Genomic DNA, 72089 nt, shown 5'->3' on the forward strand with positions numbered 1-72089 from the left:
CACATCTGCTTGTCCTTAAGGATACAGTTCAGCACGGTGATGCCAAGGAAGTCACTATTGGAGATGACGGTGTATTACGGATGCATGGCAGGCTATGTGTGCCTAATGTAGATGGTTTGCACGAGTTGATTCTTCAAGAGGCTCACAGTTCGCGATACTCTATTCATCCGGGTGCTGCGAAGATGTATCAGGACTTGAGACATCACTATTGGTGGAGGCGGATGAAGAAATACATAGTGGAATATGTAGTTCAGTGTCTAAATTGCCAACAAGTGAAATATGAGCATCAGCGACAGGGTGGATTGCTTCAGAAGTTAGAGATTCCAGAATGGAAATGGGAGCAGATCATTATGAATTTCGTTGTTGGACTTCCACAGACTCAACGGAAGTTTGATGTAGTTTGGGTGATTGTGGATAGGATGACCAAGTCAGCTCATTTCGTTCCTGTGATGACTACCTACTCTTCCGAGTAGTTGGCTCGAATCTATATTTGCGAGATTGTCAGACTTCACGGCGTACCTGAATCTATCATATCTGACCAGGGTACACAGTTTACCTCACAGTTTTGGAGGGCTGTACAGCGAGAGTTGGGTACTCGTGTGCAGTTGAGTACAACATTTTACCCTCAAACAGACGGGCAGTCTGAACGCACTATTCAGATAATAGAGGACATGCTTCGTGCTTGTGTGATAGATTTTGGGGGTGGTTGGGACCAGTTCTTACCACTTGCTGAGTTTGCTTACAACAATAGTTACCAGTCGAGCATTCAGATGGCTCCGTATGAGGCCTTGTATGGTAGGCGGTGCCGGTCTCCAGTGGGTTGGTTCGAACCGGGCGAGGCTAGGCTATTGGGTACAGACTTGGTTCAGGATGCCCTAGAAAAAGTTAAGTTGATTCAAGATCGACTTCGTACATCCTAATCTAGATAGAAGAGTTATGCGGATCGGAAGGTTCGTGATGTTGCATTCATGGTTGGTGAGCGGGTCTTGCTCCGGGTTTCGCCTATGAAGGGTGTGATGAGGTTCGGGAAGAAGGGCAAGTTGAGCCCTAGGTATATTGGGCCTTTTGAGATTCTTGAAAGAGTTGGAGAGGTGGCTTACAGACTTGCACTACCACCTAGTCTCTCTGCAGTTCATCCGGTATTCCATGTTTCTATGCTTCAGAAATATCACGACGATCCGTCTCATGTGTTAGACTTCAGTTTGGTTCAGTTGGACAAGGATCTATCTTATGTTGAGGAGCCAATGGCTATTTTAGATAGGCATGTTAGAAAGCTGAGGTCAAAGAACATTGCTTCCGTGAAGGTTCAGTGGAGGGGTCATCCGGTCGAGGAGGCGACTTGGGAGACCTAGCATGATATGCGCAGCTGCTATCCATACTTATTCACCAGCTCAAGTACTTTTTCTAACTCCGTTCGAGGACGAACGTTTGTTTTAAATGTGGAGAATGTGATGACCCAAAATGTCATCTTTAAAGTTAATAATTAATTCTGTATTCTAAGACCCCGAAAAGCACTATTTATCATTACTCGACTTGCGTGCGCAGTCCGTAAAATTTTTCGGAAAGTTTTTATGTAAAAAATGGATTAAAATGTGAATTAGAGCTTTAAAACTCAACTGAGTTGACCTTGGTCAACATTTTGAGCAAACAGACTCGGATCAGTATTTTGACAGTTTTTGTATGTCCGTATCGTGATTTGGGACTTGGGCGTATGCCCGGAATCAAATTTCGAGGTCCTTAGTCCGAGATATGGAATTTTGATGAAAAATTAAAAGTTTAAGTTTAAATAGTGACCGGATATCGAATTATATGCAAATGACCTCGGAATAGAATTTTGATGATTCCAACAACTCCGTATGGTGATTTTGGACTTAAAGCGTGATCGAAATTTTTTTGGAAGTCCGTAGTGAAATTTGGCTTGAAATGGCTAAAATAGGAATTTAAGTTTGGAAGTTTGACCGGGGAATTGACTTTTTGATATTGGGGTCGGAATCCAGTTCCAAAAATTTTCATAGCTCTGCTATATCATTTATGACTTGTGTGCAAAATTTGAGATCAATCGGACTTGATTTGATAGGTTTCGACATCGAATGTAGAAGTTGGAAATTCTAAGTTTCATTAAGCGTGAATTGGGGTATGAATTGCGATTTTAACGTTGTTTGATGTGATTTGAGATTTCAAATAAGTTCGTATGATGTTTTAGGACTTGTTGGTGTATTTGGCTGAGGTCCTGAGGGCCTCGGGTGAGTTTCGGATGGTGAACGGATAAAAAATGGGACTTAAACAACTGCTGCAAATGTTCTTCTGCCCAGAAATCGAGGGCCATGATCGAAGGCAGGCTCGAGGGCAGACTCGAGGGCCATGATCGAAGGTAGGCTCGAGGGCCATGATCGAAGGCAGGCTCGAGGGCAGACTCGAGGCCATGATTGAAGGCAGGCTCGAGGGCCGTGATCGAAGGTAGGCTTGAGGGCAGACTCGAGGTCCATGATCGAAGGCAAGCTCGAGGGCCATGATCGAAGGCAGGCTCGAGGGCAGACTCGAGGGCCATGATCGAAGGCAATGATCGAAGGCCCAGGATCGAGGGCTATGACCGAGGCCAGTGATCGAAGGCCTAGGATCGAGGGCTATGACCGAGGCTAGGATCGAGGGCCATAAAGATCGAAGCCATAATCGATGCCCATGATCGATGGCTGCCTCGGCAGTTTTATAAAACTGGGGATTTCGTCCCAGTTGCCATTTTTGACGAACTTGAGCTTGAGCAGAAGGGATTTTTGGCAGATTTTCAAGGAGAAACATTTGTGTAAGTGATTCTAACTCGGATTTGGTCAATATACACGATTATATCATTGTTTTCATCATTTAATTAGTGTATCGAAATGGAAATTTGGAAATTTTTTAGAAATCTCATAAAAACGAATTTTTGAGATTTTGGTGTCGATTCGGAGTTGGATTTGAGTGAAACTAGTATGGTTGGACTCGTAATTGAATGGGTTGTTGGATTTTGTAAGTTTCGCCGGATTCCGAAACGTGGGCCCCACGGGCAATTTTTTAGCTAATTTTGGATTTTATTGAAAAATATAGTATTTTCTTATTAAATTGATTCCTATAATTTTTGTTGACTGTATCGAATTAATTATGACTAGATACGAGTCGATCAAAGTCGGAAAATCGAGGAAAAGGCATACTACTTGGTTAAATTGGAGCAAGTCGAGGTAAGTGACTTGTCTAGCCTTGTGTGGAGAAAAGTTTTCCTAGGATTGGTATTAATTGTAATGTGATGAAAGTCGTGTACACGAGGTGACGAGTGTGTAAACGGGTTAAATGTGAAGGATTATGTTTTTAAATTGTGTAGATCACTGTTGCATATTAATTAAATTATTAAATCTTGTTATATGCTCCATCATTGATTTGATTTATATACTTTAAATTTGCTTGGCCTTTTTCCTGCTAATTGTTTTACCTGTTTAGTTGGAACTTGGTATCTTTTGTTCTGTGCATTATTTGAAGGTTGATTTTCTTTAAAATAAATATTATTAATATGAAGTATTTGATATTTTAAATTTAGTATTGAAGCAACGTATTAAAGATTTTAAAATATTATTTTGCTGAATTATTTATTCCTAAATATTTTTGTAAGATTTTCGTACTCATTGTGATGGAGCCGTGAGCTCTTTATTGTGGAAAAATATTATTGATGATTTATTTTGGCATGAGCCGTGAGCTCTTTATTGTGAAAAAAATTATTGTCGAATTATTTTGGCAAGTTAAATTATTTGAGCACTTGAGGTGCAAATTATGATATATTGTGATATTGATACGCATGCGGTGGTATAAGGTCTAGGTATTGAAACACGTGCGGTGAGATAAGGTGGCTTGATACGCGTGGCTAGTAGGGGGAACTACTAGAAGTCATGGCAGTGTGATAAGGATGACTAAAATGCGGGATGCTATTTCGGAAAAAATATTTTCTTTAAAATAAATTGTGAAGGCTCCCGCGGTGAGATAAGAGAATGAGATATTGTGAATTTATTTATGATTTGGGACTACGAGGCGGTACCTCGGAAGTGCCCTTGTTGATATTGATTTATGGCCGCAGTTGCCTTTGATTATTTATTGTGATTTTCTTAAAGTTGAAAGAAAATTTTGTTTGTTTCCACGAGATATTAATTGTCATTATTTTGTGTAATTAAATGGTGACCTGCTAATTAATTCATTTCCATTGTCATTTATTTTATTATATTGTTAACATTTTACCATGCTATTATTATTTTCCAGTAGGGCCTGACCTGACTTCGTCACTACTCTACCGAGGTTAGTATTGACACTTACTAGGTACCGCTGTGGTGTACTCATATTATGCTTCTGCACATCTTTTTGTGCAGATCCAGGTACTCGTTACCAGCCCCATCTTTAGTGAGTTACCTGTGCACGGAGACTTCGAGGTATATCTGCCAACGTCCGCAGACTCCGGAGTCCCCTTCTATCATTATTATGTTGCTTCCTTATTTTTCTTTAGACCTTGATATATAGAGACATTGAGGATAAAATTCTTAGAAGCTTGTGACTTATTTCTACCGGATTTTGGGAGTTGAAATTGTTTGAATTGTAGTTTATTTATTTCAGATATTTATTATTATTCCGCATTGATAGGCTTACCTAGTCTTAGAGACTAGGTGCCATCACGACATCCTACGGAAGGAATTTGGGGTCGTGACAAGCAGGCCAGAATGGCTTTATATATTATTACCTTACCCTTACCTTGTGAGGATAGAGAGGTTGTTTTCAATAGACCCTCGACTCAGGAAAGCATAAGCACCACATTAATAAAAATATAAACAAGAAGGGACAATACCAAAAAGCCATATAAAAGCATAATAGAAACAACAAGACCGTAAGGTGATCAACAATGAAAGAAAACAACGGTTAGTCATAAAAACTTACTACCAACAGAAAGCAAGACTGCGTGACAATACTACCGTTATGAACACTCTAGACTACCTACTCTACTACCCTATTTCTCGACCTCCATACCTTCATATCAAAGGTCATGTCCTCGGTCAACTGAAGTTGCGCCATGTCTTGCCTAATCATCTCTCCCCACCTCTTCTTTGGCCTACCTCTACCTCTCCGTAGGCCCTCTAATGTCAACCTTTCATACCTCCTCACCGGGGCGTCTGTGCTCCTCCTCCTCATCACATGACCAAACCACCTAAGCCGTGTTTCCCGCATCTTGTCCTCAATAGGGTCCACACCCACCTTGCCGCGAATAGCTTCATTTCTGATCCTATCTAACCTGATGTGCCCGCACATCCATCTCAACATCCTCATCTTTGCTACCTTCATTTTCTAGACATGAGCGATCTTGACTGGCCAACACTCATCTCCATACAACATCGTTGGTCTGACCACCATTCCGTAGAACTTACCCTTAAGTTTCGGTGACATCTTCTTGTCACACAAAATACTGGAAGCGAGTCTCTATTTCATCCATCCTGTCCCAATACGATGTGTGACATCTTCATCAATCTCCCCATCCCCCTGAATAATAGACCCAAGGTACTTAAAACTCCCTTTCCTAGGGATGACCTACGAGTCCAGCCTCACCTCCCCTTCCCCTCCTTGAGTCTCACTACTGAACTTACACTTCAAGTATTCTGTCTTGGTCCTGCTCAACTTGAAACCTCTAGATTCCAGGGTCTGCCTCCATACCTCTAATTACGCATTCACACCATCTCGCGTCTCGTCAATCAATACAATATCATTTGCAAATAACATGCACCACGATACTTCCCCTTGGATGTGGCGCGTCAGTAAGTCCATTACCAGAGCAAACAAAAAAGGGCTGAGTGCCGACCCTTGATGCAACCCCATCATAACCGAAAAATGGTCTGAGTCCTCACCCACCATCCTCACTCGAGTCTTTACCCTATCATACATGTCTTTAATCAACCTAGCGTAGGAAACATGTACACCTCTAGCCTCCAAATATCTCCACAAAACCTCCCTCGGAACTTTATCGTACGCCTTTTCTAAGTCGATGAACACTATATGCAAGTCCTTATTTCTCTCCCTATACTGCTCCATCAATCTCCTAACAAGGTGGATGGCTTCTATAGTCGAACGCCCCGCATAAACCCAAACTGGTTCTCGAAAATATACGCATTTCTCCTCACCCTTAGCTCTATCACTCTCTCCCAGACTTTCATAGTATGACTAAGCAGCTTGATACCCCGATAGTTATTGCAATTTTGGATATCACCCTTATTTTTGTATACAGGAACCATCGTGCTCCACCTCCACTCTTCGGGCATCTTCTTCGTTCTAAAAATGACATTAAATAACCTAGTGAGCCACTCCAAGCCTGCCTTGCCCGCACTCTTCCAAAACTCCACTGAAATTTCATCCGGCCCGGTCGCTTTGTCCCTGCTCATCTTACGCATAGCCCCCTCAACTTCATAAATTTAGTTATTAGTCCAAATGAAATATTATTATATTCTTTGCTAGCATAGAGGATATAATTAATATTGTGAATAAATTAAAGTTTTCTATTTGAAATAGAAAATTAAATTATATCTCTTGGTTAAAATATATATATATATATATATATATATATATATATATATATATATATATATATGTGTGTGTGTGTGTGTGTGTGTGTGTGTGTGTGTGTGTGTGTGATATATATAATTGATATTTATTTATATAAGGTATATATAAACTATTAATGAAGACTTTAGAGTGAAATCCAAATGCAATTGGATTCACGTGCACTGTTCATAAAGGAAGTGTGACTTCCATGACACCCATTTGGAATGGGATTTAGCTTTTCATTAGGAAAAGTTTTATAAAGTAAAAGGACTGTTTCGGCAACTTCACGTAATTCCCATTAAGAATGGGATTTGTACTTCTCCAGTAGGAATTGTGAATATATTAAGTCTCATAATCCAATCCAATTTGGAATTGAATTGGAACGTCCAAAAAGGATCCGACGGACCACGTTAAATTCCATAAGATATATTTTTGAAATAAACTTTTACCCTAAGTAAATCATCACCTCAACCAAATAGAAAAAGGGTTCATATGTGATGTTATATAAAGGTGATGGAAAAAATTTGCCGTAGCAAGTCTTGAGAAGAAAAATCACTTTGTGAAAGTGAGAGTGCAATACAAAGCCAAGAGAGAAAATACAATTACAAGAAAATTATTTCTTGTTCTTCTATCTTTGAATTGAAATTTTTGAGAAACATTTCAACACGATATTTTCATTTAATTTTTTCGCGGGTTTCATTGATCAAAAAGTTGATAGCAAGGATCAGTCTCGGTGTGAATACGCATAGAGTTTTCACACTATCGAAGAAAATTTTGAAACGAGACTTTCTTCACCAGGTACGTCTTAGATATGATCTTTGACATGTAAATAAATTTTAAACACAAAAAAATCTATCTAGAATTATTATTGTTTTTCGCTGCGTGTTACGAATATCTATATGCAATTCCTTCCGTAACAAAGTGTACAGGAACATGTACGGGCTGCTTCGGCATTTTCTTTTAGCCAACAAAATGACCAAGCAAAGCTTGGTGTTCTCCTTTGCATTTGACCAGCCTACAGTCGTCGCGGCTTTGGTTTAGGTTCAAAGTCTCTCATTAATTATAACAATATATACTTTTTCGAGAAACAAAAAAAAAAGACTTTTGAAATTTATTATTTAAATCGAGCCATAAATATTTGTGCGATTATAAATTATCTTATTAGGTGTAAAATAAAAAATTTAAAGTTAAATTATTTTTAAATATAAAAGTATCTCATTAAAACAGACTAAAATTAGTTAAGATCGAGTAATATAATAAATTAAAAATGCAATTTGATTCCAGAAGTCCCTCCCTTGACAGCTATTGTAAATAGCAAACGCAAGTGCTTTTCCCTGAATAACCGAATGCTATCACTTAATTTCTATAAAGGTGGCTGCCATATATTTGAAGTCAAAATCAGCTTAATTTCCCTTATCAAAGCATTAGTAAGACCCCAACACAGCCATCTATTTGTCACATATAGGGCTACCTCTTTATAAATTAATCATTCAAGATCCCAAGTCATCCGCACCAAATAAAAAATAATTAATGGATTTTTCTATGTACTTCTAAAAGAGTTTTTTCTACCTCAATTGCGAAAACAGTTGGAGTTAGTTTAGATCTTTTGGTTGTGAAAAAAGAATAAGGAAGATCTTTTTGTTGACTTGGTGGAAATATTAATAATTAAATACTTCAGAATTTTTAAAAAGGAAAAAAAATAAAATCTACTAATCAGACAGATTCTAATTTCACGTGATGCGGATTCTTTACTAGGACCCCAAAGCCCAAAGGTAAGGTCCCTCTCAGATAGACACGTTTTGGAAAAGCTCATTGCCATAACATCACTATAAATTGCCTTGGTATACCTAATAGGAATGAATGCCATTCTTTAATTAAATAGCAGAATCTCACCAAATACGAAAACTGAATTGCTGCTTCAATTTTCTAAATCTGTAAGTTGCTGTTATTCTCATTTTAGATTTCATACGCTAATGTCCCTTTAGTTTTCATTCTGATTTGCTTTTCTCTCGAATTTCAATTGTTTCTTTTGGGTAAAGTCTTGTTATTGAATCGAATTCAGTAATGTGTTTTTTTTAATCTTCTATAAGATATGATCCATTATAAAATGGAAGCAGAAGTGTGTTGTTTATGTTTCTGTTGTTTCTTGGTGATTTGTGTTTTTAAAACTTTTTGTCGCCTTTTATGTAGATTCGTATTTTATTTTATTTTAATGAAATGGGGGACATATCTGCCATCTGGTTTATTTTAATGACTACTTTTTCACAGAGATATCATTTTTCTCCAATTCTTCCACCAAATTTCTTCACGTTACCTTTCTCCCATGTATGATTGAGATTTTCTTGTAAGATGCCAACATTTTCTAGAACTCAAAAGCATGCACATACCCCTAAGATTCTGATTTTGATTAAACTCTTAGAATGACTAATATAAATACTTGTAAATATGAAAATTTTGGGATGTATGAAATATGGTGTTGTTAAACAAAACAGATAATAATAAGTCAGAAAAACATTATGAGAAAATAGTATTGACTAATGCCTATTAAATTAATGTAAAAGGAAAGCATCTCTTTTTTTGGGGGGGTGTGTAGAAGAAGAAACTTTAAGAGAGGGTAGATTACCAGCTTAAAATCATAGGCATAAACTCTGGAAGTGTAATGTGACAGAAATTAATGAATGAATTGGAAAGCCTCAGTTCTTCAATAATTGGAGAGGAGTCATTTCCTTATGACAGCAAAGAGCTACAATGGTAGTGCTTAGGCAAATGTCTTCTGAATTTATAGTTATATTGTTCCAACAAAAGTTTTCTCCTCTTGATTTAACATATTGCACATTTTACAACTCATTCATTAGAGGGAATCTGCAGGATGTTTTTTTCTCTCGATCACAAATGCTATGTTTTCTGCTAAAAGAAGAGTTGAATGGCATCTAGTGTCTTTGGTGTCTCGTGAAAATTGTTAACTGGCCTGCATAGAAAATGCTTCCTAATTTTGCCTTTCGGGAGATTGCACATTAAATGATCTGCCCATGCTATTGCTTGGCTCTAAAAGCAGTCCTATTGAACACTTCTGCTGCCTTTTATTGTATTTAGATGATGGATTCACATGTTTACGCTTGGGGAATTAGGACCTCTAAACTTATAGGAATAATGTAGACTGCTCATTCATCCTGATAATTCCCCCCACCCCCGGCCCCCAACCCTACTGACAACCAAAAAAGAAAAGAGTGCGGCTGCGTGAACGCGGAATGTTTCGTGCACCGGGCTGCCCTTTTTTATACAACGGTAGCAAGCCCAACCAGTAGAGGAACGAAGTTTTTGTTGAGGTTTTGTTTTTTAAGATGAAATAGTCTTAAAATGAGGGTGAATGGGAAATGGAGGGAAAATGAAAGTTTGAGTAAAATTTTAAGTTTCCCCCTCTTGACAATGAGACATTGTCCCATATTGGAAGAGGAAGACATTTTTGGTGGGTATATATATAATTGCTCTTCTTGTAGCTCTTAAAGAGTTAAGAAGAAAGCAAGCCTCGCGCCGCCGTCGTCGTCGCTCGCTCGGCTACAGCTACGGCTACGGCTACGGCTTCGGCTTCGGCTTTGGCTTCGGCTTCGGATTCGGCTTCGGATTCGGATTCGGATTTGGTCAAATGATCGATTGATTGATTAATTTTTTGGACCAAATTTATTTGTTAATAGTAAATATTAACGTAAGATTATCCGCATTTGTAACGGATATTTTCCAATCCGTGTATTGACCATTTGGCAGCCGCCTAATGCTCTTCCCACCATGAATGTGCTTGCTCCACAAACATGAATGTGCTTGCTCCACAAACAAGCTAATGCTTGCTCCACCATGGAGGGTGGACGTTTGGTCTTCTTCAACACTGGCTGCTATATATATGTGCAGCAGATGTTGAATAAAGACACTCAACTCTCAACACACAACACACAATTCGCTCAACAGATTTGGCTATACATTGCAATCCTTCCTCTCAGCATTTCCATACGATTTTCTGAGTATCTACTCCTTCGTTCTGCATTGTTTTTAACTTCAAACAAAGCAACTGTAAGTGTGATTTGCTACCGAACTTTGTGTTCGCTGAAACACTGGGGTTTGAAGTACCGCTACACCAGTGTGTTATTCGTTCTATCCTGGGAGGAAATAATCCATTACCTTGGGTACTAGGAGGGATTAAATTCCTTAAGGAAACACTGTGAATTCAGTGGGCTCGAATTTATTATTTTTTCATTACGTTAACTTATATTTTGCAGAATTATTATTTACAAATACAGCAATATTGGCGGGACTAACAATCTTAAGGAATTTAATATTCATTTCTGTATTTGTGTTATTCTTATTATTCTGCAAACTAAAACCTTTGTGGTTTGTGTACTCCCGTTTTGGAGAGTAAAGCCTTCGTGGCGTTTTGTTGGAGATTAAAATCTACGTGATTTTTACTCCAGTTTGAAAAACGTGTATTAAACGTTTCTTTGTGTCATTCTTTTACAGAAAAAATGACGATTGAAAGCGAAAACCAAGCTGTTCCGATGGTGACTGCCAACGCATCGACAAGCCGAACACCGGCGTTGGCACCGGCAGAAAAACCCGGAAAATTTTCCGGGATTGATTTCAAGCACTGGCAGCAGAAGATGTTCTTCTACTTAACTACGTTATGTCTACAGAAGTTCATCAAGGAAGATGTTCCTGATTTGCCAGATAAAACTCCAGAGAATGAACGCTTTCTCGTGATTGAAGCGTGGAAGCATTCTGATTTTTTATGCAAGAATTATATTCTTAGCGGACTGGATGATAATCTGTATAATGTATACAGTAGCGTGGAGACGTCAAAAGAATTTTGGAATGCGCTTGAAAAGAAATATAAAACTGAAGATGCCGGGATGAAGAAATTCGTTGCCGCAAAATTTTTGGACTACAAAATGGTAGATATCAAGTCTGTTATTACCCAAGTCCAGGAATTGCAAGTGATTATTCATGATCTACTTGCTGAAGGTCTTGTCATCAACGAAGCATTCCAAGTAGCAGCAATGATTGAGAAGTTGCCTCCGTTGTGGAAGGACTTCAAAAATTATTTGAAACACAAACGAAAGGAAAAGTCCCTTGAAGATCTCATTGTTCGGTTGAGAATCGAAGAGGACAATAAAGCTGCTGAAAGGAGAGGCCGTGGTAATTCAACAATAATGGGAGCAAATATTGTTGAAGATAACAAAAAAAGGAAGAAGGTTTCTGGTCCGAAATACAACCCAAGCAAGAAGCGGTTCAGTGGAAACTGCTACAACTGTGGGAAAACCGGACACAAATCTACGGAGTGTCGTGCTCCGAAGAAAGACAAGAAAAGGGGTCAAGCAAACATGGTAGTAAAGCATGATGATGTTGATAACTTGTGTGCCATGCTTTCTGAATGTAACTTGGTGGGAAATCCTAAACTGTGGTGGTTTGATTCAGGAGCCACTCGCCATGTTTGTGCAGTTAGAGAAGCTTTTGCTACTTATGCTCCTGCTGGACCCGGAGAGACAGTTTATATGGGAAATGCTTCAACAGCAAAAGTTGAAGGATATGGGAAGATATTTCTGAAAATGACTTCTAGCAAGGTCATGACTTTGAATAATGTCCTTCATGTTCCCGAAATGAGAAAGAATTTAGTCTCTACTTGACTTCTTGTTAAGCACGGTTTTAAGTGCGTTTTTGTGTCCAACAAGGTTGTCATTAGTAAAAATAAAATATTTGTAGGAAAAGGTTACCTCACCGAGGGCCTTTTCAATCTGAATGTAATGGTTGTGGAAAACAATAATAATATTTCAGCTTCTTCTTACTTACTTGAGTCAAATGATTTATGGCATGTACGTTTGGGTCATGTCAATTATAAAACCTTGCGGAAAATGATTAACTTGGAAGTACTACCTAAGTTTGAATGCGAAAAATCAAAATGTCAAACATGTGTGGAATCTAAGTATGTTAAACATCCTTATAAGTCAGTTGAAAGGAATTCAAATCCTTTAGACTTAATTCACACAGATATTTGTGACATGAAGTCAATACCATCTCGCGGTGGAAAAAAGTATTTCATAACTTTTATTGACGATGGTACTCGATATTGCTATGTTTACTTACTGAATAGTAAAGATGAAGCAATAGACGCATTCAGGCAATACAAAAATGAAGTTGAAACGCAACTTAACAAGAAAGTTAAAATGATAAGAAGTGATAGGGGTGGTGAATATGAATCTCCTTTTGAAGAAATATGTTTAGAATATGAAATTATTCATCAAACAACAGCCCCTTACACGCCCTAATCTAATGGGATTGCGGAAAGAAAGAATCGCACATTAAAGGAGATGATGAATGCGTTGTTGATAAGTTCTGGATTGCCACAGAACTTATGGGGGAAGCCATTCTTACGGCTAATCGAATATTAAATCGAGTGCCCCATAGCAAAACACAATCCATTCCATATGAAAAATGGAAAGGAAGGAAGCCCAACTTGAATTATTTTAAAGTGTGGGGGTGTTTGGCAAAAGTGCAAGTTCCTAAACCCAAAAGGGTAAAGATAGGACCGAAAACCGTTGATTGTGTTTTCATAGGATATGCGACAAATAGTAAAGCATATCGATTTCTGGTTCATAAATCAGAAAATCCCGACATTCATAATAATACGGTTATAGAATCAGATAATGCTGAGTTCTTTGAAAATATATATCCGTATAAAAAGGAATGTGAGTCGTTTGGTGAAGGATCTAAACGACCTCGGGAAGAAACAAAAGAAAGTACATGTAACCAGGAGGATCCAAGACGTAGTAAACGTCAAAGAACGTCTACTTCATTTGGACCGGATTTTGTGACTTTCTTATTGGAGAATGAGCCTCAAATATTTAAAGAAGCTATGACTTCTTCGGAATCATTGTTTTGGAAAGAGACAGTCAATAGTGAAATAGAATCTATATTGAACAACCATACATGGGAATTGGTTGATCTTCCTCCTGGAAATAAACCTTTGGGTTCTAAATGGATTTTTAAGAGAAAAATCAAAGATGATGGCACTATTAATAAATTCAAGGCAAGGCTCGTAGTCAAAACGAGAAGGTCTAGACTACTTTGATACATACTCTCCAGTTACAAGAATTACGTCCATACGGATGTTAGTAGCATTAGCTGCAGTGTATGGTCTTGAAATTCATCAAATGGATGTTAAGACGGCCTTCTTAAATGGAGAGTTGGAGGAAGAAATTTACATGGAACAACCTGAAGGGTTTGTGGTTCCAGGTAAAGAAAAGAAGGTATGTAGACTTGTTAAGTCTCTTTACGGACTAAAACAAGCACCCAAACAATGGCATGCGAAATTTGACCAAACAATGTTGTCAAATGGTTTTAAGATAAATGAATGTGATAAATGTGTGTACATTAAAAATGTTCCAAATCACATAGTCATTGTTTGCCTATATGTGGATGATATGCTGATAATGAGTAATGACATTGCCAACATAAATGCTACTAAGCGTATGCTCAATAGCAAGTTTGATATGAAAGACTTGGGAGTTGCTGATTTAATTCTGGGAATTAAGATCCATAAGACTCCTCAAGGTCTGGCATTGTCACAATCTCATTATATTAAGACAGTACTTGAAAAATTCAAGCACTTGGGCTTTAAAGTTGCAAAGACTCCAATTGACGTGAATCTTGCATTAGCAAAGAACAAAGGCCAAAGCATATCACAATTGGATTATGCTCGTGTGTTGGGATGCTTAATGTATATCATGAATTGTACACGACCAGATATAGCTTGTGCTATAAGTAAACTGAGTCGATATACGAGCAATCCAGGCCAATCTCATTGGATGGCAATGAAACGAGTTTTGGGATATTTAGAACATACCCAGAACTTTGAATTGCACTACAGTAATTTCCCTGCGGTGATTGAGGGATACTGTGATGCAAATTGGATCACCGGTTCAACTGATTCTAAGTCCACGAGTGGATATGTATTCACTATTGGTGGAGGAGCGGTATCTTGGAAGTCGTCCAAACAAACATGTATTGCCCGCTCTACAATGGAGGCTGAATTCATAGCCTTAGATAAAGCCAGTGAAGAAGCTGAATGACTCCGGAATTTCTTGAAAGACATTCCATTTTGGCCCAAACCGTTGGCACCAATATGCATACATTGTGATAGTCAAGCGGCAATTGGAAGGGCTGGGAGCGTTATGTATAACGGTAAATCTCGTCATATACGACGAAGACATAAAACCGTTAGGCAATTACTCTCTAGAGGAATTATCACGATTGACTATGTAAAGTCAAGTGATAATGTGTCGGATCCACTTACAAAAGGCCTAACTAGAGAGGTAGTTGAGAAATCATCAAGGGAATGGGGCTATGGCCGAGAACAAGTCATTGTGGCGGTAACTCTACCTAGAAGACTGGAGATCCCAAGATCTAGGTTCAAGGAGATCAAACAAAGTCATTAATGACGGTTCAATATTGTCAAATAAAATTTTAGTCCGTTCTCGTGATGAGACAATGTTCAGTACCAAGGATAAAGCATTAAGGCTTTTTAATGATTTCTAAATTTGATACGGGGTATATCAAATAGTGTATCTACAGGATGACACGTTTAGGAATCACCTATGTAAGTGTGAAGTGTTAGCCGCTTCAAGGAGAACTTTGTAAGGCCAGTTCTCTACGCACTTATGAAACCAGGCGGTGTTCATGGCTGAAACGAACACAACAATGAGAACCAAAGACGGTTAAGGGTTGATTGTGTAACTTATGGTTGTCTAGGTATACACCAAAGATCGACGGTTCAAAGATATCAAATCTACCGATTGACCGAGTATATCCGACATAAGTTTACTACGGAAAGTTCAAAGGGAAACCTACTTATCCAGATGCGATTAATCCTTGCTTGTAAATCACACATTTTTTCCATGCATACTTCCGTGATATAGCCATTCCCCATTCATGTGGGGGATTGTTGAGGTTTTGTTTTTTAAGATGAAATAGTCTTAAAATGAGGGTGAATGGGAAATGGAGGAAAAATGAAAGTTTGAGTAAAATTTTAAGTTTCCCCCTCTTGACAATGAGACATTGTCCCATATTGGAAGAGGAAGACATTTTTGGTGGGTATATATATAATTGCTCTTCTTGTAGCTCTTAAAGAGTTAAGAAGAAAGCAAGCCTCGCGCCGTTGTCGTCGTCGCTCGGCTTCGGCTTCGGCTTCGGCTTCGGATTCGGATTCGGATTTGGATTTGGATTTGGATTTGGTTAAATGATCGATTGATTGATTAATTTTTTGGACCAAATTTATTTGTTAATAGTAAATATTAACGTAAGATTATCCGCATTTGTAACGGATATTTTCCAATCCGTGTATTGACCATTTGGCAGCCGCCTAATGCTCTTCCCACCATGAATGTGCTTGCTCCACAAACATGAATGTGCTTGCTCCACAAACATGAATGTGCTTGCTCCACAAACAAGCTAATGCTTGCTCCACCATGGAGGGTGGACGTTTGGTCTTCTTCAACACTGGCTGCTATATATATGTGCAGCAGATGTTGAAGAAAGACACTCAACTCTCAACACACAACACACAATTTGCTCAACAGATTTGGCTATACATTGCACTCCTTCCTTTCAGCATTTCCATACGATTTTCTGAGTATCTACTTCTTCGTTCTGCATTGTTTTTAACTTCAAACAAAGCAACTGTAAGTGTGATTTGCTACCGAACTTTGTGTTCGCTGAAACACTGGGGTTTGAAGTACCGCTACACCAGTGTGTTATTCGTTCTATCCTGGGAGGAAATAATCCATTACCTTGGGTACTAGGAGGGGATTAAATTCTTTAAGGAAACACTGTGAATTCAGTGGGCTCGAATTTATTATTTTTTCATTACGTTAACTTATATTTTGCAGAATTATTATTTACAAATACAGCAATATTGGCGGGACTAACAGTTTTCACCCTCTGAACTGTACTGGATCAATCATACTGCATTGCGATGATACTCTAGGGATGTAAGCATAACTAAGAAGTGCATATATGTATGACAAGCTAGAATGGTCTTACTCATTTTGGTTCTTGGAACATGTGAGTTGGAGGCTTTTCAAATGGGACATGTAGGTTTTTGTCTTTACAGTCCTTACTTTAATGGCAATCGTGATGAAATTTAATTCAAATAGTGTCATATAATCTAAACACATACCAGAAATTAGAGTTGGAATTCAAACTACATGAATTACATACTGTTGCTAATGAAGAAATCAGTGAAGTCAAGATATCCTTCTCTGTTTAGTGTGATCGCATTTTTTTGTTTCCCTGAAGGGCTGATATGAACTTTGATTCATTCTACAATTCACAGGAAAGGCTTCTGCTTCCTTTGATTTTCTGTATTGTGCTTCATCATCAGTGAGGATGCTTAAGATTCCTCCGCACCAAGTTGCAGGACACCAAGCAGGCAATGGGAAGCTTGGTCCGCTCGTGGATGAATCAGGACGTTTCTACAAGCCTCTCCAAGGCGATGAACGAGGGTCCAATGAGGTTAAATTCTACGAATCATTCTCTTCCAACACTAAGATCCCAGAACACATCTCCAAATTCTTCCCTATCTTTTATGGCACTCAGCTCATAGAGGCATCCGATGGATCTGGCTTGAAGTACCACTTAGTTTTACATGATCTTGTTCTAGGTCGAGTCAATCCGTCAATAGTGGATATTAAAATTGGTTCAAGAACCTGGGCACCACAATCAACTGAGGAGTATATGCAAAAGTGCTTGAAAAAGGATGTAGAGACATCGAGCCTTCCCTTAGGATTCAGGTTATCGGGGATACAAATATATGGAAATAAAGAATCAGGTTACTGGAAACCTGAAAGGACTTCAATTCAAAACCTTTCTGCAGAGGAAGTCAAGTTAATCCTGAAAAAGTTTGTTTCTTCTAACGCGGCGACTGACTCAGACTTGGAACCAGATTGTTCCTTTGCAGCAACTGTATATGGCGGTTCTACTGGCATTTTATCGCAGTTGCTAGAGTTGAAAGCATGGTTTGAGGATCAAACGATGTACCATTTTTATTCTTGCTCAATTCTGATGATGTTTGACAAAGAACATGCATCGGTAGGACGGAATCCAGGTGCAATAATCAAGTTGATTGATTTTGCTCATGTTATAGAAGGAAGAGGTGTCATTGATCATAACTTCTTGGGTGGTCTTTGCTCTTTGATAAAGTTCATATCTGAAATTCTTACTGCTCCAAATGAGCACACAACAGAAGTTTCCTCAAAGCCTGATCATCAGAACTTTATTTGCTTTGATAACGGTGTAAACTAATTCAGCTTAAAATCATGTTGCAAATTGCAATCTTTTTGTAGGAAATTCTATTCTAATGTTGCTATGACCCCAGTAGATAATAATCTTTACTGGACTCCTGATCATAAATAAACTTTTCTTTCAAATTTGATACTCTATTTAACTTACTTTTGATAGTGCTTTATTTTTCAAACTCATATTTGTATATTTGCTGAAGCCTAGTTGATTGATTTATCCTTCGACTGATTGAATGGACAGGATTATGACAAGAACTTTAATCTTTAAAGCTTACCTTTTATATATCTTCCTTCATGGTTGCAACACATATTGGTTTCATCTGAGAATATTTAGTGGATTTTAATGTATTAATTTTATTTAAAGCCATAACAATAATTTTGTCTTTACTGATTCTTTTGAACTTTCCAAAAGGAAAAAACTTAAAATCAATTCTCTGATCATTTGAAATAAAATAATTTAACCTTAACAATTAAAAATTAAATAAAATGAGAATATATAACACTTAACCATGTGTGTATACAAAAGACACATGTCCTATATTCAATTGTTTGGTGTAATTGTGTAAATAAGGAGGGCGAATTTGAAACAAACAAATATTAAACCGTTTCTCGTCTAAAAGTCACTATTTTGATCACATGGACTTTATTCAAACGATTTGAAGAAAAAAAAAGAACTTCATCAAAAAGATCCAGTCATTTTATTATTTAAGGAAATGCAACGTCAAAACCCAAACCCAGGCCGAATGGCGTGATAGAAGGCGCCAAAATCAGTTTATAAGCGAGAGCGGGAGGGAAGAGCACTTAGCGTGACAAAGAGAGAGAGAGAGAGAGAGAGAGAGAGAGAGAGAGAGAGAGAGAGAGAGAGAGAGAGAGAGAGAGAGAGAGAAAATGGTGACTTTGCTTCGTATTGGATTTGCGGAGCTTATCAGCTCCATTGCTTCGCGATTTGAAGCAGGTGATATATCCACATGCATTTACTCATGAACAATTATATACAGCAATTGAATCTGTTGACTGATTTGCTGGTGCAAAGCATTGCGTTGTTTTGTTTCATTCTCTTCGAATTTCACTTGAATTCGCATATTTAAAATAATAATTTTGACCGATATTCTCTTCTCCGCCAGTCGATGTTACAGCTCGCCAATTTCTACTCGATATCGTCTCCAAGTAGTAGTACAGACAGTTCGAGATCAAAACCTTTGCCCGATCGCATCGGACTGTGCTATGTATTCAAAAATCGAATCTCACGCACCGATGAAGTAAATATAATCTCTTCTCTATTTTTAGCTCGAATATTTAAATGCTTCGGTCCCTATATTCATTTGTAGGCTGAAATGCGTATTACTGCTATTTTTACCTGGTAAACTTGTAATAATACTCCTGAACTGATAAGTGATGTTATACACAGCTTAAGATAGCTTATAGTCCACGAGGCAACTTCAATCTCCGTGATTTCCACCATGCAGTGAGCAATTTGCCTTCCGATGCCTTTTTGCCTGATTTCAACAGTTCTGGAGCTCTATGTTGCAGCGGTAATTTTTACGTGAATTTTTATTGATTTCAAAAAATTTAAATTCATTCAAGTTGTTGTTCTGCTTCATGCTTATGCTTAATTTGATTTGATCACTCTTGTTACCATTGGTGTGGTCACCATTTGGCGCTTGCAGATTTGAAACTTTGCAGTATCCTAAATGACAAAGTTTTGTACTCATGGGGAGGTCATAATAAAGATATTACGAGAAAGGTGATTTTGATTAGTTCCTGCATATTTGAAAGCCTGAACTCTGCTACCAAAAAGGCTCTCATGGTGATGCATCTACTCTCTGCATTCATATCATTATCTGTTCTACTTTATCCTCCAGATTTTGGACGGATGATTAGATGTCTTAATTGTTCAGTTTCTAAACCTTTTGAACTGCAAGCTTCAAGTTGAAAAAAGTGGTGGTTTTACTGACAGGATGCAGCAGATAACTGTGTTTCCATAGAGTTTATTTTCTTGGAGCAAAATTCAAGTCATCTTGCTGATACTCCTGGAAGTATTAACAAATTCTTGAAGCAGATTGGTGATCTCGAGAACTGCTCATTTCAAAACTATATTCCAGGTTAGGGACACTCCTTAATCCTTCTGTGTAGGAGTCCTTAGAATGATACTTAAAACCTATTTGTTCACCGTGATTTTCATTTTATGATTTAGTTCATCTTGATCTTGTCGTGGGTAAATGTAATAAATTGTCTAGTTGAGCAAGGCCTATCTTTATTGGTTTATATAACAGATTCTTAGAATCGACTCTGTTTCCTGAGTTACCGTAGAGATCATTTTGTTTAAAAATCCTTTCAGTCTGTAGGAAGTGAGTTTCCTGATATTAGACTTTAGAAATGCCAATTATGTTCTTCCTGGTTGTAGCATGTAGTTCAAAATGAATCTGTGACAAGTTCTCCTTCTCCATGTGTGGTTCTTTGCATCCTTCGTATGTCTTTGGATCCTTGTTCATGCAATGTTTAAAGCAGCTAAAACATTTATGTATTCAAAGAGGTTAAATTTTCTGTTGATGGAAATAAAGGTCAAATGTCCTTGACTGGTTGTAAAAAATTTGAATCATAAAGGTTAAATGTCCTTAATTTTGTTCAATGAATGAGTACACTTGTTGGCCCCTAACATCTTTGTATAATTCCTAGGAAGAATCAAGTTTTCTCTTCTTGTTATTTATAACAAATAGATCTGCAGATGCACATGCTTTGTCTGGCTTGGTAAAGAAATGGTTTCAGGAACTGAAGGAGGACTTGGAAGAACAATTACAGGCTCGTTTTGTCTTCAAGAGCAATCTTTTAGGTTCAACAAACCAGATATCCTGCAACTTGCGCACATCTTTCAACCAGATAATCGATGAATTCGTTCCTTGTAAGGTATACTCATAAAGTTTATTGGTCGCAATAAAATACACATCTTCGCGAACTGTTATAAGCTAGTTTTACAGTGAATGTTATAGATATCCCTACCATTAATTGCATCAGTAAACCATTTTTATTCCCCCTGGGTGTCCAAGAGTATACATCTTTTATTTTCTTGTAGTGAGCAGTAAGTCTCACGTGAAGTTTCTTAGAATTGTTGCTCCTTTAACAGTCATGCAGGTGTCATGGCATTCCATTTGACAACTCAAAAATGATCCGGACAGATAAGTCTTCTTGCCCAGTAACTGGAGTTGAGCTTGGAGCACTTGATTTGGTTGAGAGCTCTGTGAAGATAGGAGAACATACAATCCTCTATATGCCCTCTTTCCAGTGTTGCCGGGACCTTCAGAAAGTTCCTTTACCAATTAACTTCGATGTTATTGAAAGAACTAACTTGAGATCGCTTGATGAAGGTAAGTTTGGATGAAAATAAAAAGCTTTCTGTGTTAAATTTTGCATTCTATTGTTAATGTCTGGTCCCAGTTGAAAATATATTAGCTATGAGAAATCAAAGTCCTAACAAAGACAAAACTTATACCGATGCCCTCTCTTTGCACTTGTGAGAATTAATAACTCGGAAAATTATATTATTGATGTACCTTAACTATAATACAAGTATGCTTATTTACATTAACAACTAACTAACACCCCCCGGAACACAATTGGAAATTCTCATGATGCTGACTGAGTCATCAGTTTGGCACTTAATTCAACATGCATTTGTTACCTCTTGCTCATGACTGGTGATCTACACTCAATATCAGCTTCTGTTTCTTAACAGGGATTATTTTAGGTACTTCCTACATTGTTACCCCAGCTTTGTCTGAGTTGGATGATACTGATAAATCAGAGCTAAATTCTAAACGTAAGCAGAAGGCCTATCATTATTCATTGCTGCCATGCCTTCCCATACTATATACTGCATAACCTTGCCCAACTTATAAAATGTTCAAATAGTCGCTGAAATTAAACTGAGAATACTTTTCATGAAGAGATGATGATCTGGCTCTGTGATTTGGCAGTTTTTCAAGTGCTGTGTGGTGTTCTGCATTCCCTTGACCAGGGTTTGGTTTGTTCATCAAATTCTAATGTAGAAACTGCGAAGCAAACGTCCTTCCTGTGCTATTATATTCTTTTACCTTCAGAGAAAGGAGTAATGATTCTCAGAGTAAGTATGTAGTCCCTCTCACATCTGAGCCTTTATTTTCCTACTAAAAAGAAGTCAACAACATCTATCTCTCTTCATTTTGATAAAAAATTAGTGCTTTATTTCCTTCTCATTTTTCTTAAAAAATTTCATGCGACAGAATCCCTTGTAGGTCTAGACAAGAATATGCGACCAACGAGAACGTGCAATAAGCTATTATTATTGTTGTTGTTTCTTTCCTTTAATGTTTTTATGTTTTCCTTTTGGCCCTAAAGTCCAATCTGTCAACAAATTATAACCGGCAGTGAAGATATTTCTTTCTTCCAACAACCCCTTGATTATTCTTGTTTTAATGCATCCAGCTATCCTGCAATATTTTTTTCTACTCTTTATTATGTGATGTCACTGTATAAGTATTTTCAGCGGCTTGCTGGATCAGAGGAAGCCTTGCCTGTCCCTGACATCAGTAATATCGCTTGCACCCCAGTCACCGAGGATATTGAAAATTCTCTGCAGGTCTCTTTGCTTAAGGTCTGTTTCATTAGGGAAATTCTATTCCTGTTCTTTTATTTGATTCTTCCAATACATCTTCGTTTCTTACTGGGAGCAAGACCAAATTAGATGCATTAATGAGATGAAAGATGAACCAGCATTCATTAATAAATTCATGAAGCTCTATAAGCTGGATCTTAATTTATCTTTCTCAAGGATTTGCAGTTTCACATTCTCATCATTAATGATAATGTAGCTTTATCTCTAAACCGTTTGCACTTTGCTAGGTATAAAGAAAAGGCTGAGTGTTCTTCCTTGGTGCATAGAGGAAGGTCATTTTTGGTACTTCTCCGGATTAAGTTCTGATGCTCTTTGTTATTCCAGATCGAATTAAGAAATTATGATCCAGTTCAGCACAAAAGAGGCTTCCATCAAAGACTAAACTTGCTTGTCAAAGAGAGCCTACAATTTGGGTAACTTCTTTTCTTTCCTGTAGTGTTTTTCTTTATCTGCTATAAAAATATATTTCACCGGTCACTGGTCAGCTATATGATCTAGGTCAAATGCCCAAATATGCCCTTGTACTATACGAAATTGAGCACATTTGCCCTTCGTTAATACTTTAGCTCAAATATGCCTTTACCGTCACATAGTTGGTCCATATATGCCCTTAGAGTTACACAGTTGGCCCATATATGCCCTTTTCGAAACGGAATTCACCCAAACTAATTAGTTCTTTCGTTAATTGTATTAAAGTGTATTATTACAAACACTATTTTCTTTTTATTAGTACTTTTTTTCTTTACCTTTCTCTTTTCTTTCTTCTTTTTTCTTTTCTTTTTTTTTTTTTCTTTTTCTTTCTCCCTTATCCGTTTCCTCCATTACTGATGTCTTCTCCATTTTTGTCACCAATTTCACTTGACAAAACTCATAAATTCCAATTACTAAGAAAAATCTCCCATAAGGTAATCAAGTTCCAATTTCACTGGCCCTCTAAATAAACGAAATTAAATTGTTCCAAAAATTATGGTTTAAACTTTAAAATAATAAAAACATCTCAACCTTTAACAATACTCAAAAGACCAAAATATTTAAATTGTTTCCAGAAAGATAATTTAATGATTAAAAGCCTAGAGTTCAAGTTGTAGTGTTATAAATTTGAGTTAGTCCTTTTTCATCTTTTTTCAGCTGGACATTTTCTATTTTTTTTATTAACTATGTAAATTAGGGGTGTACAAGGAACGGGTTGGCTCGGTTTTTATCAAAACCAAACCAAACCAATTATATCGGTTTGGATTGTTCGATTTTGTTGGATTTTTCGGGTTTTTTGTTACATTAATATTACTTCAATCTTACTTTGTTAAATTTTTTTAGAACTAAATATATGTTCAGTAAAAATTAAAAAATTGACAAACATATGATCTATAAAAACATTCTTATGGGAGAATTTTCTTAGTAATTGGAATTCATGAGTTTTGTCAAGTGAAATTGATGACGAAAATGGAGAAGACATCAGTAATGGAGGAAATAGAATAAGAGAGAAAGAAAAAGGAAAAAAAAAGGGAAGAAAAGAAAAAAGAAGAAAGAAAAGAGAAAGGTAAAGGAAAAAAGTGCTAATAAAAAGGAAATAGTATTTGTAATACACTTTAATACAATTAACGAAATACCTAATTAGTTTGGGTGGATTCCGTTTCGAAAAGGGCATATATGAGCCAACTGTATAACTCTAAGGGCATATATGGACCAACTATGTGACGGTAAGGGCATATTTGAGCTAAAGTATTAACGAAGGGCAAATGTGCTCAATTTCGTATAGTACAAGGGCATATTTGGACCTTTTCCGTATGATCTATGGATTGGTTTTTTCTTGAAGTTCATCCCTTTTCATTTTCTGTCAATAGTTGACGTGAAAGTTTTTCTGGTGGTCTGAAAACCGCACTAAGTTGCTGATGTGTATTGTTGATTACTCCATAGTGTCCATTTAAGTGCCACTGGTTAATATAAATGTTTTAGGAACTTGTTGCCTTTCTTAGTTATTTATAGGGGATCAATATAGCTAGTTGGTTCAATTGGTGTCTTCTCAAGCACTTCTTAACCTTTGTTCCATGCTCCTGATCTGGGTTAACTATAGCACATTCTAATTTTTAGCGAAGAATCTATGCTGTTTTATAGTTGATTTTGTTAGGTGATGGAAGGAGTCATCTACTTCGATCAGGAGCTATTTGCTTTAATAAGATTCACAACAAATTTCATTAGTTCTCAACTCTGGAAAAAATTAGCTTCCGAGCTTTAGCTTTAGCCCGAGCTGTCTGATCTGCTAATCACCATCCGTGCTGATCACGTGTAAATCAGCTTTATATAGGCATTGAGTTTAATTACTTCTTTTCAATATTTTCTTGGCTTGTCATGGACTTTCATCTTAAAAGATTGACTATCAGGGCAATACCTGCTAAGGCTAAAGAACCGGTGACAGCAACAAACATAGCCCTGCAAGACCCTATGATAGAGGACTTATCAGATCAAGCCAACAATTTGTTGGTTATAGAAGACAACATGATGGATAGTAAAACGACTGATGGTAAAATTGGTACTAGAATTACTGAAGAATGGGAACAGCTAGTTGTATTAGAGATTCCAAAGATGTCTTCTCCCACTTGTATCTCCAAGCCAAAGTTGGATAAAGAGGTTTCCTCATCTCCCCCTAAAACTACTGGAAAACTTGATGACAAAACTTCACGAATCCTTGAAAGGCTGGAGGTACCGAAGCAGCTGCAAAGAAAAGCAGCTTCCCCTACAGTGTCAAGCTCTTCAGTTAAGAAGCCTCTGATCCCCTTTGGACGTGGCATTACTGACCCTAAAGCCATTGTTTCGAGCCAGTCCATAAAGCCCAACTTTCAGAGGCTCAAGAGGAAAAGATAACTAGGGAAGTCCTTTTCGAGCAGAAATCTCAGTATGCTGAGGTCCATGAGGTCCGTCTTCTCGTTCTCTGTTGTTTTGGTATCTCGAATTTTCTAGAATGTCATCTTTCATAAGCAACTAATCATGTGCATAAGATGTTCTTATATCGCACATCAATCTCAACGTTCTTGAACTATTAATGATTCTGGATGGTCATGATTACCAACCATACCTTGTGACCTTATAAGATGAAATGAAGTGCTTTGAACTCTTATATGATACATTTGGCCAAGAAATTGAATTTATCAGGGGAAAGATCATTGTAGCGTAAGCCTTGACCGATGCCACTGATTCATTATGAAGAAAGAACTAGTCCAGGGTAAATGAGCTGGAAACACGACACAAAACTCTGAAAAGATAAGTTTAATTAGTTCAAAGAGAACTTTAGTGTGAATTTTGATGTATTCTTACATAATGAAAGATGTGTATATCAAACCATAGTTCTAGGGGTGAAGCATCATCATCCACCTAAAATTCAGGGACGAGATTAGATAGATACGCGTCGGGGGACTAGAAAGACCTGTTAGTGAGTTCTTAATTTGTCTTTTTATACTTCATGAAGAGTGAGGCATTATGATCTCAATATTAAAAGGAAAAAGTGCCTTTAGCTCGATTGCGGGCTTTTACCGTATTCTTCGCTCTTTTTCCCCTTTTCTTCGTTTTGGTCAGTCTTCGTTCCTTTTCATATCGAGGTTAAGTTGAATCGATCAATGTCTCTTACTTCCATCTGTCCCCATGACCAATTATGTTTTCGTATAAGATTGTGGGATAACGTTGATTCCAATTTAATGTGAGAATCTTAATCACAACTAGAATACCATTCTTAAATCCAATGAATTAAGTGTGGAATACAATTTAATGTCTTAACGCAGCCTTTAAACTTTAATTGGCTAAATAGTTTGATGATCTAGAAAGAATGACGACCTTGAACTATATAAATGTTTTACTCGTAACGTTCCTTTTGGTTTCGTTGAAAATAATAAGCATCTTCGGATCCGTATGTAATTCGATCATGTAAAAGTTCCAAATTCAAACCAACAAAAATAGTTGCAGAATAACTGAATAGCTGTAGAAAGTTGTTCAACCATTAAATGTGGCACCATAATCACATGATTACCACAATGCCCAAAATACCAGGACCTAGATTACTTTCATCAAATATCATTGTTTCTTTCCTACGTGCTTGTCGTCTTATTAACAGAAATAAGACTATTATGTAAGAAACTGAGCATCCTTAAAACTTGTCTAGTCAAGATTTTATGGAGACCGATCTGAACTTATCATCTACTTATTTTAATCAAAAATAGTCAATGGGAGTGAATACTTCAATAGCAACATTGATCAGAGAAACTAATCCAGTAATCAACAAAGAATATGAAGAGCAAATGTTGCTATCAGCAAGCAATTTCAGGTGCATCACATCAGCCATTTTATAACCCGGAAAGTGGATATCACAGTAAGTCCTGCCCAAAAACTTTACTTAGTAAATGGAACAAGAGAAACAAAATTATAATTCGTTCATAAGAAAATCTGTACGAAATTGAAGAAATCTAATTGGAAAATTTGATGTGTGTCTTATTCATTGCTTTGTACATGTATATGTACATACTTGCATATGCAATAACAGAAATATTTATTCCTCCCACCTAACTCACTAACTATATAATTTATCTTATCATAAACTCATCCAAAGGACCCTTAACTTTTCTGTGGGCAGAATACATGACTACTTCTTGGTCTTCTTCTTCTTCACCCTTCTTCTCTATCTCTAAGCAAATCTCCATGAGTCTTAGAATTAGGATAGGGTTTCTTCTTCCCAACATCCCCTCAAGTTGGAGGGTAACTTTGTGACCCCTAACTTGCTCAAAATTTCGGAGTGAGAAACCCCAGAAAGTGGCTTTGTGAAGAAATGCGCCAGTTGGTCTTTAGATGGAACAAAAGAAAGGGTAATTAAACCGGAAAGGAACTGTTGATGCACAAAATGACAGTCAATCTCGACATGTTTTGTGCGTTCGTGGAAGACAGGGTTACAGGCGATGTGAATGGCTGCCTTGCTGTCAGAGTGAAGAGTTATGGGAAGACTTACTGGTGCAGAGAGATCTTCAAGGAGTCGAACTAACCATGTAAGTTCAGCAATTACTCTTCTCATAGATCTATATTCTGCCTCTGCAGAAGATAGAGAGATCGACACTTATTTCTTTGATTTCTAGGAAATGAGTGCTCCTCCTAGTATGATGAAGAATCCACTAACATACCTCCTAGAATCCTTGTAAGAGGCCCAATCAGCATCGCAAAATGCAAGCAAGGAGAATGAGTATTCTGCTGAGAGAAGAATTCCTTGACCTGGATCAGAGCTCAAATATTTGAGCACTCGTAAGGCAGTAGAGAAATGAGACTTACAGGGTCTTTGCATGTATTGACTGAGGGTAAGGACCGCAAAAGAAAGGTTCGGGCGAGTGCTAGTGAGATAGTTCAACTTTCCAACTAGATGACGAAATACTGCTGAATATTGCAAAGGATGACCATCATCAGCTTGAAACATGGAAGAATGATCAAGAGGAGAACTGACTCGAGACAAATGGGAGACATCAAATTCCTGCAGCATATCCAAGGTAAATCTCTTTTAGCTTACAATTAAACCTTTTCATCCCTAAAAAATAATGTATGTCTTTATATGTTGAATTTCTTCCAAGTCATCTCCAATAAGCAGTATGGCATCTACATAGACAGATACAATAGAAATCAGGTTTCCTCTGTGTTTAAAGAATAGTAAGCAATCATTTAATGATGAAGAACACCCCTTAAAATTCAAAGCTCCTACAAGCCTAGCATACCATTGCCTGGAAGCTTGCTTTAAACTATACAATGACTTCCTTAGTAAACAAATATGCTTAGGACTAGGAGGTGTTAAACCTGTTGGAAACCTCATGTACACTTCCTCTTGTAGATCACCATGCGAAAATGCATTGTTGACATCCAATTGACACACATTCCAGTCTCTTTTGGCTGCAATAGTGAGTAAATACCTTATGGTTGTCATTTTCACCACTAGTGAAAAATTCTCACTATAATATATTCCTTCTCTTTGGATATCCCCCTGACCACCAGCCTTTCTTTCAACCTTTCAATCCTTTCATCTGACAAATATTTTACCTTGTATACCCATTTTCAAGGTAGAGCTCTTTTCCCTTTAGGTAATTCAACAACATCCCATGTGTGGTTATCTTCTAGAGCTTTAATCTCTGAATTCATAGCTTCTATCCAACATAGATATTGACAAACCTGTCCAAAATTGTTAGGTTCTGTGATAGTAGAGAGGGATTGCAGCACATGTTGATTGTTGGGTGACAAGAAAAAAAAAATTCCCGAGGCTTACTTGGTTGAGTGAAACAAGTTGCTGCTACATTTGTGAACATAATGTTACTACATATATAATCTTTCAAGTAGGCTGGTTGATTGGAAACTCTTCCTAACTTTCTCAGTGGTATAGAAACAGGTGAGCTAGTGTGTGGTGTATCTGGGATAAATTGAAAAGGAACTGGGCTAGTAGACAATTGGTGATGAGAAAGAGTGTATGAAGAATTTGGTGATGGTGAGGAGAAAATATCAGAAACTTTAGGTTCTAAAGAGATGGGTGAGGATTGATCATGTGATGAAGGTGAATAGGTAGGTTCTGTAGTAAATGTTAAGCTTGGGAATATAGGGTGATGTGATGTGCTGGTTTCAACAAAAGGAAAGTGTGATTCATGAAATTTCACATCCCTTTGCACAAATACTCTTTCTGTGGACAATTCTAATAGCTTATATCCCTTATGATGATAAGGGATAACCAAGCAAAACACAAGTTGTTGCCCTATCATCAAACTTGTCTCTTCCCTGGGCTACTGTATAAGCATAACAGAGGCATCCAAAATTCCTTAAATGATCATACTTGGGTTTCTCTTGAAATAAAACCTCATATGGTGTCTTTCCTTTAAGAACACTAGAAGGCATCCTATTAATAAGATGTGTGGAAGTTAGGATAGATTCACCCCAATATGACATATGTAGCTTGGATTGAAACATTAACCCTCTTTCAATCTCTAAGAGGTATCTATGCTTCCTCTCAACAATTCCTTTCTGTTGAGAAGTTGCTACACTAGATAGTTGGTGCAGAATTCCTTCTGAAGCTAGGAAACCTGCCTCTTGTGTACCTTTTCCCAATTCTAATGCATTGTTAGATCCTATCATTATGACTTTCACATTGAATTGCCTTTCAACCATAAACAGAAAAGATTTAAGCATAGGAAAAATATTACCTTTTGCACTTAATAAAATGTCCATGTTCCTCTACTATAGTCATCTACTATAGTAAGGAAATATTTGAATCCATTGTAAGTATTTGACTTATAAGGCCCCCATGTGTCTACATTTATAAGTTCAAAAATATGCTTAGATTTTATGCTACTGACAGAAAAAAAGGATTCCTCGTTTGCTTAGCCTTATGACAAACATCACAGATAAACTTAGAATTTGACTTACAATGAAGAAAATCTAAATGATTCATTGCTGAAAATAGGAGGTGTCCCAATCTTACATGCCAAAGTTCAATATCAGGAGTAGCAATAACTTGAACTGGACTAGAAAAGGAAACAGACTCTGAAATGGAATTTCTTCCTTTTGGAATTGAAAGTACATTACTACTGAATATCCCCTTAGACTCAACACTACTTGGCTCCAATAAGTAGAGTCTCTTTCTAACTTCACCAAAAACTTGTGAACTGTCTATTAAAAGGCCATGCAACACACACCCAATAGATGTGAATAGGAAATCATACTTGATCTGAACACAAGACCTATTAACTGACAATAAGTTATATTTGAAATCCGGAACAAGTAACATAGTGTTCAGGATATGAAATGGCAGAATAGAAATACTCCATATATGAGTAACAATCACCTTGAAAGAATTAGATAAACTGATATTCAAAGGTATAGGAAGTGGAGTTAGAAATAGGAAAGAATTAGGTTCAAAACACATATGCTCTGACGCATCTGAATCAATGATTCAAGTGTCTGATTTTAGACTAGTAAACACTGAACCTAAGTATTTTAGAATAATACCAGTAACTGAATTAGCATTGATTCATGTATTTATTGCATGTGCTAACTTTGCCTGCTTATATATGTACATCATTTCTGCAATTTATTCCTTGCTGAGTTGCTGTCCAAAATTACTGTTGTTGAGCTCAGTACTTTATCCTGCTGAATTCTCACGTTCCTCGTGTGTTAGGACTGCATTTCCTTTAATTTGATTCTGATAACCTTTGTGATTGGTGAACTCAAAATCTTCTGAAAATTCAATAATTATGTAGCAGTCCTTTTGTGTATGTCCTGTTTTTCTACAATAAGTACAAGACACATTTGGATTGTACTTCCTTTTCCCTTTAAACCTTTGCTGAGGTTTAACAAATTTTTGCCCTCAGTTGTTATATTTGGTGCTATGGTTGCTCCTCTTTGTGTTTGGTTTCTAAATTTCTAATAATTCTTCCCTTGTCCTGTGATCATAAAAGCTGCAAAATCAGTTAGAAGTTGTACATTATATTGCTTGGCCTCTCCAGCTGCCATGAGTAATATTGATTCAGAATAAAAATGTGCATTTGCATAAACTTCTCTTTGATTTTTATCTTGCAAGAGAAGTGAATAAGCAATATCTATGCTAGGCAAATAGTTCATCATGAGGATATTTCCTCTTGCTTGTGCATAGATGTCATTTAATCCCATTAGGAATTGGATCAATCTCTGATCCTCAAGAGACTTATTCAACTTTTTCTTTCCTTTACAAACACAAACACATGGACAACATATGATAACATTTAAAGCATCTAATTCATCCCACAGTCGTTTGGGCTTAGTGAAGTATCCTGCAATGTCATTGTTTTCCTGTACTAAACCTGATAACTCCTTCTGTAGATGATAAAGCTTGGCTCCATTTGATCTCCCAAATCTCTGCTCCAGGCTGTTCCAAAGCTCTTTTGCAGTTTTGGAGTATATCACACTGTCTGCAATATTCTTTGAGAGAGCATTTAGGATACAAGAGATGATCATGTCATTTACACAACTACATTGTTCATGGTATGGAGATTTCAGATCTAGAGATTGACATGCTCCATTGATGAAACCAAGTTTCTTCTTGTCTGACAAAGATAGGAGATAGATCTCCTTCACCTTGGGTATCCTCTTCCATCAAACACAGTGTTGACTAGAGTCATTCCAGGTGAATCAGAGTTATTGAGATGATAAGGGTGATTGATATCATAGCTGACTAGTTTTGCAGCATTACTCGTATCACCAGTAGATGTGGTTGTTGTTTCAGGCATTTTAGGTTACTGATTAGATGATGAATCTGATGTAAATGGATTTGATGTTTCGACTGTTAGATCGAGCTTATTGCTCTGATACCATGTACGAAATTGAAGAAGAAATCTAATTGAAAAATTCGATGTGTGTCTTATTCATTGCTTTGTACATGTATATGTACAGACTTGCATATGCAATAACAGAATTATTTATTCCTCCCACCTAACTCACTAACTATATAATTTATCTTATCATAAACTCATCCAAAGGACCCTTAACTTTTCTGTGGGCAGAATACACGACTACTTCTAGGTCATCTTCTTCTTCTTCTTCTTCTTCTTCACCCTTCTTCTCTATCTCTAAGCAAATCCTCATGAGTCTTAGAATTAGGATAGGATTTCTTTTTCCCAACAAAATCTAAATATTCAGTTGACAATTTAGTAATATAGTGTGAGAGTTTGTTGTCTACTAATTTGCAGCAAAGATGAGATCACATGGAGTGAGTGACATGATATCATGAAAGGTGTCGAGACGAAGCGAACTAATTAAAAGAAAACAGTATGACACAATTGCACACAAAAATGTAGCGTTCCTAAAGGGATTAAGAAACGTAATTTCTGTTTAACAATATAAAGTCAAAAACAATCCGATGAACATAGGAACTGCCGTAGTGCCAACAATGATACATGGATCACACTATCACAATAGTCTTGTGATTTCCATAAATATCAATTTGAATGGCGGAAAACACATTGAGAACAACAACTAGCTAGCCGTAGAGAAGCGTTGGCAAGAACCTGTATTTCTTATTTTTGCACTAAAAGTGAACAACAATTTAGGGGAGGAAGTCAATGAATATTTGGTTTCAAAGTCTAATATTGGTGTAGGAGGATCCCATTAGATTATTGGGGTTACAATTTTGTGTGACATGAAAATTATCTATTTGAAGAAATAATTTGATTCTTAAGGAGTATAAAAAGTCCATTAACACATCACATATATTTTTCACCTATTGAAATTGTGGAGCTTTTTTCAGTCGATCAACATTTCACTTTAGAATTCGTATTTTATAATAACAATATAGACTAGCTTATACGTATAGACAATTAGTATAGAAAAATAATGATGAAACTGGATTCTTATGTCTATTATTCCTATTGGAAGAACTTAAATATTTCTTAATTACACTCAACTCTGAAAATCTTACTTTTAAAGCTAGTACCAAGCATGGAACTCGAACGTGAGAAATCTATTGATTGTCATGAAACAATCGATAGCTAATACCACTCTATAGCGCCTTAAAAGGTATTATTCCAATGTTTAATAATTTTTCAAGAGTAGGTACAAAGGAAGTTGCATAAATTGGTACAACTAAAAAATGTGATGCATAGGGAAAATAAAAGGTAGTAAAATTCATAAAATAAAAATATATAAATAAAGGAAGCAAAAGGTGAGGTGCAAATGAAACTGATGCATACATTAGGGGTGCGAAATGAAAATAACTCGAATTTCAGTACCAAGTCTCAAAATTCCCAAATGACAATCCTAAGCTTCTCTCTCTTCTCTATTTCTATTTCAATTCTTAAACCCTAAACCCTAAGTTCAGAACCTACCCATCTTCGATGGCGCTGTACGGTCTCCGTCTCCGGCGAGCACTCTCTGTTTCCTCTTCCATTTTCACTCAAACATTCCGTCAACCAAATCCTCTTTCTTCAATTCCTCCATCATTCTCCCAAATTAGCAATTCGTCTACTAAGCTTCTTCAGTTTCCGTACCAATCGTCGAGGCTATTTAGGTCATCTGCAGTTTCACAGTCCTCGAGATTTGACCGGAACCGGAACCCCGCTGATGATGAAATTGGTCCGGATACGATCCTCTTCGAAGGATGTGATTATGAACATTGGCTTATTACAATCGATTTTCCTAAAGATACACAACTCACCAGGGAAGAGATGATTGAGACTTATGTGCAGACTGCTGCTAAAGTCTTTGGAAGGTCAGCCAATTTCTATTATTGTGCATTTTATATGTTATTTTCGGAAGTCATGTTCTGTCTGGTCAAATTTAATTTTAGTAAGTCTCTGTATTTACATGCTTGATATATACCCGTTAAGTAGGTGGAATTATTTGATGTTGTAGGTACAGGATGATTCGATAAGCTTGAAAGCTATTGAGTTAAATAAGATTGTTGTTATATCTTCTGGCTGAACACTTTTAATTTCTGCCGAAGATTAATATATTCATTGAAGAGCTGTAATTATTGAATGATGTAGTTATAAGATCTTTGGTGAGCTGAGCTCGCTGTTTAGATAGATCAAGTTGGCTTCAAAGTGGAAAGATATTGTATTTGAAATAATAATGATGATCATTTCCCTCTGATACTTTGTTGGTGTTGGTTCTGATGTCAGTTGTTAATATGCAGTCAAATAAGAAAGCCAAAGAAGTTTTACCCCAAATCATATCTTGAATGCAATATATATTAGAACTTAAAGAGCTGCAATTATTGAATGATGTAGGTATAAGATCTTTGGTCAGACGAGCTCTCTGTTTAGATAGATCAAGTTTGCTTCAAAGTGGAAAAACATGTATTTGAAATAATAATAATGATGATCATTTCCCTCAAGTACTTTGTTGGAGTTGGTTCTGATGTCAGTTGTTAGTATGCAGTCAATAAGAAAGCCGAAGAAGTATTACCCGAAATCATATCTTGAATGCAATATACATTGGAACTTGGAAGCTTTGAGTTATCAACTTATCATAGATAAGGGTCCTATCAGATAGCTCTAAGTTAGTTGGTATATAATTGATTCTGTTGCTGTCTTTCACTCTTTTGATTATTCCTATTACTGCCTGCATAGTAGTCTCAGCATTATTGTGTTTGGAAGATATTTTCTTCTCTTGTATATCACTAATTGGTATGATTTGTGATATTAATAGAATAAATTATCTCTTGTTTTTTCCAACTTAACTGCCTTTAAGTAAATATTTGGTTGAATGTGATATCGAATCAGGTGGAACTTCCTATCATTGACTTAAGACTTTGTTGCTTTGTGGCTTCGTATTGTTTAAATGATACAGTGTGGAAGAGGCTAAGAAAAAGATTTATGCCTTGAGCACAACAACTTACAATGGTTTTCAGGTCTTGTGTTCAGAGGAAACGTCAAAGAAGTTTGAAGGTGAGTGTATATGATGTTGTATCTTTCCTTCTGAGCAACGATAAATTTATTTTTGGTTTTAATATAGAGCTTCTGTCTGCAATCAGGCCTGCCAGGTGTTGTGTTTGTACTCCCTGATTCCTATATTGATCCAGTAAACAAGGAATATGGAGGTTTGAATGTTATTTTTGATTAGCATTTAAAAACCATGATTATGTTTTAAAGTTATTATCTTGAATTTTATTGTGGTTTCCCTTGTGGGTTTGCTTCTCTCGTGCTATTAAAATCAGGTGACAAATATATCAATGGGGAAATTATTGAGAGACCTCCTCCTCCACAGTTTCAAAGACCATCACGGCCTAGTAACAGGCCTCGAAGAGGCCCACAGTTTCAACAAGGCAATTATGGCCCACCGCAGAGTCCATCTCAGCAGAACTTTGGGCCACCACAAGGTGCTCCAGCCCAGCAGAACTATGGTGCAGCACAAGGTCCTCCACCCCAGCAGAACTATGGTGCAGCACAAGGTCCTCCTCCCCAACAAAACTATGGCCAACCAAGATATCCTCCACCCCAGCAGAACTATGGTTCGCAACAGTATTCTCCGCCACCTCAACAGATTTACAGCGCACCACAGAGTCCTCCACAGCAAAACTATGGGCGGCCACAAAATCCATTGCCTCAGCAGAGTTACAGTGCACCTCAGAATGTTCCTTCTCAATGGAATCATGGCCCTCAGCCAAGCTTTTCACCTCAACAGAATTATGGGCCTCAAGGAACTGGGGATCCTAGGCATCAAATACCTCTAGGTAGCAGCCCAGGGAGATGGGATAATTCCCAGAGTGGCAGACAAGACTCAAGACCTCAATATCAGGCTAATTACAATCAAGGAGAGCAAGGAAATCATTTTCCTCAAAGAGACCAGAGAGGTTATGGACCTCCAGAGGAAAGAGGCTTCGGAGGAGATAATCAACATTATGCCCCTCCAGAACAAAGAGGGTTCAGAGGAGATAATCAACGCTAAATGAGTATTTAGTTGAGATTTGTTCTTCTGTTTAATGTTCTCCCAAGGATGGTCAAGTAAGCATCACACAGAAAACCGATTATGCACTGTTTAGTGTGGATTGACATTATGCAGTCACTTTGCTCTTTCTATTCATCACATGTTAAGTGATGATGGCTGTCAGTAACTAATTGATGATGTGGTTTATAGTCACTTTAGGCATAGATTTGTGTATTTGCTTTTCTTGGGTAGTTTCTTTAGGTAAAGAATTGGGAGGAGAGGAAATTGAATGAATGGAACTTTATCTATGCCTCATGACTTTTTTTAGTTCTTTCATTCTTTAGTCTATGGCATCGTACTTTTCTCATGGGAGTAGATCAATCTTAACTGGTCTGCATGATAAATGCTTTTAAATTTGTCTTTGAGGAGACTGCACATTAAGTATTCTCCCCCATGCTATAACTTGGCTCAAAAAGCAGTCAAAGTACTGGAAAATTTGATGATAAAACTTCACGAATTCTTGAAAGGCTGGAGGTACGAAAGCAGCTTCCCCTATGGTGTCTAGCACTGTACCTCTTGATGCATGTTTTTTGGCAAAGAAGCTTATAATCCTCTTTGGGGGATAGGCAATACCAACGGTAAGGCCATTGTATAGAGCCAGCAACTGATTGATTCACAATAGTCTTGTTATTTCCATAAATAACAATTTGAATCTCAAACAGATTGAAAACAGCAACTAGTTAGCCGAAGAGAAGCGTTGGCAAGAACCTGTATTTCTTATTTTTGCATTAGAGATTAGTAGGGTGTGGAGGTCGAGAATTAGGGTAGAAGATTAGTAGGTAGTCGACCGTTTCCGTTTGTCTTCCTTAGCTCAATAGTATTACTGTTAGTATGGTATCCCTTTTATCCTTAGCCGAGGGTCTATCGGAAACAATCTCTCTGCCCTTCCAAGATAGGGGTAAGGCTGCATAAATCTTACCTTCCTCAGATCCCACTTGCGTGTTTACACCGGATTGTTGCGTTAGAGATTAGCAGGAATTCATGTAGAAAGTCCGAATGTTTGGCTTCAAAGTATAAATATTAGTGGAGGGTCCAGTACTCTTAGGGTAGTCTGGTTGGCATCGAAGTTATCCCGAAATTATAATATCGTGAGCTAAATGATATGGAATTATTTGGTGGATATATTTTTATTGATAGATGTTTGGTTTATCGGACTAAACATGAGATATGCAGGTTATAATCTAAAATATGATCTTTGTGTATACTAGATAAGTGGAATAAATTTTTATTTTTAATTTTAACCTTAATTTTTTAAAAGACTTTGGGTGAAGAGCTACGGAAAGGGACGCCTTTGTCGAAGGTGAAGACAACCAACTGGAAGTTAAACGAAAAATTAATACTATCAATGTTTTTTCTTTTTTCTTTTTTGGCACTAATGATAATAACATTTTTTCAGCCACTATAAAGAGTAATAATTCTATAGCATTCACTTATGGTCTCCAAACAATTTAGCTCTTTTATACAAGAAGGCCTAGTCAAAATTATTACTGGAAACTATTAATTAAACATAGACGTATCATGGTCAATAATTACTAAGTTGGTGGCTCGTTGGCTTTCTATTCCACCACATAAAAAAGTACCCAAAAAAATTAAACAATAACAAAAATGATGACAGCCACCTTAGAAAATCAAATTTTACTGGTGGGTGGCACCCATCAAAAGAGGTTCAACTCCACTATCTTCTGCCTGCCTTGGTATTTGCCTCTCAATTTATGGAAGGCACATTCTTAATTCCCTTGGTATCTATCTATATACTAGAAATAATCTTATTATTTTGTAATATAGTAACATCACAACCACAACTATATATCAACTTGAAGTGCAACATTATCTGTACACAATAGGGAGAGGTGGTAGATTCTAGAAAACAACTTGTGTCCTTAGCTGTTTTTAAAATGCTCTGCTTAATGGTCTATTCTTTGATCAAAAATTTTCTTTATGGAAATCAAACTTGGTGGATGTCTTGTGTGAAAAATCCAAAGCGTGTTGTCTTAGCTCTTTGGTCAGTGCTGGTGCCCCACAATAGAAGACCCCTGCAAATTGTCAAAAAAGGGAAAAAAACGAGTAATTAAGCCATCGACAATTGATGTCTTGACAGGAAATTGAAAGTGACCAATTGCTTTCACAAAGAAAAACTTGACCAATTAAACAATCTTTTTTAACTTTAATAAGGACATAGATACCAAAAAGTCTAAAGGTTTTTTAACACGTAGAAGTTGATATTTTTGTGGGAGATATATCTATCTCAATAAGCATAACAGCTCATGGATCACTAACGGCTAAATTTAAAAGAAATTTGTTATGAAATTTGCATTAAGCCAAATCCCACGTCATAATGAGAGAGAAAGTTGGACGAATTGAGGAATTCAATCGTCCATTTGGCCTTTTAGGTTACAAGATAAAATCGTGAGACTTTAAAGGCCTTGGATTGGCTTATAAACTGGTCAAATAAACTTTTAAACGCTTTTTTGATATTTAGCAAAATCAAAAAGTGATTAAAAATAAGTTTAAAGCTGTTTAAACAAACCAAAAATAATAAGTTGATTGCTTTTTGGCTTAAAATTATTTAAGGTGAAAAGTCACTTTTTTTTAAGTCAATTAAAACGGGCTGTAAGTCTGAAAAAGAAAAACATGAAATGAAATTAGAAGAAGATAAATACTTACCAACTTTAGCATCAGGGTGGTTGAGAGCAATGCGTTTGTAGACATTTCGCCAATTAGGTTTAGCAAAATGCGACTTAACTCTGGTGCCAGATACAATGTCAACACCATTTTTGGCATGGTGAAGAGACTGAAGCATAGTAATAAGAGCAGAACGAGCATCACCTTCTTCATAAACACTAGTACAATAATTGTGCATTTCAATTACTCCCTTATGGTCCATTTCAGCAGCTTCATTCATTATACCTTTGAACCAATCAAATGAACCTTGTTCTCTAGTAACCCAATAGAAATATGCTCTCCTTGTATTGAAATTATTTCCTCCACTTGCTGAACCTGATTTATTACCCTTATTTTTTGCAATATTGGGGCTAGAATTTGGTGCCATATTATTATTGTGTCCATCTTCCAAGGAAGAATTTTCTTCTTCGTCCATTGCCTTCATGTTGTTGACAATGTCTTTAACAATACTGATCATTGGTGTGGCTCCAATTCCAAGACCCACCAACAAAACCACCTCATATTTCTTGTAGTCTTGTGCTGGTGCTCCATATGGTCCATCTATTAACACCCTTGGGAAACTGCAATCATCACACATTGGAAATTTTCCATTAGCTATGCTATATAATTACTAGGGACATAAGAATTGTGAAATTTCAAAAAACAAAATAAAAAAAAAAAAGTTGAAAATGGGATCTGAAAAATTGGAGTTGTTTTTGGACATAAATATCAGTTTGGTATTGTTGTTGAATTTTTGTGAGTGATTTGGAGAGAAAAATTGTGAAAAATAGCTTTTTGAATTCCGGAAAATTTTGGAATTCAACTTCAAGCTGGATTTGAAATTTAAGGCTAAACACTAATTAAACACTAATTTCGAAAAAAAGTAATATTTTTTTTTTTACTAATGAGTTTAACCTCTTAGCAGATAATGTTTATAAATTTTTACCTTAGATCACTTAAAAGATACTTAAAAGTAACCTGCTATAGCAGGTAAAATTGCTACAAAATTATTTACATGGCTAGTAGATATATGTCAAATCCATTTACTCTATAATATCTTGCAAGCAAAGATTCCATTTTCATAAAATATCAACCAATAATTGATTTTTGTTTTATCCGTCCTTGTTCCTATCCCATTAATTTTACAAAATAACAAGCCTGCAGTACTTTAAGGAATGGTCCATCCAAATCTTGTACAGATTCATTAAGATAAAAGAGATCCCAAGTTTGTTATATGCAGGGCCGGATGTACTGCATTATCGATGGTTCAATTGAACCCATAACTTTCGACATGCAGTAAAAATTTATATGTAAAAATCTATTAAAATTACAAAAATGGTATATATGAATCCATAACTTTAAATATATAATGGGTTCACTGCTAAAAACTTCAAAAGTTGAACCCATAGAATTTAAATCCTGGATCCGCTTCTGGTTATATATACCAACCAGTCCAGTCCAGATTGTGACCTAGTATCCATTACAAATCACGATCATCATAAGTTCTAAAATAATGGAAAAGTACAATTACATTCGCAGTATTAAATTAAATTATAAAAAAAATTGGTAGTATTAAAATAGTATCTCCAGATATTAAGGTGGGGGATTTTTAATTTTATACTGAATTTTGTTGAGAGCTGTTTTCCTTAATCAGTGTGCTCTAAATAGGATTATAGAATGGAGAAAGACTTACTTAGGATTATTCTCTCCTTGCAAGTAGTCAGCTCTGAGGAGTCCACTTTTTCCATTAGGTGGTGGCTGGCAAACCTACCAAAGACCAAAATACTATAATTAATTCATTAAGATCAATGATTAACATTAACACAGTGAAATTAAAATGTACTTTTGGAAAAAGAAAAAAAAACGACAAAAGCAAAAGTATAAGGGGCTGCTTTTAAAGCTGTCATCCAAAGTGGGATATCACAGGCTCTACTATTTTGATGCATATCGCCAAAACAATGTTGCATATAATAAGGACATGTAGGTTATAAAATTCAGAAATTCCAAGTACTGAGGTTGATTTTAAGCCATTATGTACAATTAATTAATTATATTTAGAGGACTAATTACCTCAGAGAAAACAGTTTTAAGTTGTCTGGTCCAATCACCAAGAGTTCGAATATGGACACTGAGATAGTCATCTCCTGGGGCCGAAGTAATTGAAAATGGATGCCTGAAATCGATAATAATGTAATTAAAGTCAGCAAATACAGCGTAGAGAGACGTAGTAATTAACAGTGACCCTTGTGACTTAATAATAATGGGTAATATCTATTTAATTTAAAAAGCTTCACCTACCACTCAAATGGAGAAACTGCAGCACAGTTGACAAACATGTATTGCCCACTTTTGTATTTGTAGCCCTGTGGCTTTGACATGTGAAGTGCCAAGACATTTCCTGGATATACTGCCACCTACATTTTCCACACTATCAATTAGTCAATCTTCATTTTTACTAACACACATTCATGACTATATGGATAATTGTACTTTTAGTCCCTCGATTATAGGTAAATTATAAGTTTGATCCTTATGATATTTGACTAACTTTCAATTAACTAGTGTGTTTTTGGTCCCTTTATATAGGAAATACATTAATTTACTCTATTTTATTACCTCCAATTATGGAGTAATAATAGAAGTTAAACATATCTAATGCATGTGTATATAAATGATTTAGCTGTTAATCTCTCATTGTAAAGATTTATCAGCCAAAGGATCATAAGTTTTAATTTAAATTAACTGAAGGTTAATTATGCTAAAATAAATATCACACAGACTAAAATTGGAAATTGTCAATAATTGAGGGACTAAAATGCGAATTCCCCTTAAAATTATTACGAACACGACAATTTGTCGAATTCGACTTACCTTCAAAATCTTAACAGCTTTGATGCTTGACCTCAATGCCCTAATCAACCTTTCACTAGCATATAGTATGATTGGGATAGTTAAGTACATCCATGTCTGCACATTATGAAAATTTAGTCCAAATTTTAGCAACTTTTCAACAAAGAAACTTAAATGAAAATACAAAAGAAAATGCTAAAGATTTGAATATATTTACTAACCGTTCTCTTGTACCAATCTTTGGTAATGTATAGCTTTTCACCATGGACAATGAACAGAGTATAGACAATAACAAAGAGATGGTGTGAGTACCAAAAGGCATTAAATCCAGTGAGTTTGTGAAATGGTTTTGGCAAACTGACTCTATTCCTTCTAAACCATGGGGTTGCTAGAGTAAATGCTATTGCCATTAGAACCACCATTATAATTCCAGTTACCCCTTCTACTCCTTTTATAAACCACCAATAGCTTTCAGGCTGATCTCCAAAATAGTACTTCATTGGTTCATATTCTTCTTCACTAGCATTTAAAAGCCGAGGAAAATCACATGTCAAGTGAGATAGTCCGTGTACTCCAACCCCAAGTGCAATTGCCACTGCTATCACCTAAACAATAGGGGGAAAAAAGAATCCGATTAGTTTTGTGTAAACAGCCGATGGACCGCCAACGGTAAAGCTTATAATTAGGTAAATTCCACATCAGAATGGAAGGAGAAATTGAGGCTCGAGCCTTTTAAGTTAAAGCTCAAGAGGACAAAATATTGGGTCAAAGTAGGCAATGCAATGTTTTTGGTTATATAAGAAAGAAGACACATAATCTCTTAAACTAAAAATAAATTAGACAGATATATAAGATATGTATAAACTATTTGTTTAACAATCCCTATGAGAAAATCCGCTAAAAATAAAGGAATAATCAACTTACTTTGTGAAAATTAAGGTTATCATCAAATGGAACAGCAGCACCTAATCTGGTTTTACTACGAAGCCATGTGATTGTGTTTCTGCAAACCGGAAGTAAAATAATTGCCATGTTGAGCTTGAGTGTTTCAGCAGCACCCTTGGCAAAACACACACAGGGACCCATGACTTTATATGCAGCTTTTTCTTTATACTGTATATACTTCCAAGTAAATAGACCAGCCATAATTCCAATCCAAAGTAACAATACCCAAACTCTTTGCCAATTATCCAGCAAAAAGTACATAAAACTCTTGTACCATCTTACTATTGGATTTCTCTCTTGTGTATGCTTAAGTTTTTGACTTAGCATTTGACTTAAGTTCCGGCTTTCGCCTCCTCTTTGCACTGACTGATTTGGAGCTTGCAATAAAAGCATTTCCAAGTTCTCAATCTGTTCAATATCATAGCATTAACAGTTAATTTTCAACTTAGGATTATAGATTTAATAGTCTAATTAATTAATGCCACTAAATTACCATAATATATCCGAGGTTGTTAGGATCCAACTCTTCCATGATCATAGCCGCGTATTCATCAGCTTGTTTCTGGATTGTTGACAGCCTGTTGGCAGACGCGCTAAGGCCTATAATCTGCAAATGCAAATCAATTTTAGTAATTAAAAAAAATTAGGAACGACTTTGTCAATGTCATTCCGAGTTTCTGACGTATAATAAAATAGTAAATAAAATAGAATTAAAAAATATATACCTCTCTGACTTCTTCTTCTGTGATTCTACCATCAGCATCTTTATCAACCCTGCATTTAATTCATCACACGATTCAGATCTCAACTATTGATCTGAGATGCTTAACTAATGTACAGATAAAATGTATAGAACTGTAATTAATCCTTACATGTCAAAGAAAGTTTGAAGCCGAGAATCAAAACTTTGGTCAGCCACTTGGTCCCAGAACTCTTTGAGCTGTGCTTTGTTAATGGAATCAGTTGTAATATTTCTCCTCCGAGCTAGCGCATCATATAGCTCTACAGCAAATTCCTTAGACTCCTTATTCATACCTAACATTGGAAAATATAGATTTTCTTTTTTTCAGTTTAACAAGCTCAAGAAATCAAAACCATAAGATAAGACAAAGTATTCAGCACGAAATAATTATTGGTTGTGACTAAAATTCATTTAAATATACCTATACATTCTCCAAACTTGGCACGAGGAAGCAAGCCAGTAGTGGAAGCGGTAATCTCATCGAACCGCTTCTCGACGGCGGCCCAACCAGCGCCGCCGTCAGTTTTGCTAATAAACTTTAGACCTTTAAGAGCATGAGCAGCAGCTGATTTATTCCTATCAAATCTACCAGTAGGAATTGGGCGTTTATTTAAGGAAGCCAAACGCCTGAGCTCTTGCGACACTTGCCGAATTCTAGAAGAAGCATTTCGGACAAGTGAAGATCCTAAAGTGGACTTCTTCTCTAAACCTTTAGCCAATAAAGCCAGCTCGGGATCTTCCACGTCATCACCGCCGGCAGTTTTGACACTGTGTACAGCGACGGAATCTTCGCGGACATCGAGAGTGATTTCAACGTAGGCATCATCATTGGACTTGGCGCCGGTTCCGACACTGGTTCCTATGTCGGTAGATTCAGGGATGTTAAATCTCGCACTCTTTTTGCCGCCTCGTTTGTTCAACGGTCCGCTTAACGGACCACTGTACGACGCTCTGTCATTTCCAATTATCTCTGTGTCCGAATGGTGGTGATGGTGGTGCGGGTGATGATTTTCCGAATTTTGCATTGCTAGCTGTAGTTTTTTCTTTGAGGAAAAATATGAATGAATTAATTTAGGGAGGTTGAAATAAAAGTAGTGAACCTACTATTTATGGAACTCGAATTCTTGAAAATGAAAGAAGCTAGGTTAAGAAAAAGGTGTATATTCCAGTATATATGAACGCGAGAAGGAAAAAGATGACAAAAGCTTAATTGGTATTCTATTTTGGAGTTTCAGACCAAAGGAAGAAAGAAGACCGAGTCTTTCTTTTTTGGTGTACTAATTTTAATAAACAAATAAAAGATTGGGGATTTTTCTTGTTCGAAGCAGAACACAGAAGTGGTCGTTACCTTCTCTTCCAAGAACGAGGCCTTCAACTTTAGTTATATAATGGTGGGAAGGAGCCGCATTCTGTTGAAAAAGAAAAAAAGAAAAATAGAAAAAGGGCGAGAGCTAGGAAATGAAGGGGGTAAGTGTTTGTTTGACCAAGGAATATTTTGTTTATGTCATATGCATTATTCTACCGGTACATGCATGGCGTTATTATATACTACCATTTTTCTTATTTTTCTTCAAATAAACTTATTTCAAGACTAATGTTATCAATAATTTATACTCCAGAGTCGCCGCAACGACGTAGACAACTACTCATAGAAGATTTTTCTGAAGATAAAGTTATAATCTAACATCGCAATCCGGGGAAATTTATAATTAACGTGTTTGTATCTGATTAAATATTTATGATAGGAGATAAGTGTACAAATTTTCATATTCTTTTTCTTAATGAAGAGGAGGGAAAAATATGATTATATTTACCTAATTAAGAAAACGACCTAATTTTCCACCTTATTTATTTAATACATGATTCAATTTAAGACTTGTTCTGCAGAACAGTTTTATAGAGGAAATACCACATTTCATGAGTAACTACCTACTAAACCTTTAAATTTAGTGCATATGGTCGAAATTGAAATTTCAAGAAATCTTAGTTTTTAGCAGATATTATTGAATTGGTCCGTTTTGTATTCGTAACTATTCACACGTAGCCCATAGGCATCGCCCTTGTATAATAAGGTGGCAAGGCCACTAGCCCACTAGATCAGAGACATTTCTAGGTCAAAGAAAGGAAGAAAAAAAAACGAGGAAAATGCGAATTAATCTAGCTAGTCTAGTTACTTAGAGAGGAAAAAAAGTAAGAATCTAATTTACTTAAATTTTACTTCAAAGAGATGAAAGCAAAAGAAAAGGTTTAAAATCTTCTTTATCTGTCTCGTATGTTTAATTCATTGTACTGTTTGACGCTTCTATCACTTTTGTACAGTATACAAAACTGTATCTTTTAAATATCTTAAATCTGGGTAGTTACTTTGCTTAATAAATAGGTAGAGACGGATCTAAAATTTAAATTATATGGGTTAAATCTTTAAAGTTTTTAACATTAAACTTATATTATTTTTAAAGTTATAGATTAATACCTACTATATTTTTAAAAAATAATTTTGATAGATTTTTACACGTAAATTAATACTGGTATATATGCAACAAAAAAAACATATATTGCTATCCATTCTCGTTGTGAGTCATCATAACAAAAGAATAAGACTAGATTTTCAAGTTGCGATAATTGATCAGTAGATTATACTAAATATTGGCACGCGGAAATGCATGTGAGCAGTGTCAACATATTTAAGAGATAAGACAAGATTTTATTTACGTTATGTATTAATCAGATTGACTTACACCATTTATCAGTCGTATATGCTTGTTTTAATTGGCTGAACGTGTTCATATTTAATTTAAAGGCTAAGGTAGCTGCTAATTAGTTAATTTTTTATTTTCTTCATAAATGATCATTACTATTCAAGTTTTGCTTTTGAATTGCATGGCTAATATTCTAATTTGATGGAGCATATTGTCGAGGTCTTGAAGATAGGTTAAATTAGCAACGACTAAGACTTCAAAACATTCTAATTTGATGGAGCATATTGTCGAGGCATAGATGGGTTTTACTTCTGCATGCTAATAATGTAAAAAGAATTATGCTATCGAATTACTTAAGAATAATACATATAACTGTACTTATATAATAAATGGAATTTGCTACTTAGAAAATAAGATAGATAATCTATTGAATATGTTATAGTAAACATATAATGTAAAAACATATTAACCCGTCAGTTATATAAGTTAAATTCGACATAATCCAACGCATTGTATGGATATGCATGTGTGTTCTATAATCTATAATAAGCTCCTCATAAGTCATAATATAGCCTTCATATTCACGCTAATCCGATCAGTGATTTCGGATCCTACTAAAAAGGAATTCTTAGTATAATTTAACGTTCAAAAATCAAAATGACTCGAAAAGAGGGATTATCAAAATGATTAATACATGATGATCTCGTTTGACTAAAAGTTGTAACTGTGAGTCACGACAATCATCATCGTATGTTGATACCCTAAGGTGCCGTTGGGTTGGATTTTAAGGGATTTAATCCCGATATTAAATCCAACATTATTTTGTACCATGTTTGGTTGCTATTACTTTTGTTTTCCTCATAAATAATTTTATTATATATAAGTTATACTAGAATCAATGTATTATTTTATTACAAGATAGAATATGAAATAAGAATACGAGTATTACTAATACATGGATAAAAAAATTAAATGACGAAAATAAGTATTACAATAGTAACAAAATTTTATTTTTTCTAAACAGTAAACACGAATCTTAAATTATACATTCTATTTTTAGTTTGTAATATGTTAGATTAAACCTTCATACAATCCTTGCATTACTAATCTCTATAATATTAATTAATCCCAATTATTTTTAACTAAATGACCTCCTAAGACATTATAAACAAAGCACAAATGGCAGTGTTTCTTTTGTGCTGTGAAATTGTGGTGAGATGCAAGTACTAGATAACGATAAGTTGGAAGTGGCAATCCCAATTCGTCAATAAATGTCTAAATCACAAAATCGTTTGATTTGTTAAATTTAACTAAACCAAACATTAATTCCCTGCCTTGATTAGTTTTCTTCACCTTCCGTCAGCATATGCGCATGATTTTATTACTGCCGTGATTGAAGTGATTACTATGGTCGGTCTATGAGTCGTATATGTATAGTGGATGTTATTATTAGTGTAATCCCACTTAGAATATCAGTTATTGTACGCAATGGATCAATTTTTCTTGGCAAAGATTTAGCTGCCTATTTTTACGATTGCCTATTTTTGTGCTGACGACACAAGGACATATGAATATACGTAGTTTGGACCCAATGTATATAAGTGTGGATTATTAAGTTGAGTAAAAGCATATTTTAGACCTTAAGTAATTTTTTGCCTTTTATATAATATCTGGATGGAATTATAAGATCAATTTGATCAATTCATAGTCTTCTCAAATTTTCACAGATCGAATTTGTGCAAGTATGCTTAATAGAATTAGTGTAGAGGTCATATTTATGACTCTTTTGCTCATTGGTTGATGAAATATAATGGAACTATATTCTTATTTTCTCACAAATAAACCAGCAAATCAGATTCATTTAAGTAGTTGGAGAACTCTTCTTTGAACTTGTATACGGTCGAAATAGATTTTTGCCTTCGTACGTCTGATCGAGTTCGAAAGATAAGCGATCGAGGTGAGACTTCGAGATGGGTTCCGAAGATGGTACAAACAAGCTTCGAACCCGAGGGGCCGATCAATGTCGAGTTCGATATCATTATCAAGCTCGAATCCAAATCAAACTATGATGCAAAGTAAAGCTATCAAGCTTACGATCCAGAGACCGACCAACATTGACTCCGAATCAATTCAAGGGTCCGAGTCAGAATCGAGCTTAAGCCAAGATCGAGAGCTCGAGTCTGGATCGAGCTCAAGCCAAGATCGAGAGCTCGAGTCAAGATCGAGCTCGCAGACAAAAGTCGTTGCAATCCCACTAGAGGAGAGAATCTTGGCAGGAATTATGAAAAAGCTGATCTATCATGGACTTCCCACTGAGTATTTTTAATTATATTTAAAGTAAGATCCCTCTATTATAAAGGGGGAGGGTTATCATTTCTGGAGGCAGTTTTTCATATAGAGCTCACATTGTAATTCAAGCACCATATCCTCTTATATTCAAGAGTTCCTCTTTTAAGCCTAAAAAACTGATCCATCTTGCTTAGTCCTAAAAATCGTCTTCTTTACAACTTTGTTTATTTTACATTCTTTGTAATTCATATTTGATATTTCCTTATTAAGCTATATCACATATCCTTAGAACTACGTGTAAATTCAACTCTATCCAATTTTTCGGGTAAACAGTTTGGCGCTCACCGTGGGGCTAAAGATAACAGTGGTTATTTGATACGAATCTGAAAAATACGCCATTGTGTTTTGCGCTTGTTTCCAAAAATATCTTGAATTTCGGATTAGCTACGACTAACCACCAATCAAATGGCTTCACCAACCGACAACGGAGCCTGCCTTCAAGACAAAAACAACAAGTTGACACCCAGTACTGAAAGACCACTTGTAAACGCCGTTGGAGCTCGAATCGGAGCGCCAATAAATATCAATTCGCATGTAGCCATTGAGGCGAACCTACATGCTGAACCCGAGAATAGCATCCATGGTGGTACTCAGTCTGCAGGTCGAGATATCCATAACGTCGAGGAAAACGACATTAGCTTGCGTATGATTTTCAAAATATTGCAAGCCCAACATGCAGCAATAGCTCAGTTGCAGAGCCAGACCCAGCTACAAAGCAGGCCGGAGCCCAATCTACCTCGAGAAATCACCCACATAACGAGGCCAGCCATAGTGAAGTCAAATGAGCAAGAATAGGGGACTACTCCCGAAATTGCTAAATTACTCGAGGAACTCACAAAGCGAGTCGAAGCCAACGATAAAAAATTAGAAACTTATAACTCTAGGGTCGATCATATCCCGGGAGCTCCACCAATGATAAAAGGGTTGGATTCGAAAAAGTTCGTGCAAAAACCTTTTCTCTCGAGCGTAGCCCCGAAACCAATCCCCAAACAATTCTGTATGCCCGAAATTCTCAAATATGACGGAACGACCGATCCCAATGAGTACGTCACTTCTTACACATGTTCCATCAAGGGCAATGATTTAGAAGACGATGAAATCGAATCTGTATTGTTAAAAAAAATTCGGAGAGACCCTCTCGAAGGGGGCAATGATTTGGTATCCATCGACTCGTTCGCCATGTTAGCAGATTCTTTTGTGAAAGCACATGTCGGCATCATAAAAGTCGCAACAAGGAAATCGGACCCCTTCAAGGTAAGACAAAAGGATAACGACATGGTGAGGGAGTTCGTATCTCGTTTTCAAATGGAACGAATGGACTTGCCACCATTCACATACGATTGGGTTGTTCAGGCTTTCACTCAAGGTTTGAATGAACAAAGTTCGACGGCTTCACGGTGATTAAAGCATAACCTAATCGAATACTCAGCTATCACGTGGGGCGACGTGCACAATCGGTACCAATCAAAAATTAGCGCCGAAGATGATTAATTGGGGTCTGAACCCACTGTTCGAAAGGGTACTAATCGAGAACGAGGTCCGATCGGGGATCGATACTAACCGTACAACGGAAGCCACAGAGTTAGTGAATCGGGACATAACCTCGGACAAAATAACAAAAGAAGTGATTGAGGTCAAGGGTCCCAGGGGCTGATGAACAGAAGTAGGTTCGATAGGCATGCCGGATCTAAGGAAGCACCTCGGCTATCGGAATATAACTTCAGCATTGATGCATCCGCCATCATTTTCGCTATCGGACGCATCAAAGATACTAAATGGCCTCGACCCATGCAGACCGATCCTGCCCAGAGGAATCCCAATCAAATGTGCGAATATCATGGCCACAGAACAAAAGATTGCAGGCAACTAAGAGAGGAAGTAGCCTAGTTATTCAACAAAAGGCACCTTCGAGAATATTTGAGCGATAAGGCGAAGAACCATTTTAAAAACAGGGATTTCGGCAAGCAAAACAAACAAGAAGAACCACAGCACGTCATTCACATGATCATCGGCGGCACCAATATCCCTCGGGGACCAGTGCTTAAACGCACTAAGACATCGATTGTGAGAGAAAAGCGATCTCGAACTCAAGATTATACACCAAAAGGAACTTTGTCCTTCAATGATGAAGATGCAGAAGGAGTCATACAACCTCATAACGATGCACTGGTAATATCTGTACTCATAAATAAAACTAAAGTTAAGCGTGTGTTGATTGATCCAGGTAGCTCGGCCAACATCATCATATTGAAGGTCGTAGAACAACTCGGCCTGTAGGACCAGATCGTACCCGCAACCCTGGTTCTAAACGGATTCAATATGGCATGTGAAACCACCAAAGGCGAGATAATTCTACCAATAAACGTGGTCAGAACCATACAGGAAACGAAGTTCCACGTGATCGAAGGCGACATGAGATACAACACTCTTTTTGGAAGGCCATGGATCCACAACATGGGAGTTGTACCTTCGACCCTACACCAGGTCCTCAAATTCCCAACATCGAGAGGGGTCGAAATAGTGTACGGAGAACAACCAGCCGCAAGAGAAATGTTCGCCGTTGAGGAAGCGAAACCAATATCCTCACCTTTGCCAGTAAAGGGATCGGGCTCAGAAGGGGAACGAGATACCAAATAGCAATCACAGACATCGGCCTTGACCCAACCAAATAACCAGAAGATCGAAGAAGATTATCAGAGGATCCCTCGATCCTTCATGATTCCCGATGACTCCGACGCCACCAAATCAACGATTGAGGAACTGGAGCAAGTCACGCTAATCAAGCACTGGCCCAAACGAAAGGTATTCCTGGGAAAGAGGTTGAGCCCCGAACTCAGGAAGAAACTTATTCAATTTCTTATCGATAACATCGATTGCTTTGCCTGGTCCCATTTAGATATAACAGGGATCCTACCGTACATAAAGACGCATCGGCTAAGCTTGGACCCTAGGTTAAGACCGGTGAAGCAAAAGAGAACACCCCAGTCCAAGGTAAAACACGCATTCATAAAGGACGAGGTAACCAAACTTCTCAAGATAGGGTCCGTTCGGGAGGTAAAATATCCCGAATGGCTAGCCAATGTAGTTGTAGTGCCTAAAAAGGGGAACAAACTTAGAATATGCGTGGACTATAAGGATTTGAACAAAGCATCCTCGATGCCACGGCCGGCCACAAGATCATCACTTTTCTCGATGCCTATTCCGGGTATAATTAAATCCAGATGAACCCGGAGGACCAGGAAAAGACTTTATTTGTCACCAAGTATGGAACATATTGTATAATGTGATGCCCTTCGGGATAAAAAATGCAGGGGCTACTTACCAACGCCTTGTAAATAAAATGTTCGAAGAACAAATAGGTAAATCAATGAAAGTTTATATTGATGACATGCTAGTTAAGTCGCTGCGCGCAGAGGACTATTTGACCCATTTGCAAGAAACGTTCGAAATTTTGAGGAAATACAACATGAAGCTCAACCCCGAAAAATGTGCTTTCGGGGTCGGTTCGGGCAAGTTCCTCGGCTTCATGGTGTCAAATAGGAGAATCGAGATAAACCTCGACAAAATCAAGGCTATCGAAGACATCACCATCGTGGACAGCGTGAAAGATGTACAAAGGCTAACGGGACGGATTGCAGCCTTAGGCCAATTCATTTAGAGATCATCAGATCGAAGTCACAAATTTTTCTCTCTACTCAAAAAGAAGAACAATTTCGGTTGGACCCCGGAATACCAACAGGCATTAAAGGAACAAAACGATATCTATCGAGCCCACTACTACTTCATACTCCAAAAACAGACAAAAAACTTTGCTTGTACTTGGCAGTATCGGAAATCGCGGTAAGCGGTGTCCTAGTTCGAGAAGAGCAAGGTACGCAATTTTCCATTTATTATATAAGTCGGACCTTGGGTGAAGCAGAAACTAGATATCCACACCTAGAAAGATTGGCACTTGCACTGATAAGCGCCTCTAGAAAGTTAAGACCGTACTTTCAATGTCACCCCATATGCATATTAACCACTTACTCGCTTCGTAATATTTTGCACAAGCCCGAACTATCAGGCCGATTGGCCAAATGGGCCGTTGAACTCAGTGGGTACGATATTGAATATCAACCCCGTAAAGCCATTAAGTCTCAAATTTTAGCAGACTTCGTGGCCAATTTCACGCCAACCCTCATACCGAAGTCAAAAAAGAACTCCTGTTGAAATTGGGTACGTCATCGGGGGTATGGACCCTTTTTACGGACGGGGCTTCGAACGTGAAGGGGTCCGGACTAGGCATAGTTTTAAAGCCACCCACGGGCAACACTAATAGGAAATCTATTAAAACTACCAGGTTGACTAACAACGAGGTCGAGTATGAGGCCATGATTGCAGGTCTTGAGCTAGCTAAACACTTGGGAGCAGAAGTCATTGAAGCCAAATGTGACTCTTTGCTGGTGGTAAGTCAAGTAAACAAAACTTTCGAAGTTCGAGAAGATAGAATGCAAAGGTATTTGGACAAACTACATGTCACTTTGCACCATTTCAAACATTTGGGTTCATCGGTCGTGGAAGGTGACTTGAGCTCGGGGACCATCGTTCAACTCTCGAGATTTGTGATCGAAGAAGGTCATGCCGAGATAAATTCTACGAGCTTAACCTGGGATCGGAGAAATAAGTATATTGAATACTTAAAGAACGGAAAGCTCCCATCGGACCCTAAAGATTCAAGGGCACTACGGACTAAAAATGCTCGATTCACGTTGGCTTCAGATGGAACGCTATACCGAAGGACATTCGATGAACCATTGGTAGTATGCTTGGGTCTAGGAGATACCGATTACATCCTACATGAGGTGCACGAGGGCACTTGTGGGAATCACTCTGGTGCATATCCACTAGTCCAAAAATAATCAGGACATGGTATTATTGGGTCGATATGGGCAAAGCTGCGAAGGAATTTGTTCGAAAATGTGACAAATGTCAAAGGTTTGCACCAATGATCCATCGAAACGGGGAGCAACTTCACTCAGTCTTGTCCCCATGGCCATTCATGAAATGGGGAATGGATATCGTCGGCCCTCTGTCATTGACCCCAGGTAAAGCTAAATTCATTTTATTTATGACTGACTATTTCTCTAAATGGGTTGAAGCACAGGCGTTCAAGAAAGTAAGAGAGAGAGAGGTTATAAACTTTATCTGGAATCATATCGTATGTCGATTCGGAATACCCGGCAAAATAGTGTGTGACAATGGGAAACAATTTGTTGGCAGCAAAGTGACGAAATTCTTCGAAGATCACAAAATAAGAAGGATATTCTCAACACCGTATTACCCCAGTAGGAACGGACAGGCCGAATCAACGAACAAAACTATCATTTAAAACCTAAAGAAGAGGATGAACGACGCCAAAGGAAAATGGAGAGAAATCATACCCGAAGTCTTTTGGGCATATCGAACAACATCAAAGTCTAGTACGGGGGCAACCCCATTCTCCTTAGTATATGGGTCTGAAGCCTTGATACCCGTCGAAGTCGACGAACCCAGTGCCAGATTTCGATACACAACAGAACTGTAAAATAACGAGGCTATGAACTCTAGCCTCGAATTATCGGATGAAAAACGAGAAGCTGCTCTCGTCCAATTGGCTGCCCAAAAGCAACGAATCGAAAGATACTATAATCGAAGAACCAAGCTTCGCCATTTTAAGCCCCGGGACTTAGTGCTAAGAAAAGTCACCCTTAATACCCTAAATTCGAACGAAGGAAAACTAGGACCGAACTGGGAAGGACCATATCAGGTTCTCGAGAACGTCGGAAAGGGATCATACAAGCTCGGCATTATAAACGGCAAACAACTATCAAGCAATTGGAATGTGTCACATCTAAAACGATACTACTGTTAAGGTACGACCCTCCCATATTCATTTACATTTCAAAACTAACCCCTGCAGAAGTCCGATCAGGAGCTAAGATGGATCCTTCAATATGAAGCCTTAGGTCTGAAAGCACGCGTTGCACTCTTTTCCCCTTAGACCGATTTTATCCCAAATGGGTTTTTCGGCAAGTTTTTTAATAAGGCAACCAATGATCGTGCTGCACTTACAACAGTATCTGAGGCCTCTTTACAATTGACCTCGAATACTGGAGGGGGGGGCATTAGCCCTCAAATATATCAAGTTCTGATGCAAGAAAGTTATTTCGCAACAACGAGGTTCCAATAGGAAAATTTGTAAGAGCCAAATGGTCAAAACGAACCATGCTCATATAGTTGGCCCGAACCCAGACGCGAAACATGAACACATGTATAATGACTTGCAAATAAAGTTCTCTTCTTTACCGATATCTTATATCCAAGAGAAATTCCTCTATTTGGGGATTTATTATGCAAACAGAATTAAGATAAACTCGACCACTAAGCCTACGGGCTACTTTTATTTAGAGTTCGAGCAAGCACTCACTCGACCATTATGCCTACGGGATACATTACTTTGAGTTCGAATCATTCACTCGACTACTAAGCCTACGGGCTACTTTTATTTTGAGTTCGAGCAAGCACTCACTCGACAAGTATACCTACGGGCTACATTACTTCGAGTTCGAATCATTCACTCGACCACTAAGCCTACGGGCTACTTTTATTTCGAGTTTGAGCAAGCACTCACTCGACCATTATGCCTACGGGCTACATTACTTCGAATTCGAATCATTCACTCGACTAATAAGCCTACGGGCAGGCTACTTTTATTTCAAGTTCGAGCAAGCACTCGACCATTACGCCTACGGGATACATTACTTCGAGTTCGAATCATTCGCTCGACCACTAAGCCTACGGGCTACTTTTATTTTGAGTTCGAGCAACCACTCACTCGACCATTACGCCTACGGGCTACATTACTTCGAGTTCAAATCATTCACTCGACGACTAAGCCTACGGGCTACTTTTACTCCGAGTTCGAGCAAGCACTCACTCGACCATTACGCCTACGGGCTACATTACTTCGAGTTTGAATCATTCACTCGACTACTAAGCTTACGGGCTACTTTTATTTCGAGTTCGAGCGAGCACTCACTTGACTATTACACCTACGGGCTACATTACTTCGAGTTCGAATCATTCACTCGACTATTAAGCCTACGGGCTACTTTTATTTCGAGTTCGAGCAAGCACTCACTCGACCATTACGCCTATGGGCTATATTTCTTCTAGCTCGAATTATTAACTCAACTAATAAGCCTAAGGGCTACCTCACTTCAAGTTTGATTAAGTTGTTTAAATCCTTGCGAAAACATTCATAAGGCGTGAATAAAGTCTTCACAAAGCAGGAAACAAAACCGAAGCGAGTCGGCAAAAAAGGGGATATTTTTATATAAAATTGTTTGCGTGATTGATTACAACATAAAAATTAAGGACTAAGCTTCCTGATCATCCCCAGGAGCAGTCTCTTCTCTATCGAGCTCCCCCCCATTCTCAGATCCGCTCTTACTCCCATCATCATCATCACTGTCATCATTATCATCATCGGAAACCAAGGCTTCAGCATCGGCTTCGAGTTCTTTGGCCCTTTTTATCTCTTCAGCGAGGTCGAAACCACGAGCATGGATCTCCTCAAGGGTTTCCCTCCGAGATCGGCACTTAGCAAGTTCAGCGACCCAATGTGCTCGGGTATCGACATTCTCGGCTGCCTCTCTTGCTTGGACCTGGGCAGCTTCAGCATCGGCCCGATAGACGGCCACGAGTGCATCTGCATCGGCCTTTGCCTTTTTGGCATCAGATTCGGTCTAGGTAAGTACAGAGGCCAACCGAGCCTCGAGCTCCTCTACTCTTCTTGCTTGAATCAGGCCTTTTTTCTTCATTCTCTGAAGTTGGGTTTCGGCCGATGAAAACTGGGCTCGAGCAGTTTCTTTCTCTGCAGCAAAGCGGTCCATACCTTCTTTCCACTGCAAAGACTCCGCTTTTATCACGTCGTCCTCCTCACGGAGCTTCCCGATCATCTTAATTTTTTTCTGCAACTATGAGACCAAAAAATTAGCCATCGTTCCGGTATCAAGCCCATAGGCTTTTAAAAGTATCATTACCTGCTCACACAGATCGGTCTGATCTCGGTAAGCCTTGGCTAACTCAGCTCGGAGGTCTTTTATTTCCTCTTCCCTTTGCCCTAAGAGAAGTTTTAGGGAGTTCCTCTCCTTAGTAACCCGTTAAAGGTCGGCCTCGTATCAACGCAACTCATTTTGGTACCGAGAACATGCTTCTCGATGAACTGCCGCTGCCTGCAAAGAAACAAGAAACGAAAAGTAAACATAAAGGTAGTACCGACAAAATAATTTTAAAGCTTACCTGATTCAAAGCATGCTGCACCCCATGAAAAAGATCTGATTCATCACTAGTACCGGAAACGTCCTCGATATCGGTAAACAGGTCATGAAAGAGATCCTCTCCATCATGAGGGTTGTCTAGATCGAGGGCCCCCAAATCTTGGGCTTCCCGAATCACCCCTGCGGAAAAAGCGGGAAAGGTGGGCGAATCTTCGATTGCTGCTGCCCCAAATGAATCACTTGGAGAATTCTCTTCGGTTCGAAGGGATTCAAGAGGGGGCCCTTCAGACATATCCCCCATCTGTTGGCTCCGATGGGATGCGTCCTTGATCTCTGATAATTCAGGGATTCCACCCGAATCTTTCTCCGGTATATCCTTAGTTCGAGGCAGAGCCTCATGAAGCATCATCGATCTAGCTGCCGATGGGGTATCGGTGGTTCTCTTTGTTCGGGCCGCCAGTGCGGACCCATCGTTTAATTCTTCTTTTTCGTCTCCATCCCTTAAATGCAGAACTGATTCCACGGTCAAAGGAATGGCATTCTTGTTCGGCTTACGAGCCGTCATCTTCTTCGGTTTTGGATCTTCAGGAACGGAGGCTCTTTTCCTTTTATTTTTCTTCACTGGCTTTGGGACGGAGGCCAAAGTTTCTTCCTCGTTGGACAAGGGCCTCAAAACCGCATCTTTGCCCAAACCTGTATATGAAAAGTTTTATTAAAATATTTGGAAAGCATCTCATTCGAATTATCAAAGAGAATGAGAAAGGGGCTTACCATGATTTTTGGCCTCCTACCGACCTTTTGACAAATCACGCCATGAATGCTCGGCGTATGTGGAGGTCGAAACAAGAGCTCGTACCCAGTTCTTGAGATCAGGAACTGCTCCGGGCATCCAGGAACAGCTACATCACAAAAAGAAGAATATCGATGAGAAAAGAAATGAAAGAACAAAATAGAAGGAAGTAACAGCAGGATCACACTTACGTTTCATATTCCACTCCTCGGAAAATGGCATCTTTTCGGTCGGAATCAGGTTCGAAGTCCTCACTCGAACGAACCTGCCCATCCAGCCCCGATCCCTGTCTTCATCAATGCTCGAGAACAGAGCCTTAGTAGCCTGATGCTGAAGTTTTATTAACCCTCCTCGAAAAAGTCGAGGATGGTACAATCGGATAAGATGGTCGAGGGTGAACGGCAACCCCTCGATTTTGTTCACAATGTATCGGATCAAGATAACGATCCGCCAAAAGGACGGATGGACCTAGCCTAGGGTTATTTGGTATTGACGACAGAAGTCAATAATAACGGAATCGAGGGGACCTAACGTGAAAGGGTAAGTATACACATTCAAAAACTCTTTCACGTAGGTGGTGATATCTTCGTCAGAAGTAGAAATTATTATTTCTTTTTTATCCCAATTGCAATATTTCTTTAGCTGTTTGAGATGCTTTTCTGTTATCGAACACATGTACCTCGATACTGGCTCATATCGGCCAGGGACCGATGAGCCTTTATCGACCTTAAAATCAGAAGTAAGAACACATGCCTCGGGAACGCACTCCTCAGACCGTGGTTCTGTCGGTGTCTCATCGGCGGCACACTGTGAAGATGAAGCCTTATCTTTTTGAGGAATGATTTGTAATGTTTTCGCCATTTTCGAATTCAAAGGTGAGGAATAGAAGAAAGTGACGAAGATTTGGTAAAATTGAAGAGGGGCTTATTGCAAAGAGAAATCACAGATTTGCGGGCAAGTCAGAGAATACGAAAATGGACTTGGGAAATTTTGGAAGATTGGAGATGTAAAAGTGATAAATGATGAAAGGAAGGGTTATTTATAGGTTTAAGCGATGGCGGTTCAGTATCAACGGTGGCCGACCACCGTCTGACATGCATTAAATGCCTTGAAAGACTAAATCGACGGGACAATTATCATGTGCGTCATGATCGAGCCTGATGGAAACGTCAGTTTATAATCCGATCGAGCCGTTGGAAAATCATATCGTTTCTCACCATATTCTTCCTCAGAAACGAGGGGACTATCTGTATACGGTCGAAATAGATTTCGGCCTTCGTACGTCTGATCGAGTTCGAAAGATAAGCGATCGAGGTGAACCTTCGAGATGGGTTTCGAAGATGGTACAAACAAGCTTCGAACCCGAGGGGCCGATCAATGTCGAGTTCGATATCATTATCAAGCTCGAATCTAAATCAAACTATGATGCAAAGTAAAGCTATCAAGCTTACGATCCAAAGACGGACCAACATTGACTCCGAATCAATTCAAGGGTCCGAGTCAGAATCGAGCTTAAGCCAAGATCGAGAGCTCGAGTCTGGATCGAGCTCAAGCCAAGATCGAGAGCTCGAGTCAAGATTGAGCTCGCAGATAAAAGCCGTTGCAATCCCACTAGAGGAGAAAATCTTGGCAGGAATTGTGAAAAAGCTGATCTATCATGGACTTCCCACTGAGTATTTTTAATTATATTTAAAGTAAGATCCCTTTATTATAAAGGGAGAGGGTTATCATTTCTCGAGGCAGTTTTTCATATAGAGCTCACATTGTAATTCAATTACCATATCCTCTTATATTCAAGAGTTCTTCTTTTAAGCCTAAAAAACTAATCCATCTTGCTTAGTCCTAAAAATCGTCTTCTTTACAACTTTGTTTATTTTACATTCTTTGTAATTCATATTTGATATTTCCTTTTATCCTTGCGGTTTGTATTAAGTTATGTCTCATATCCTTAGAATTACGTATAAATTCAACTATATCCAATTTTTCGAATAAACAGAACTCAAAGACAATTTAACTTGAATTATTTAAGAAGAAGGAGAATACTGAAGAAGTCAACTTGTCAATAAAAATGGAGGGAAAACACCTTCGTCATTTTTAAATTGAATATATTGCTAGTTCAAACAAAATCAAACATGTTTATTCTTCCGTATGTCGATAATATATAAAGAGAACGCTATAAGAAACAAAAATTGCAGTGTTCGGACTACATGTAGTCTTCATATAATTTCCAAGTATTATTATACATTTGAATTCTTTGATCTTTTCTAAAAGGTAGAAATTATTATAGCACGAATCTAATGAGTAGTTAATTAATAATTAATTTGAAATGCAGGAATAGACCCATCTGACTAATTTAATTCTATACTCAATTACTCAGGATGCCATTATTTTGATAATCCAAAGTAATTACCAGAGCACCAAATTCAAGAAGAATACTTGGAACACGGCGGGTTGTTCAAAGTAAATTTTCATTTTGAAGGTAAAAACAAGAATATATTATGTTGCTTTTCGGCGACAGATCTGTAGCATTTATTCCAAAATAAATGACAAATTACAAATTTTTTTATTTTGCTTAAAACCGCGGACCAGACGTCAAAAGAATTTATTTTCAATTTTCGTTAAATAAGCAAAATTTTCTTAAACTTCGTTTAAAAAAAATATCTTTGCAAGTGGCACTGGGGAAAAATAAAAGTGCAAGTGGCAACAATGATGATCCAGAACAAAGAAAACAATCACATGTCTTAATTGAGAAATGGGAACACGGTTAAGGTTTTGTCATCTTCCATTTTCCATGTTCTAAGAATTTTCTTACTGCCTTATCGGACTTTTAATATTGGTTTGACCTATATTCGAATAATGACAAAGCTAACTTCTGTCTTCTGTAATTCAATAATCTTCTACCAAATAATACAAAAACGATAGACAAAAATGGATTCGTCAATGTTTCAACCAAATATTATTAATTTATGGATAACTAGCTAGGTGCAAGAACTTCGTTTAATTCAGTCAAAGTAGCAGCCTCGATAATTCATCCGCCCAATCGATTACCATGAATATTTTTACCTTTTACTGTTAGCCATCATAAATTTGACCTCTTTTAGAAGGTGATCTAGCTAGTATTATACTCCATAATCTGGGTGTTTAAATTCTTTAACAATCCAATTTTTGTTTTTCCTACTAGGGCCTTAAAGTCAAATTCATCACAGAAATCCATAGCTGGCAAGCATATACGTACGCAACACTTATTATATAAATAAACTGTGTTTAGCTTCGTATAAAATTCTTATTTTATACTATTATGTTGGTGCCAGGATTTCAAATGATTTAGGAAGTGGTGATGATTTACAGAAGCATCGAGCATTCATCTAGAAAGAAGAGACGAAGAAGAAAAGAGAAAGACAAAGTCGAATGAGAGAGTTCGATCTCTACACTGTCTCAAGGAATAAATTATTTGCATCACCACCGTCCATCTAAAGCTTGATGGATTTAATCCTAGTCGTCTATTTTCAGCATAAATAACACATATGGCAAGCATCTTATTTTATATCTTCCAGAACATTCTTGCCTCTGTGTAATTAGTATAGCTAAAGGATAGAATTTAGTAGTTAGAGTTTGTTGTACAATAGCTAGTAAAAGAAAGGCAAGTGTAAAAATAGGAATCTTTCTTTTCTTTATTCCTCTTGTATATATTTATCAATACAATACACATACAATCTTCAGCACTTCATTCTCGTCGATTTTTTTTTGGTACAAATAATAAGTTTGTTTACCCGAAAAACGGATAACAAATGAATTTATATGACCAAATATCGAAACCATAAGAAAGATAATATATTGCTTTATGTTCTATCAATCTCAATAAATCTGAATCCATGCCCCTTACAAATAATTAGACCCCCCTTTATATAATGGGGAGGTCCTATTCTCAATATAATTATTAAATACAGCAAGGAATTTCATGATAGATTAATTAATTGTCCTCTCGTTGATATGCGCCGTGATTTCCGCCGAGATTCTTGCCCAATTGTGGATATTTCGGCTTTCTGTTTTTTGGCTCGATAAGCTTTCTTCGATCGAGGCCGAGATCGGTCTCTATTTAGTCAGATCTCGATCTTGGCTGATCTCGATCTTGACCGGTCTCTGTTTTGCTCGACCTTGATCTTAGCCGATCTCGATCTTGACCGATTTTCGTTTTGCTCGACCTCTCGATCTCGAGCTCGGTAACCTAACTTCGCATCATGGCTTGAAATTACACGAAGTTGAAACTTAGTCCATCGTGTTCCAATCTCGATTATTCATTCGAAGGGCAAACTCGATTTTGACCGTATACAGATAGTCCCCTCGTTTCTCGAAAAGAAGATGACAAGAAACGATATGAATTTCGAAACTCCGACTTGGTGGATGATGATGTCAACGACGAGCCCGATTATGACGTATGTGACAAACATCCCGTTGGTCCAGTTACCAAGGCATTAAATGCATGTCAGTCGTTGGTCGGCCACTACCGATTCTGAATCGTCATCACGAGGCTATAAATATTCAAACTTTCATCCTCATCCAAAATTTTCGCTTAAAAGCTTCTTCTCTACTATTGCATCTTCTACAAAAAATTCCTTTGCTTCATACATTTTACATCGCATAAACCCCTAATTCTCTTTTCTTGTGTTCATCAATGGCGAAAACCTCCAAAACAGTGCCGCAAAGAGAGGTCGCTTCTTCATCACGACCCGCCGGCGGCGAGGATGCGGCGGAGCCTCGCCCCGAGGAATTTGTTCCGGTAGGGAGCTCAACTGTCATCGATTTTAAGGTTGAAAAACCTTCTTCGGTACTGGGCTGATGTGATCCGATCTCGAGGTACCAGTGTACAATTACTGAGAAAATTCTCGACAAAGTAAAACATGAATGCAACTGGGGCGACAAGCACGTGGTAGGCCCATCGCCTGAAAAATCGATTACTACCCACGTGGAAGGGTTCTTAAGTGTTTATACTTATCCTTTCACATTGGGCCCATTAGACCTTGTCATCATCGCCTTTTGCAAGAGATACAATGTGACCCTTGGCCAGATCCACCCTTCTTTTTGGAGAATAGTGATTCCCTTCTGATTCTTCTCGAGCAAAATCGAGGGGGTGTTTTTTCACCCTCGATCATCTCATGCGCCTTTATAGTCTCCGACTCTAACGAGGATGGCTAATCAAACTTGCTCGCCGAGCCACCAAAGCACTGTTCTCGAGCATAGACGAGACTCATGACCGATGTTGGATGGGCCGATTCGTTCGAGTTAGAACTTCGGACCTGATCCCTGCTAATGACATGCCGTTTCCCGAGAAATGGAATATTAACCGTGAGTACTATTCCCCTTCGAGCGTTTAATTTTGTGGCTCTATTTTTCATTTTCTTGATCCACTTTTTCTTTACTGTTACAGTTGTGGCCCGGATGCTGGAACCGATTCCGGAACTTAAATAATGGGTTGAAGGTCTGGTGCTGCAAAGACCATACTCCGAGCGCGCTTGGATGGAACTATCAAAGGGTCGATATGAGGCCTACAGTCATGGTAAGTCTCTTTCTTAGTTTGTTTATCGTTTGATCTTCTTCACTTTCTTACCCCTCTTTTTTCCATTGTAGGCCTTGGAAAGGACGCTGTCATGAGGCCCCATCTGGTGACGAAGAGGTCCCTGCCCCGAAGCAGGTTAAAAAGAAGAAGAGAAAAGATGCTCTCAGTTCCCCAGTCTCGAAAAAGAAAAAACTGGCGAAGAAATCTCACAAGCCCAAGAGGGGATCCGGTACCATGCCTCCGGACTCGATCCGCCGATTAAGGGATGAGCCCGAAGAAGGAGAAAAGGAATTAGCTTGTGTGTGAGCTAATGTTGTGATACAACAATCCTCTGAATTAGCGGAGGTTGACAAGGGAGCCCTGTCCATTATTCCTGAACAAGGAAAAGCCGAGACTATTCCATCTCGAGCTGAGATGATTGAAAGAGAGACCGGGGTCAAGACTTCTCGGGCAATAAAAGATATCTCGAGGGACAAGCTTGGGATAATCGATATTACTGGATCCCCTCAGATTTTGGATGATATGATCCGTGAGGCCAACATGTTGGAAGGTCGATCTTACGAGGGTATTCAGGAGTCGACTGATATCCATGGCTTTCTGGATGGGCTTGAGTCTGCTGCTTCGGAGGATATTATCGAGTTCGGTGGATTACCGATACCAAAGAAAACATCATGGTTGGGTGCTGTCGGATCTTCATCGGGCCCAAAATTGTTGGACCGATTCCCGGTCTCGAGTGTTAATCTTGATCGTAGGCGAAAAATAATACTCTCCATCCCGGAGGAAGCCCGAGTTTTCTATCCCCTCATGGGGATTTCTAGTTACCTTTGGTCCTTGGTGACCAAAGAGAATCAAGCCGTGATGAATGTGGTAGGACCCGCTTGCCTTTTCAACGAGGCCCAACATGCTTTGAATCGGGTAACTTCGATGGTATCTCTGTTGTTTCTTTTACACTTTGAGTTGTAGTTAATTCTAACATCTTTTTCCATGTTTGTAGGCTTCTGTGTTGTATCACAAGGCTTTCCTCCGAATCCGGGAGGAGTATAAGGCTGATGTTCGGAACCTCACTGAGAAGAGTGACTCCTACAAACTTCTTAGTGAGAAGCTTCGAACAGATTTGGCAACGGCTCGGGATGAGCACGAGGAGATGGCTGAGTAGGTATTTCGAATTCTTCATGATAGTGAAGATGAATTGGAGATAACCATTAACGATCCGATTCTGCAGGTTCGGCAGAGGCTCGAACAGATCGGACGGCTCAATTCGCAGGTAGATGAGCTACTGGTCGAGGCTAATAAAAGAGCTGATGTTAAAGTGGCCCAGTTCAGGGTCGATGTTGAGGTCAACCAGGCCGAGGCCAAGGGCATGGTCGAACACGCGAAATGGCAGGCACGAAGGGAAGCTCTCGAGGAGGTCAGTGCCCAGGGCTTCGATATTGTGGCCGAAATTAAAAATGCCAAAGCGGAGGAAGACAGGGCCCGAAGGCTGGCTTTCTCTGAGGAAGACTCCGAGAGCTCGAGCGAATCTGAAGACTGAGAAAATCCCGAGGATGGAGCCTCCGATTAAGACCAAGCCACTTAGGACATTAGGTTTCTTGTTTTTGTATTTTTTCTGAGGCCGTATTTTGGCCGTTGTAAATTTAGGCTGATTTGGCCTTTGTAAAAAAACAAACTATTATGTATAAATATATTGCTTTTCTTGCCCTTTCGGCTCTCGTATTTAACATTTTTGAAGGACTATTTACGGATTTCGGACGTCTCTGAGCCGTGTTAAAACGGTCGTAGCCTTTTAGTTCGGGAGTTACCCATTGGGCTTGTTCTCCAGTTTTTTCTGGGCTTGCCCGAGATAATTATTCCCAAGTGGGGTGGCCATGAATTTTAGAAACTGGGGCATTGCCTATTAGGTCTTTTGCTCCCGGGCCCGATGACTTGGGTTGTTCTGAGTCGTATGGCAATCCCCGAGTGAGGGAGAGATCGTTCGTATTCCGGTTAGGTATTGCCCTTGGTCTTGTTTATATTCGGAAGTACGAAACTCTTTACAAAGAAGGAAAAAGAAAAATATTATGCTAATTTCAAAGCATAAGATGCTTGTAAGAAACATATTTCTCTTTATTCTTGATCAAAACAGGGTCCGAGCAATCTATATGGGCACGGCTCGATTTGACCGTTTGACCCTTACAATAAATTCTATTTCTCGAAATCCTCCTTTTATGAAGTAGTTTCCTTTCTAGAGTTGATCTTTGATGATAACGCATATCCGAGGTAGCCCTCCAGTATTCGAGGTTGATTGCAAAGGAAACTCGGATAATGTCAAATGGATCTCCAATGTCGATTCGTAATCGTTCTTGATTCTAAGTTAGCACGATTCATTGTTGCCTCGTTAAAAACCTTGCCGAAAAAATCCATTTGGGACAAAACTCGGTCTGAGAAAAAAAGAGTGCAACTCGTGCTTTCAGACCTAACGACTTCATGCCGTTTGCTAAAAAGTCAGTTGTCGTTTCTTGTTGACCACCTGCATGTGTTAATCTGAAAATAGGAAAGGAATGAAGAAAAGGCGTACCTTAGCAGTAGTACCGTTTTAGGCGGGATATGTTCCAATTGCTTGGTAGTTGTTCCCCATTCATTGTTCCAAGCTTGTAAGATCTCTTTCTGGTTACTTCGAGAATTTGGTACGGTCATTCCCAATTCAGACTCAATTTTCCTTCATTAGGATTTTGGGTGTTAAGGGTGACTTTTCTTAGCACTAAGTCCTCGATATTAAAATATCGAAGATTAGTTCTTCGATTGTAGTATCTCTCGATTCTTTTCTTTAGGGAAACTACTCAGATGAGGGCGGTTTAACTCCTTTCATCCAATAGTTCTAGGCTCGTATGCATGGCCTCGTCATTTGATTCCTTTGTTGCATATCATAACCGGATACTCGACTCTTCGACTTCGACAGATATTAGAGCTTCGGCTCCATAAACTAATAAAAATGGGGTAGCCCCGGTACTGGATTTCGAGGTTGTGCGATATGCCCAAAGAACTTCAGGTAGGATTTCCTTCTACTTTCCTTTGGCGTCAGTTAACCTCTTCTTAAGATTTTAGATGATGGTTTTATTGGTTGATTCGGCTTGCCCGTTCCCGCTAGGATGATAAGGTGTTGATAGGATTCTTTTGATCTTATGATCTTCGAGAAATTTGGTTACTTTGATGCCGATGAACTGTTTTCCGTTATCACACATAATTTCGAATGGCATCCCGAATCGACATATGATGTGATCCCAAATGAAGTCGATGAGTTCCTTCTCCCTAACTTTCTCGAAAGCATGTGCTTCAACCCATTTAGAAAAATAGTCAGTCATAGACAAAATAAATTAAGATTTACCTAGTGCTAATGGAAGGGGCCGACGATGTCCATTCCTCCATTCATAAATGGCCATGGTGACAAGACTAAATGAAGCAATTCTCCGGGTTAGTGAATCATTGGCACGTGTTTTTGACATTTGTCACATTTTCGGACAAACTCTTTTGCATCTTTTTCCATGTTGATCCAGTAATAATCGGCTCTGATTACCTTTTGAACCAATGAGTCAGCACCGGAGTGATTTCCACAAGTGCCTTCGTGAACTTCTCTTAGAACGTACTCGGTGTCTCCCGGTCCCAGACATATCGCTAATGGACCATTAAACGTTCTCCTAAACAAGGTCCCATCTTTGGTCAAAGTGAATCGTGCTGCCTTCGTGCGTAGGGCCCTAGATTCGTTTGGATCCGAGGGAAGCTTTCCGGACTTCAAATACTTTATGTACTTATTTCTCTAATCCCAGGCCAAGCTCGTGGAATTTATCTTGGCATGACCTTCTTAGACTATTGATCTCATGAGTTTCACGACGGCTCCTGAATCGAGCTCGTTGTCCTCGATTGATGACCCTAAGTTTGCAAGAGCATCGGCCTCATTATTCTGATCTCGAGGCACATGTTGGAAAGTCCACTCCTTAAATCAGTGTAAAGTTACTTGTAACTTATCTAGGTATCTTTGCATCGGTCTTCTCTAACTTCGAAGGTTCCGTTAACCTGATTCACTACGAGGAGGGAGTCGCATTTGGCCTCAATCACCTCCGCTCCCAAGCCTTTGGCTACTTCGAGACCTGCAATCATGGCCTCATATTAGGCCTCATTGTTAGTCAATTTAATAGTTCTAATAAACTGTCTAACTATGTTGCCTCTGGGTGGTTTTAGTACGATGCCAAGCCTGGGCCCTTTCGTGCTCGAAGCACCGTCCGTGAAGAGGGTCCAGATTCCTGAGGATGTACCCGAATTTATCAATAGTTCTCTTTCGACCTCGGGCACTAGGGCCGATGTGAAGTCAGCCATGAAGTCTGCTAAAATTTGAGACTTAATTGTTGTTCGGGGTCGATATTCGATATCATACCCGCTGATTTCTATGGCCCATTTGGCTAACCGTCCCGAAGGTTCGGGTTTATGCAAAATATTCCGAAGTGGATAAGTTGTTACAACACATATGGGGTGAGATTGAAAGTATGGTTTTAGTTTCCTAGAGGCGCTTATCAAAGCGAGCGCCAATTTTTCTAGGTGGGGATATCTAGTTTCGACCTCACATAAGGTCCGACTGACATAATAAATGGAAAACTGCGTGCCTCATTCTTCCCGGACTAGGACTCCACTTACTGCTACCTCCGATACTGCCAAATATATGTAAAGTTATTCGTCCGCCTTTGGTGTGTGAAGCAGCGGCGGGCTCGATAAGTACTGTTTAAGCTCTTCCAAGGCCTACTGGCATTCTGAGGTCCAAGCAAAATTATTTTTCTATTTTAGCAACAAGAAATATCGGTGGCCTCGAGATGAATCGCCCCAGGGCAGCCATGCGCCCGATTAACCTCTGCACGACCTTTACACTGTCTACCACCGTGATGCCATCAATAGCTTTGATCTTGTTGAGATTGATCTCGATTCCTTGGTTAGATACCATGAACCCGAGAAATTTTCCTGACCCGACTCCGAATGCATATTTTTTCGGGGTCAGCTTCATGTTGTACTTCTTCAGTATACCAAGAGTTTCCTGCAATTGCTTTAAATGGTCCTCTGCTCGCAGGGACTTAACTAGCTTGCCATCAATGAATAGGCAAAGGAAAAAAATCTTTGGGGCATGCTTTATTTAGATCCTTGTAATCTACACACATTCTAAGTTTGTTTCCTTTTTTAGGGACTACTACTATGTTTGCTAACCATTCGGGGTATTTTACTTCACGGATGGATCCTATTTTAATAAGCTTGGTTACCTCGTCTTTAACGAAAGCATGTTTGACCTCGGACTGGGGTCTTCTTTTTTATTTCACCGAATGGAATTTCGGATCCAAGCTTAGTCAATGAGTGGTGATTTCCGATGGGATCCCTGTCATGTCAAGATGGGACCAAGAGAAATAATCTATGTTAGCTATAAGAAATTGAATAAGCTTTTTCCTGAGCTCGGGATTTAACCCTGTGCCCAGGTATACCTTTTGTTCAGGCAGATGTTCGATTAGTATGATTTGCTCCAGTTCTTCGACCGTTGATTTAGTAGCGTCAGAATCGTCGGAGTCTACGAAGTATCGATGGATCCCGTAATCATCATTTTCGTGAGTCTCCTGCTTCTCTAGTTGGGTCGAGGCCGGCGTTTGTGATTGCTATTTGGTCTCTTGTTTTTCCTTCGAATTTGACCCATTTGTCGATGAGAGTGATGATATCGGAATCACTATGTCGACGGCAAACATTTCCTTTGCTGCAGGTTGCTCCCCGTAGATTGTTTTGATTCCCTTTGGTATTGAGAATTTCAGAACCTGGTGAAGGGTCGAGGGTACTGCTCTTATGTTGTGGATCCATGGTCTCCCGAACAGGGCGTTACACCTCATGTCGCCCTCGATCACGTGGAACATTGTTTCTTGGATGGTCCCGATCACATTTACCGGCAAAGTTATCTTTCCTTTAGTAGTTTCACATGCCATGTTGAATCTGTATAGTACCAGGGCCGCGGGCACAACCTGGTCCTGTAGACTGAGTTGCTCTATGGCCCTCTATCGAATGATGTTGGCCGAACTACATGGATCAATCAACACACGCTTAACTTGAGTTTTATTCATGAGTACAGATATTATCAGTGCATCGTTATGGGACTGCATGATTCCTTCCACGTCTTTGTTATTGAAGGATAAGGTTCCTTTTGGTATGTAATCTTGAGCTCAAGATCGCTTCTCCCTTACAAACGACTCCTGAGTGCGTTTAAACTCTGGCCCTTGGGGAACATCGATCCCTTCGATAATAATGTGAATAATGTGTTGCAGCTTTTCTTGCTTGTTTTGTCGATTGAACTCTCTGTTTTTGAAGTGATTCTTGGCCTGATCACTTAAAAACTCTCAAAAGTGCCCTTCATTGAATAATCAGGCTACTTCTTCTCTCAACTGCCTACAATCTTCCGTTCTATGGACATGGGTGCCATGATACTTGCATATTTGATTGGGATTCCTCTGGGCTGGATCGGTCTGCAGAGGTCGAGGCCATTTAGTATCTTTGATGCGTCCGATAGCCGATACGATAGCGGGTGCATCAATGTTGAAGTTAAACTCTGACAATCGCGGTGCTTCCTTAGGTTTGGTATGCCTGTCGAACCATTCTTGCTCATCAGCCTTCAAGACCCTTAGCCTCGATCACTTCTCTTTTCACCTAGTATGGAGTTGTACCCTGGTCCGCTGCCCCTACGCTCTCTATTATACGGCTGGTATCGATCCCTGTTCAACCTTGGTTCTCGGTCGATGTCCTTTTTGGTAACGGATCCGAAAGGGGGGCCCAATTGGTCGTCTTCGACTCTAATCTTCGATTGATATCGATTATATTCATCGGCCCAAGTGACAGCTAGGTACTCAATCAAGTTCTGCTTTAACTGTTGTGAAGCTACTGAGCTTCGTTCGTTTAGTCCTTGGGTGAAAGCTTGAATGGCCCAATCGTTTGTGACCAGTGGTAGATCCATTCGTTCCATTTGGAAACGAGATACAAACTCTCTTAGCATCTCGTTCTCTTTTTTCCTTACCTTGAAAAGGTCTGATTTCCTAGTCTCGACCTTTATGGCTCCGGCGTGTGCTTTTACAAAAGAATCTGCAAGCATAGAACAAGAATCGATAGAGTTAGGTGGTAAATTATGATACCATATCATTGCTCTCTTTGAGAGGGTTTCCCCAAATTTCTTTAATAATACAAATTCGATCATGTCGTCCTCTAGATCGTTCCCTTTAATGGGACATGTGTAAGAGGTGACATGTTTATTGGGGTCAGTTGTTCTATTATATTTAGGAATCTCGGGCATGCAGAACTTTTTGGGGATTGGTTTGGGAGCTGCACTCGGGGGGATAGGCTGTTGTATGAACTTTTTGGAATCCAAACCCTTCAATATTGGTGGTGCCCCCGAGATCTGATCAACCCTGGAGTTATAAGTTTCTACTTTCTTGTCGTTTGCTTCAATCCTCTTTTCTCCTGACTCTATCTGTTTTGTCAGTTCCTAGAGCATCTTTATAATTTCGGGTGTTAGTCCCCGATTATTGTTCATTTGACCTTACTACAGTTGTCCCTGTTCTGTGGGTGACTTCTTGGGGTGGACCGAGCTCGGGCCTGCTTGCTACCTATTGAGCTTGCAGCATTTCGAAAATCATACGCAGGCTCATCCCGTCTTCTCCAATATTTTGGGTATTTCGAGCTGCAGATCGGGTTCCACCATGGATGCTGTTCTCGGGACCGGAATGTTGGTTCGCTTCGATGGCCACGTGTGAATTAACGTCAATTGGATCCACGACCCGAGTCCCAATGATGTCAGCGGGTGGCCTTTCATCCCCGGGGCGGGGAGTTGTTATCCTCACCTTGATGGCCAGATTCGTTGTCGATAGGTAGGGCTATTAATTGAGAATTCGGCATTTTTAGCCTGAAATCAAATATACTTCCAAAAGCAAGTGTAAAATAGTGTGTTTTACAGAGATTTGTATCAGACAACCACTATTATCCTTAGTCCTACGATGGGCGCCAAACTGTTTACCCGAAAAATGGATAACAATTGAATTTATACGTGGTTCTAAGGATATGTGGTATAATTCGGTACAATTGAGAAAATATATAAATAAATATCGAAATTAATTGTGAAAGAAAATGAATGTAAACCGAATGCATTAATTAGCCTAAATTTTCAAGTTTTATCACCCTCAAACTGAATGGAGAGTAGCTGATAGAAGAACAAAATGACCAAATATCGAAACCAGAAGAAAGATAATATATTGCTTTATGTTCTATCAATCTCAATGAATCTGAATCCATGTCCCTTACAAATAATTAGACCCCTCTTTATATAGTGGGGGGAGGGGGTCCTATTCTCAATATAATTATTAAATATAGCATGAAATTCCATGATAGATTAATTAATTGTTCTCTCATCGATATGTGCAGTGATTTTCGTCGAGATTCTCGCCCAATTGCGGATATTCCGGCTTTCAGGTTTTTGGCTCGATAAGCTTTCTTCGACCGAGGCCGATCTCGTCCTCGATCGGTCTTTATTTAGTCCGATCTCGATCTTGACCGGTCTTTGTTTTGCTCGACCTTGATCTTAGCCGATCTCGATCTTGACCGGTCTCCGTTTTGCTCGACCTCTGGATCTCGAGCTCGGTAACCTAACTTCGCATCATGGCTTGATATTACACGAAGTTGAACCTTGGTCCATCATGTTCCAATCTCGATTATTCATTCGAAGGGCAAACTCGGTTTTGACCGTATACAAAGTTCATAATAAGTAGAATTAGTAATTTGAAAAATTAGACAATAAAGAGATGAATCCAAATAAAATAATGGAATGCTAATTAAAACAAATGGCTTACATTTACATGCATGTAAACTGAAAAATTTATATCCAGAAGTGACAAGTCCAAAATAGAAATGCTTCTCGAAAGTTGAAACTACCTACAAGTAGGACCGCATCCTGGTTAGTTTCGTATCAGTGGAGGAAGACAAATCGACGGAGGCAAGATTGCAACTTGGCTTATAGGGTCAAATAATGTGTACGAATTTGTTTAACGACATTTTTCTCGCCATTATCGGCAGATTCATAATTTAATATTATGGGTTTAAAATTCAGGTTCAGGTCACTTAACGCATGACCTTTATCACCTTATAT

The 72089-nt window shown here is 38.3% G+C and overlaps 3 protein-coding genes across 3 annotated transcripts; 2 read left to right on the top strand and 1 right to left on the bottom strand.

The window, feature by feature from the left end:
* Nucleotides 1-18828: 18828 nt before the first annotated feature.
* On the top strand, nucleotides 18829-25692 carry LOC107774421 (uncharacterized; the record flags this gene model as incomplete). Its single annotated transcript, XM_016593947.2, has 12 exons — nucleotides 18829-18882; nucleotides 19052-19186; nucleotides 19336-19459; nucleotides 19595-19734; nucleotides 19885-20029; nucleotides 20653-20831; nucleotides 21049-21289; nucleotides 21658-21741; nucleotides 21899-22044; nucleotides 22447-22554; nucleotides 22900-22988; nucleotides 24954-25692. Coding segments are annotated over 12 exons (1926 nt in total), but the record flags the coding sequence as incomplete, so codon positions are not given.
* Nucleotides 25693-33335: 7643 nt separating this feature from the next.
* On the top strand, nucleotides 33336-36334 carry LOC107774417 (multiple organellar RNA editing factor 1, mitochondrial). The gene is made up of 4 exons (XM_016593942.2): nucleotides 33336-33808; nucleotides 34891-34988; nucleotides 35075-35140; nucleotides 35258-36334. The coding sequence occupies exons 1-4, from the start codon at nucleotides 33435-33437 to the stop codon at nucleotides 35986-35988; spliced, it is 1269 nt and encodes a 422-aa protein (XP_016449428.1). The 5' UTR covers nucleotides 33336-33434; the 3' UTR covers nucleotides 35989-36334.
* A 1222-nt stretch (nucleotides 36335-37556) lies between these two features.
* On the bottom strand, nucleotides 37557-44798 carry LOC107774415 (respiratory burst oxidase homolog protein C). Its single transcript, XM_016593941.2, has 12 exons — nucleotides 43647-44798; nucleotides 43356-43518; nucleotides 43209-43257; nucleotides 42977-43090; nucleotides 42463-42891; nucleotides 41760-42143; nucleotides 41560-41655; nucleotides 40987-41102; nucleotides 40759-40861; nucleotides 40382-40455; nucleotides 38692-39269; nucleotides 37557-38060 (listed from the first exon to the last, which is right to left on the bottom strand). Exons 1-12 carry the CDS (start codon nucleotides 44248-44250, stop codon nucleotides 37951-37953), a joined length of 2820 nt encoding a protein of 939 aa, XP_016449427.2. The 5' UTR covers nucleotides 44251-44798; the 3' UTR covers nucleotides 37557-37950.
* Nucleotides 44799-72089: the final 27291 nt, after the last annotated feature.

The sequence above is a fragment of the Nicotiana tabacum genome, chromosome 4 (genome assembly GCF_000715075.1).
Source record: "Nicotiana tabacum cultivar K326 chromosome 4, ASM71507v2, whole genome shotgun sequence".
In the NCBI taxonomy this organism is placed as follows: Eukaryota; Viridiplantae; Streptophyta; class Magnoliopsida; order Solanales; family Solanaceae; genus Nicotiana; species Nicotiana tabacum.

What these genes read in the sequence shown, in the direction of transcription:
- LOC107774417 (XM_016593942.2), top strand. Translation starts at nt 33,435, where the DNA reads ATGGCGCTGTACGGTCTCCGTCTCCGGCGAGCACTCTCTGTTTCCTCT. An exon ending in AACGTCAAAGAAGTTTGAAG is followed by an intron (nt 34,989 to 35,074) that starts GTGAGTGTATAT and finishes GTCTGCAATCAG; the next exon opens with GCCTGCCAGGTGTTGTGTTT. An exon ending in AGTAAACAAGGAATATGGAG is followed by an intron (nt 35,141 to 35,257) that starts GTTTGAATGTTA and finishes TATTAAAATCAG; the next exon opens with GTGACAAATATATCAATGGG.
- LOC107774415 (XM_016593941.2), bottom strand. Translation starts at nt 44,250, where the DNA reads ATGCAAAATTCGGAAAATCATCACCCGCACCACCATCACCACCATTCG. An exon ending in ACAACCTCGGATATATTATG is followed by an intron (nt 42,892 to 42,976) that starts GTAATTTAGTGG and finishes GATATTGAACAG; the next exon opens with ATTGAGAACTTGGAAATGCT. An exon ending in ATAACCTTAATTTTCACAAA is followed by an intron (nt 42,144 to 42,462) that starts GTAAGTTGATTA and finishes CCTATTGTTTAG; the next exon opens with GTGATAGCAGTGGCAATTGC.